At 40.3% G+C, this 72,089-nt stretch overlaps 2 protein-coding genes across 2 annotated transcripts; one reads left to right on the plus strand and one right to left on the minus strand.

Moving 5' to 3' along the window:
* Window positions 1-4,487: 4,487 nt before the first annotated feature.
* lpcat1 (lysophosphatidylcholine acyltransferase 1) lies at window positions 4,488-39,936 on the plus strand. Its single transcript, XM_061741058.1, has 14 exons — window positions 4,488-4,684; window positions 18,790-18,929; window positions 21,294-21,508; window positions 25,375-25,487; window positions 25,593-25,653; window positions 30,296-30,354; window positions 32,818-32,852; window positions 32,942-32,996; window positions 33,085-33,167; window positions 33,279-33,404; window positions 37,026-37,179; window positions 37,969-38,067; window positions 38,145-38,286; window positions 38,835-39,936. The coding sequence occupies exons 1-14, from the start codon at window positions 4,604-4,606 to the stop codon at window positions 38,963-38,965; spliced, it is 1,494 nt and encodes a 497-aa protein (XP_061597042.1). The 5' UTR covers window positions 4,488-4,603; the 3' UTR covers window positions 38,966-39,936.
* A 22,662-nt stretch (window positions 39,937-62,598) lies between these two features.
* nrsn1l (neurensin 1-like) lies at window positions 62,599-69,003 on the minus strand. The gene is made up of 4 exons (XM_061741954.1): window positions 68,903-69,003; window positions 66,311-66,387; window positions 64,837-64,989; window positions 62,599-64,144 (listed from the first exon to the last, which is right to left on the minus strand). Exons 2-4 carry the CDS (start codon window positions 66,368-66,370, stop codon window positions 63,740-63,742), a joined length of 618 nt encoding a protein of 205 aa, XP_061597938.1. The 5' UTR covers window positions 66,371-66,387; window positions 68,903-69,003; the 3' UTR covers window positions 62,599-63,739.
* Between the last annotated feature and the right edge of the window lie 3,086 nt (window positions 69,004-72,089).

The raw sequence follows: 72,089 nt of genomic DNA on the forward strand, positions 1-72,089 counted from the left end.
CTGAAAAGGGACGCACTTTGTCCCGTATTACTGTGAGAGTCAAAAAATAATCATAAAATGCCAGTGGGAAATGGCATTGGCTGTTTAGTTCATAAGTTATTTTTTTTTTTTTTTTTTTTTTTTACTACAACTGTATCCTACAGTCATGGCCTTTGAGGCACAAATATGTTCTGTTTGCACTTTTGTTATTGCACTAAAAATGTGCACTATTACAGAATACAGAATTACAGAATTTTCTTTCTATTGTTTTATATTAATGTATACAATTTTAAGCTAAGCAGGACAGGTTTCTGTTTAAGAAAGATACTTATTTTATTCAGTTCATTTTGTTATTTCGTATTAAAGTGAATTGCTGGATAATAATTTGTTTTCCATGTGTGGCATTCAAAAATATGCAATTCAGGTTCGAGTCAAATAGTTAAAAAATTGTTTCACTCACAAAAAAAGGGTCTAAAAAAATTCACCACGCCAGGAAGAGTGGCCGGCCCTGCTGATGAGGTGTCCCTTATTTTATTATTTTATTTTTATTATTATTATTTCAGGGAGTTGGCAACCCTACGCACCAGTCCCAACAAGATTGTCATTTTATGAATACTTACTGTGAGAACATAATGATTAAATTAAAAAAATAGATTAGATAATTAAATAATTAAAAAAAGTAATAATAACAACACGGCTGTGGTGTAGTTTATTCTAAAGCCGTAAAGGGAAGCTGCCTGACAGACAAAACTGAGGACAGCAGAAACCAAGCCTCACCGGAAACTGCACATGGAGACCTAAACTCAAGAATAGCATTGCTGTCGCAGTTGTGGTGATTAAAACGAAACATTCACAGGCATTATCCCCCCTTTGAATCTTCCAGGGATAGTAAAAGGTTTGTCCTCGTTCTTTGTTGTCATGATAAGAGGGTGTGAGGCCCTGAGATGGTTGCATGTGTCGTTTTACTGCGTGTTTTTGCACTAGCAGGTCAGACATGCTCCTCTCCTTGGCAGGTTAAGGCTGATTTATGGTTCCGCGTTACACTAACGCAGAGCCTACGGCGTAGGTTACGAGGCGACGCGCACCGTACGGTAGCCTACGCCGTAGTTACGCCGTACCTTACGGCGTATCCTACGGCGTAATTATGTAGCCAAACGATGAAGTCAGCTGACTGCTTGAATACTGAATGACCACATTTTACACATCAACACATTTTGCTCTTCTATGATGATTCTATGGGTCAATTAATCTGGTCAGATTGTGAAAGAGAAGTTAAGGGAGCGAGACGAGAGGTTATTTTTACACACAGACTGACCACCAGAGTGTCCAGATTTGAACCCCATTGAAAAGATCCTACAGGATTGTCTCGGAAAATTTAAATATTGTGATTTTCTGTAATGCAATTACAAAAACAAAAATGTCATACATTCTGGATTCATTTCAAATCAACTGAAATATTGCAAGCCTTTTATTATTTTAATATTGCTGATCATGGCTTACAGCTTAAGAAAACTCAAATATCCTATATCAAAAAATTTGAATATTCTGGGAATCTTAATCTTAAACTGTAAACCATAATCAGCAATATTAAAGTGATAAAAGGCTGGCGATATTTCAGTTGATTTGTCATGAATCCAGAATGTATGACTTTTTTGTTTTTTTAATTGCATTACAGAAAATAAAGAACTTTATCACAATAGTCTAATTTTCTGAGACAGTCCTGGATACACATTAAATCATCTATGCAAGCTCTTGGGCAGAAATTAGTGTAAAGATAAGACAGGAATAAGTGTTGTGGCATTGCACAAGCTCATCAACACAATGATGTGGCAAATGTGCACGTTAATCAGGCAGTGTATATCAGTTAAAGGAAAAAAAGTTTTGTCAGTGAAACTGAGGCATTTTAAAACTAAACATAAATGATGAAAGAGAGAAATGTTATTTCATCTTAAAGTTGTGGTTTTGAAAATGTTTCAAAAAGGTTTTTCTTTAAACAATTTGATTTTTTCCTGAAATGTATCAGTGTTTCCTCAGTTTTTCCAGATGCATGACAAAAATTGACTGATCAAGCTCATGAATTGACTCTAAACGTTCCCGTATTTGCTCTCTCTGCAGTCCTTGGCACCATGGCTTCCGTCCTGCTCAAGCACCTGACTCGGCAGGTGGCCCAAATGAGCCTTTTAAAACCAACCTTCTCCTCATCAGCATCCAGAGCGCTGAGATGTCTTTGCACACTCGCTGCTGCCCCTCGGTCGCTGCTGCTGCCGGCAGCCAGGGTGGGCTCCAGCCAGCTCCTCTCGTTCGGCCTCCCTGCTCGGTGCTCACCGTCTCTGCTGGGGCAATGTCAGCATCTTCCCTGTACCCAGCCCTCTGTGGGGATGAAAACCAAGTCTTCCTTGAAGAGGCGCTGCAAAGACTGTTTCTTTGTTCGAAGGAGGGGACGCTTGTTTGTGTACTGCAAGACACATTCAAGACACAAACAGAGGCAGGGTTAACCTGTTGGAGTGTTGATAGATGTACTCAAATATTTACAAAAAACTCTGCTATCAGAATAAATGGTTTCCCTGTTGAAGATTTTTGTATTTTCTCGTCGCTTATTCTCCTTCTCTGAAGGGAGTGTCAAAAATATAGACTGTTTTCACAGTGAGGAACTAAGAAACTTCTGCATCTGGAAAACAGGAGCTTATCTGAGACTCGAAGCATGAAATTATTAAAGAAACATACTTATTTTGATTATTATTACAGATTATTATTCATTTTAGGCCTTGTGTCTATTCAAGAATAATCTGTTATTCAAAGGTTCGGTAATATACATATTTTTCGATCTGATACCATGAATCCTCCACTAGAGGGAGCCAAAGTCTGAACCAGCGTCCCATAGTCTGGTGTTTAGACTCACTCTCGACCAGTATTACCAGTTTTCAATAGTCTCTGTTTCTAGGACTGTCAGATAAACCAGCAGATTACTTTTTTAAGTCTATAAATGCATTCTGTGCTATTGTATAATTACCCAAAGGACAAGGAAAGTCATATGTGTACAGTTGTCTTGACATGCAAACTATGAAGTCAAAGTAACCAGACTGGTTGAAAGATGTTTGGCAACAAACACTGGGAATATGCAAGCTCTGCTTGAATAGCTTTCCTGAAGGTTAATATTTGCTGGTGGAGGAACAAGGAACAAGTAATACCTCTACAAGTCTGTTTGCATTCTCATATAAGAATGTGTAGAGCGACATTCATCAACTGTTTGCCAGGATTTACTTTGATGATGCATGTGGTCACACGGAAACATCAGAAATGTAGTTAACACTCTTAGCATTAGTATCATTACTTTTTTTTAATCTTGGGTATTAGGCTATTGAGTACACCTGTGTGCCAATGAAAAACTTTAGCAGGAAAGCTGAGTCACCAGTCGACTGTGGGATTCAGTTCAGATCAGACAATTGGAGCTTTGAGGATGGCCAAATGTTTGTTTACAATAAAAGCTGCTGTCATCTAGAAAAGAAAGGGCAGCAGGAACTGATGGGTGGATCAAATGTGAGAAGCAACTTCAAATGCCTGCTTTCATTCAACGAAGGCCAATCCCACCAAACATTTATAAAAAAAGTGCAAAGACCGCCAGTTTCTGTCAAATGTTCATGGCAGTACTTCTGCATGACTTAAATATTGATTCCTATTTTTTGCATTTTAAAAATAAAATGCGCAACAATAATTAGTACCAAATATAACACCTATAACATGAGTAAATAGCCCTAACTCCATTTGTAAGAGTGGATCAGAAACCTTAGATGTACATAGTGTTCTACACACATACACACAAATTACAAATGACAAAAACACTGCAACAAATCTCAAAACAAACACTGAGACCCAAAACACATTTGTATGTGTATACACACAAAGTGAGGGAACTCACATTCTTCTTTATAGTAGATTCATAATTTGTTGATGGATTTAATATCAAAGCAAAGCCGTATTATCCTCTTTGTGCGAATAAATGGTCTTGCAGAGAACCTCAAAAAAATATGTCACCATAAAAATGTTTTATGATTAATCCAAACATTTGGTGTCTAACTCATCTTTTTGTCAGAGACCTGAGATGGATTAGAATCATCACTGAATGTAGGATATAAATTATGTTAAAGTAATCTCAAAACTAAAGTCTTCACAGACTGGAGTAACTACTTTAGTGCCTGGTGTTGCTCTATGCTTCTATGTCAATTTGTTGATATTTTCAAAATAAAAGCGTCACGTTGCAATGTATTCAATGTTCTTTTTTTTAAATACATTAAAAAAATAACTAAAGCATGTGTGCAGTCCTTTAGATGAATTAGAAAGAAGGGTGTACACATGTAACTTTGAGAGGTATTTGATATCATTGTGCCGCTACATGTAGACTACACTTTAATCAAGCAAGGGGGGGAGTTTTATTTAGAAATGTGAAACCGGAATCCCTATTGCTTTGGTTTAATGAAGTCAACTTGAGCATCGCGGACAGAACAGCAGGCGGGTGTCCAGCAGGACAGCATCGCTGCACGCTCGGCCGGCGGACCACAGTCTCTGCGACATCACGGATACTCCGGACAGACGTTTTCTCCCGGTATCGTCGCCCCCGGCTGTACCGATGCAGACGCCGAGCCTCTCGGGAGTGGGCAGAAATCCCTTCGTCCACGAGTTAAGGTTCACTGTGCCGGAGAAAATAAAGGTGAGACCATTAAAATGAGAAATAGGGACAACTAAAGTTAAATATGGTGCCTCTTTCTTTTTAGATAATTTCAAAGAATTGATTACATGCTTTGTGTCTCATGTCACTAAAACTACACAGGTTGTGCTGACAGCACTGACGGCCCCTTTTTTAATTGTTTAATTGCTTGTTTTAGAAAGCAGGTTCAACAAACTCTGAGTTACAAAGGTATAACTAATCAAAAAAAGGCCAAACAAGATGATAAACTCGGGGTGTCCCATTTCAAATTTGAAGCTGGGTGCAAATACACGAGAATAACATGTTATTTAGAGAATATATGTCAGTTCCGAGTTGGTGTCACGCTCCGCGAAGAGACACAAATATCATCAGTACACCTCCGTGATTCACCATGGCAACGCCGGGTACACGGAACAGGTCTGCACACTTTTCATCATTACATTGGAGCCTTTATTGAAAAATAAATAAAACAAATAAAGTGAATTTGAGCACTTTTTGTTTCGTGTGTGTAAAAGTTATATATTTTATGATGGTAAAATAGTATTATGGTTTGAGTGACAGGTGGTGGATTGTGGGTGTAGATCCTGCAGGGGAAATCCCCCTAGGAAACCCTACAGCAGGATTTATTTACTCAGAGGTTGGAGGAGGATTTTATAAAAAACAAAAGAAAAAAAAAAACCCAACAAAAAACTCTATTGTGTAAAACATTAATGATCTATTTTCATAATAATCTTTGCTATCCAAAATCTGGTGAAATAGCTTGATAGAATAAAATATTAAAACATTTCAAAGTCATAAGTGTGTATCACATTTCATATAGAGGACAATTTAATCTCGTTGGTTCATAATGGACCAGGACACCAGAGTTGTATTTTGGACCTAGACAATTAAAACATTTATAAAGCAACAGCAGTATTTAAATCTTAATTTAAATCCATTCTGTGAAAGACTGGAAGCCGGCAGTGGCGGCAGGTGTAGTTTTCTCTGAGGGTTGCTAAACCAAACTCCAAAATTGACATATATCAAAAAGCAGGCAAATAATGTACTAAAGTATCAGATCCTTAGAGTTTTATTTTTATAGATACATTTTGTCCTGTTTTTGACAAGTTTCTTCTCCATAGAGTAGGGATGGGCGGTATGGACTAAAAAATGTATCACGATCATTTCTGGCATTTATCCCGATAACGATAAAAATGACGATAAAAAAACCTAAACTCTCTAAACTACACCAATTAAATTGAATTAATAAAAAACAATTAAATTAGTACACCTGTACTGCAAAACTTCTTTCTTTCTTTCTTTCTTTCTTTCTTTCTTTCTTTCTTTCTTTCTTTCTTTCTTTCTTTCTTTCTTTCTTTCTTTCTTTCTTTCTTTCTTTCTTTCTTTCTTTCTTTCTTTCTTTCTGGCTCATTCCTTCCTTCCTTCCTTCCTTCCTTCCTTCCTTCCTTCCTTCCTTCCTTCCTTCCTTCCTTCCTTCTTTCCTTCCTTCCTTCCTTCCTTCCTTCCATAAATCAGCTTTACACAAAAACGTCATCAACGGGAATTTATCGTTTTTATCGCGAGATGACAAATTCTTACCGTGGGGAATTTTTTTGATGGTATATCGTGAACGGTAAAATATCGCCCATTCCTACCATAGAGAGCATGGCCAGTGCATTAAGATGATGCTGGGCCCTGTTGTTGCTGAGAAATGCCCTGATTCTCTTCAGGAGCACCTCTCAGATTCAGCTGTAGTCACAGGAGTTGTGATGATGATCTGAAGCAGAGCCACAGTCTCTGAGAAGGTGTCCTGGAGATGATTCCCAATGAAGAGCTGGTACAGAGCCACAGCACCAGTGCAGCTCTTGAACTCATCATTGTAGATAGACTGTAGATAAGGGCCAGTTCAGTTTACAACTCGGTGAAGGAGAACTGGTCTTGTGCACGATATAAGATGGTGTCACAAACCTAAAACATGACTGCATTAATTTAATAGAATATGGAGATGGGTAGATGGGTAGAAGTCAGCTGTACTCTCTCTCTTATTTATATATATATATATATATATATATATATATATATATATATATATATATATATATATATATATATATATACTGTATATTAGGGGTGTGCAAACAAGGGTACCTCACGATTCGATTTCGATTATTGCAGCTTCGATTCTTCGATTCTTCGATTATAACGATTTTCGATTCGATTATTGGTGCGACGATTCTTCGATTATTGTGATTTTTAATGTTTTTTTCCATACAAGATTGATTTTGTCTTCATCTGTGGCTACATTTGTAAATAAATAGCCAATCAATTAACTCAGTTCCTCTAACAACACTCATTAAGTAAATAACAAGGTTTTTTTAACATTTGACATGTATTTTTCAAAGACACAAAATAATTTATTTTATGACTATGTAAACATTTGCTCTTTGACTTACTTAACTTTGACCAGGGAAAGCTGCACTTGCATGAGAGCCCCCTTTATTGGCGGAAAACTTATCTAGTTAGTGTAAACTTATCTGCCATATTTCAAGTGAACAATAAGAAATGTGCATTCTTGAAAATGAAATGATTCAGCAGCTTATTCAGTCTGGAATCTGGATAGCATAACTAAAAAAAAAAAAAAAAAAATTATTATTATTATTATTATTTTTTTATTTTTTATTAATCGATTCCAAATCGTCACGTGACGCATCGCGATGCATCGACACATCGATGAATTGCACCCACTTCTAATATATATATTTATTTATTTATTGACAAAGACTATTGCGCCCCCGGGGAGGTGATCAATCAGTAACTTTAGACAACGTAGATGAACATAAAAAGCTTTGCTCACTAACAATATGTTATTTATCTTGCTCATATAAAAAAATGATAAACACATATTTCAAAGTGTTTTATTTGATTTATTTTTTCTTTGTGGTGAGTGGTGTGTCGGCGCCCTAGAGCCCTCTATTGGCCAGCCGCCACTGGAAGCCAGTGTAAAGATCTAACAACTGAGTTATATGGTCCACTCTCTTGGTCTTAGTGAGGACTCGAGCAGCAACGTTCTGGACTAACTGCAGCTTTTTAGGGGGGGGGCTCATTAAAACGGCGTTACAGTTGTCCAGTCTACTGAAGATGAAAGCGTGCATAACTTTTTCTAAGTCCTGCTGAGACATCAGTCCTTTAGTCCTCGATATCTCCTTTAGTTGATCATAGGCTGACTTCACTACTGTCTTAATGTGGCTGTTAAAATTCAGGTCTGAGTCATGGATGAATCCTGGATTTCTGGTTTGGCTACTGTTTTTTTGAACCAGAAACATTTTACTGCACGTACATTTGATGAAGTTGGAGATTACAAGATAAAATGATAGATGGACTGATGAGTTTGTTCAGGTCTTGTTGGCCTATTATGCAAATGTAGAGGTCTATTGGGGGGTTTTCTTTTAATCTCAGTCACTACCACCACGGTGTATTTTTTTTATAAAAGGCTAACAAAAACACATGTTGCATCCCTTGTTTATGTGTTTCTTCTTTTTCTGCATTCTTTGTCTTCTTTTATTCTGCTGGCCATTTGTGAGCAGCAAAAAATGCACATTACCGCTACCTCGTAGTTAGCTCTGTTATTTGTTCAGTCAATAGTTCTTGTGAGGCGCTACAGTGTAATGTAAACAGCCTGGCTGAAGGGGCTGAGGAGACGCTCGCCCCTGTTAGAGGTTCCTGTCTTGGGGTATTTTCCTGCTAATGGAAATGGGCCTAATTTATGAAATGCAGCTTCATTCCACCCGATGCCATTCCAACCAATATGTCACTGTTCAGTAGTCAGTTATAAGATCGATATTTCTGATGAAATTAGACCTGTTTCAGCTTTATAAAGGGGAGTACACAGATAGGAACTTTGGTTTGTGAAACATAACTTGATCTCAACTAGGTTATGTTCAGTTAATTGCCATGGTAACAGAGTTCAAGTATAAGTTACCTCACTTGACCCTCTCTCTCAGGTTCAAGTTCCCTCGCTTTATGAAATGGAAACTGAGTTTCTCTCATTTGAGGTTAAACATACTTAGAGTTTGCATAACCCATCTTCTGTTTGGGTGAAATGACACAAAAGTTGTTATTGAAAAAATGGAGATGTTCTTTCTTCATAACTGAGGAAATGTGGTCTACTTAGCTTTCATGTTCTGTAAATACCTTGTAAATTATTAACTATTTAAAAGGAGTTTAAAAAAAGGCAAAAAATCTTTCCTGCACTTATTTAAAGTCATACAGCTGTCAAGGATGAATAGAAAACCATAATGTTTGCTGAGCTTATTACATTTAAACAATTTTTCCAACTTGATGCTGTTTATCTTTTGATAAAGTACTCAGAAGGCGAGGCATAAACAGTTCAGGTTTGCTTGTCAAAAGGGGATGCTGATAAATGACCACAACACCTGTGCAATCCCACATGTGAACTGCAGGTTTGTTTGCTTTTTTTTCTGTATCAGTCATAACTCCAAACTGCCATGCTGCAGCTCCTAACTGCCATGCTACTATGAGTATTATCTGATACCTGTGGTGTCATTGTGGGGGGGCGAGTCTCTACCCCACATTTCCCTGGGTGAAATTAGGCAGAGAAAGTTGAATCATTGAATACATTTGCATACCAGCCATTTGCATTGGATTTTCGACTGGGCGTCTGTTGCAAACGGATGAACTTTTCCAGTGTATGCTCTTTGAAAGTAATTTGTTATTTGTTACTACTTTTGTTGTTTCACCAAACTACAAGCCATATTGAGATATTCTATTTAGTGTCCTTAGAGACGGTGTTTATACTTGGATGATGGATGCTTTAGGATTCAGCTGTGGCACATGTTAAGGTGTGAAAGTGTTCTTTGAAGCAAGATGTGTACCAGACTAAGCATGAATGTGAGATAATCCTCTGTTTCCTCTGCAAGTGAAAGTGGCTACATTACTTAATCGGCAGATAAAATCAATGAAGTCTTTGGATGAAATACCTCACCATTAGTCAAGCAGTTGCTCAATAAGTTCACACAGTTTAGCTATTGATGCTGTTTGTTGACAGCATATCAGCGCTCTAAAAACGTATTACTAATGTTGCCTGACCCATCTCCTTGGTAAATTTCAAGCATTTCAAAATTTGTAAAGAAGCTCCTGTACACTGGAGCGATGCCATGGATACAGTACATTGCATTCAGTCTTTTTTTTTTTTATGTCTTTTTTCCTACTCTTGATAGGCCCTGAGAGGCTGATTCATTTTGAATGTAATCATTAGGGGTGGTTTTCCATTGGTATGGAATCAGAACTTTTAGGGAGCTTCTACAAGGTGGAGACAAGCCTATGTCTTGGAGTAGGTACTTCAGTGCAACCCTGAAAAGCTGCTGGGTGGGAGTGATGTTGACTCATTGCTGATGGGATATGCTGAGTGCATTCGGCACTCTTGATGTCTCTTTCAAGTTTGAGCCCTATGTTCCCTGTCAACGCCACCATCACTGTACATGCAGAAAGAGAAAATAAAAGTACGGCAACCCTCTTAGCTCCTTCCATGTTGATCTTGTCATTCCAGTTTGCTTCTACTGCCCTTGGGGTTAATTGATGTCACTTTGAAACTATTGCAGAATTATTGTTGCAATCCAAAATCTCAAATAAGGATTATGTCAATACCAAAGGTCAGTAGATCTAATGCTGTAATGTAGAAAGCCGAGTGGACCGCGGAGGAGGTCGGCACTGTTGCAGGTCCAGCCTCGTAGGTTTCACCCCAGACCCCTGCTGATGGAAACTGCCAATACAAAACACAAGCTTCAGTAAATTGGCCTTTAACGTTGCACCATTGATTTCCCAACAGTACACAGTTCTTTTGAGATGTGGAACAAACTAAGGCCTTTTTGGTTTCATCATTTCCTCAGCAGGAAACTGTGCTTCAAGGCTTGGCCTCTTCTTTCTGATTTCCTGGAAGCTTTAACTATATTTCTCTCCCAATGTTGTTAATAAATATCTTCTTTAGCATCCATGTTTTTGGTAGTGTTTCCATTGCAGCATGGGTCGATTGTTAACACCTGTGATTCAGTGCCACATGACATCAGCATGTCAGTGTATGTAAGTAGGACCATGTGTGTTTCTGTCTGGTTCACACCTTCTGCTGCACACCTCTAATGTGGCCGTCAGGTGTGTTTTTCCACTTGTCAAACTTGTGGAGTCAGCTACACATGCTCACATAATCACGCATGAGCTGTGCCTCAACAAAAACAAACAGCAGAATGTTATGTTTTTGAAATGGCGCTGCAGTGTGCAGGGACTGGATAGGGAACTTGCTTAGTAACGTAACGATTTGTTACTACAACCAGCATTTAAAATGTGTTGTGGAAAAACTCATTAGCACCTTTTGTATAATATGTTTTCCCAGTAGGTCAATATCTGGACTGAAACTGAGTGTATCTAAGTTACCAAGAATAAGACTTGAGCGATGAGCCAGATTTCAGTAGATTTAATTAAGCAGTTGCATGCAAGTGGGTCAGAACATATATCATGTCTCAATGCAGGAAATTACATAGAACAAGGGAGGCATAATGATTTGTAACACCACAAAATGATGACTAGTCCTTACGATTCTGATAAACATATCACTGTAACATCAGAGCTATTGCTTTGCCTTTTAGGAAGGCAAGGCAGGTTTATTTATATAGCACAATTCAAAAGAGTGATTCACAGTGCTTTACAAAGACATTAAAACACAAATAAAAAGCATGATTTTAAATTTAAAATGATGATGATGATGATGATAACAATAATAATAAGATAAATAAAATAAAACATCAGCCTTGATTCAAAGCTGAGAGTTTGTTCCACAGGTGAGGAGCATTAAGCTGAGAGCTGCCTCACCGTGTTTTGTTTTTAACAGAAAGTAGGCGTGACCCTGATGACCTGAGGGTTCTGGTTGGTTCATCATGGACCAGGAGATCAGAGATGTATTTTGGCCCTGAACCATTCAGAGATTTATAAACGAACAGCAGGATTGTAAGATCTATTCTGTGAGGGCCAGGAAGCTGGTGTACCAAGCTGGTAAAGATCTAAGAACTGGATTTATGTGATCCCCTCTCTTGGTCTGAGTGAGGACTCTGCAGCAGCGTTCTGGACTAACTGCCCCTGGATGATGGAGGTTCTAGGGAAACCCGTTAAAACAGCAATACAGTAGTCCAGTCTACTAAAGATAAAATCATGGACAAGTTTTTCTAAGTCCTGCTGAGACATTAGTCCTTTAATCCTGGATATGTTCTTTAGGCGATAATAGGCTGACTTCACTAAATTAACAAAATTCAGGTCTGAGTCCAGAACCACTCCCAGATTCCTGGCTTGGCTATTTGCTTTTAACTTTACTGCCTAAAGCTGAGTGCCGACTTTTTAATCTGTCTTCCTTGGCTCCAAATACTATTATTTCTGTTTTGTCTACATTTAACTGAAGAAACTTATGGCACATCATTCTTTAATTTGATCAGTGTTTGAATTTGATTATAGTCTACTAGGGAGATGGTTATAAAGATTTGTGTGTCATCTGCATTGTTATGGTAACCCATTTTTTTTTCATAATTTGAGAATAGATGTTAAACAACAGAGGCCCCAGAATTTAACCTTGAGGAACTCCACGTGTTATTTTTGTTAGCTCCGATTTGTAGTTACCTAAAGACACAAAATAGTCCCTGTCTTTCAGATAGGACTCCAACCGGCGAGTGTGGTGCCAGAAAGTCCCACCATGTTCTTCATCCGGTTCCGGTCTATCAAGATGTTATGGTGAACTGTGTCGATTGCAGTAGATTTTTTCGAGGCCAAATTGTTGACGCACATCTCCATTATCAGGACTTACTAGAGCTGTCTCAGTGCTGTGATGTGGCTGGAAAACTAATGAAAAATAACAATGTTAGCCTGTCAACAGTAGTGAACAAAGTGCATTATTATTTTTTGGCAACGATACCAGAAAAATAAGATTGTCTTGCATTCATCAGCTCTGTATTATATCTGCTCAGTCTCTCTATAAATCTCATAATGCACCTGTAGTTTAGTTTTCCGCCACCTGCGTTCAGCTTTTCGACACTCTTCGACACATTTTTTATTTTATTTATTTTTTTTTGTATTTTTTTTTTCAGCCCCGACCCATGCAACGTTTTTCATGGGAGTTTTCTTTTTAGTGAAGCCCTTCAACTTGGTGGGAGCAATGGTAATACTATAATAAAATAATACCAATAATTTTACCACTGAATTTATCCATAAGCTCATTAACTGAAGGCGAGTGGAGGAGGGGCGAAGAGGAGCAGATCTGAATAAACGTTTCTCGGGTATTTTCATCTATGTACCGCTTCTTGATGATCTCTGTCTGAAAGCTTCTGTTGCCATTAATAAAACTCTCATAGAAAACACAAGAATGGTCAGAGAGAGCAACATCTGTCACCATAACCTTACAGATGTTCAGACCTTTGGACATTATTAAGTATAAATCCCCAACAACAATTATACAATCATCAAAGAAGGTTGCATGGTACGTAGGTGGTCTGTAGACATTGAGAAACACACAAGACTAGGATTTTCACTGAAGAGCCACATATTTAAATTGAGCATAGATGTCATGACATTTGCTGACATTGAAGGGAGACACTAAACAGAGCAGCTACTCCTCCTTTCTTATTCTGTCTAGGTTTACTCATGAAGGTGCGGTTGGGAGGGTTGTTTTGAGAAGAACTGCTGCATGATTATCCTGATTTAACCAAGTTTCTGTTAAAAACATCAAATTTAGTTTGTGTTTTTTGTAATAAAATAATTAATTAAAAAAGTTTTTCCTGCCAAAGACCTGACATTTAGTAAAGATAGTTTCAGTGTGTTAATAGTACTATCTGTCCAGTTGTTATTATGGGCTGGCTGTGGCTGATGAGCAGAGAACACAACATTAGATAAATGTAAAACATGTTTTGGGTGAGACTTTTTTCTCTGAAGGTTGACTAATCTTTTTCTGCTACGTATTAAAATGGGGATGGAGGAAGGTACGTCCATATCGGGCTCCAGCTTATCCTGGAAAGAGCCACCAGTACACACAGTACCGTGGCCTGGACCCGGCGCATATCAGTTAAAAGTTACTGATGTCTGTTTTAAGAGATGGGGTTTTTGTTTCTCCCGAGGAGCTGGTGTTGGTTGCTGAGGAGTAACCTCTTCCACTAGCTGTACTCAGATGAAATGAAGCATAGATAGACAAGTATCACTTTGAACGTCCTGTACCCAGGCCAAGGCTATACCTCCATCAGTAGATTTTAGTTAATCAAATTGCCAAGGCTTTATTTCTATATCACAAAACGTGTAATGTAAAAGGCCCTGGTCCCATTGGCTTTAACTTTGTTGATCCATTTCCCACCTCCAGGCTTCACCCCCTGCCAAGTGAAATCTAACAAACAGGATGGGCTGAGTGTTTCCCAGAGCGGGAGCCAATTTTCTTTTTGCTAATTAAAAAACAAGTAGTCAAAGAGTTCATTGTCACTGCAGGTTATCTAGTTAATAAAATTGCACCGAGGGGAACTTACCCAGGGAAGTTATATGGCATAAACAATGTTGACATTCAGGCTGTTGCAGCCTTCCGTATACATATTTTCTCAATTCATCATTTGGGCAGTAAAATAGAATAAATTAAAAAAAAAGGAACAAATCACAATAAGTCAAATATATTTCACAATATACAGAACTCAAAACTGAGAAGCATTCACATTGCTTTGTTTGATATTTCAAAACTGTAAAACATTAATTTTACTCGCATTTTAAACCAAATAAAACAAATTTGAAATCCTAGATCCATTACATTGTATTTAGTTGTAGTTTTGTATAAATTATAGATTGGATAAATAATTGGCAGTTTGTTCACTGTTAACTGATCTCTTGATCTATTAACTGAGTAGTTTTTGGAGTTTATAGGATCATTGTGTGAGACAAACGTATACATTCTGAATTCAGGTAAGCTTGATGAAGCCAAGAAACCTATTCTCACATTACATTAGCCCAGAAAACAATTCTCTGAAACTACAAAACAAGGACAACACTGAGCATCAAACTATGGCCAGGCCTCTTAAAAGATCATATAACTGAGGTAAAAATAACATTTCAGCTCCAACCTGTTTAGTTTCAGAATTTATATGGGGCCCATTATCAAATAATTCAAATTGGCTAAATGTTACTCACTATATTTCTAATAATAATACTAGTAATAATGATGATGATGATGGTAAGTTAACATTGTATATTTATTATATGTTTATTTAATGTATTTCTTTGTTTTTCTTTGAAAGGGTACCAATCAATTTACTGATTTTGCATCTATATAAAAACTGTTTCCATCCCTCAAGTCAGGGTGGTGGAGGTGAAGATTTAAAAAAACAAAAAACTTTAGGGAGTCAGTGTTACAAGACAAACTCTGAGGAGCTCAATCTCAGTTAGTTGTTCTCCGACACAGAGCTGGTTCTTTGTGTTTTCTTGATGATTTGTTTTCATTTGAGAAATCCCTCACCCTGTCTTCAAATGACATCCGAGTATAAGTCAATCTGATTTTACGAGTGCACTGTTGGTGCACAAAAATGTAGATTTTGATTGTTTTTAGGTATGCAGTGACTCTAAGGATTGTTGAGCTTACAGTCAGGCTGCTGTTCTGTAGGTCAGACACATGACTGGGTTAAAGTGAGTCCTCTTGATGCAAGGCTGCTCCAGTTACTCTTCAGTGCAATCCAGCCACGATTTTTCCAACACATCACTCCCTTTGACAGAAGATTAACAAAAGGCTTAGACAAAGTTATAATGTTTGCAATAATAATGAAGGTGAGTGAGTAGAAATATATACAATAAAATGGATTATAAACACAACTGGCAACTTGTGCTTTGTGGATCTAACTCCAGGTCTGTCTGTCTGTCTATAGGGTCAGTCACTTAAATAAGCTCAGATTTAGGACAAAGACTTGTACACCTCCTATCTCAATGTTGTCTTCTCATTACTCATCTCAACTGCTCTACTTTACAGCAGATGTTTGGTGTTGTATTGAGTGTTATTAAGCATCTTGATGGTGCTTTATGATATGATTCATATTGGAACATCAAAATAAATGAACCAAAATGATCTCTGTTAAATCTTTGCAAAGTTTCAAAAGTACTCGTAATTCATTTTACCATGCCAAACTTGCTAGTAATGCCGCTGGACATGATTATTGACACAAATCACTTGAATAATAGCTGGCCTCCTGCAAGATTAGGTCAATGAAATGCAAGCAGCACCACAGCCTCTAGCATAGACAAGGCCAGATATGCTTTTAATTCGTTTACCATGCTCATTTAAACACTAGTTGTCATGGATAATGTCAATTTTCTGCTGGCAAAGAGTCTCGTGATATGGGTGTGACAAGTTGGGGAAGTATCTGTTATGGCTGATGGCACCCAGACACAAAGCAGATGATTAAGAAAGTTCCAAATCATTTAATAGAATGAATAATCATATAATAACTTCCAATAATTTCTAGTTTTAGTGAGCTCAGTACTCCTGAATTGCGTTTATGTGACTGCAATGTTCCTATAAAACACTGCAGCGGGGCAGCACATTTGCTTTCATCCACGCTGCTCCAGCTCATTCGTATCCCCCCCCTCTGGAGAAAAGGTCAGCAGATCCTCCCAGGTGGGTTTGTTAGGGTCTGATAATGATGCACAACCATCGGGTGTGAGAGTCAGGGAGGAGTTTTGACCCCCCCTCTATAGCTGTTCATTTATTAATACAGTCCTGAAGTGTGCACCTGTGTCCTTTTTAGATGCAATGAGATGAATGGAAAGATGGTAGAGAAAGGGAGGGGAGCCTAGATACGAGTCCCCAGAGAGGTGACGATATCACGTCATTTCAAAGTAAAAGGAAAGCAGCCGATGGCAGAGTGACGTGGTAACTGAATGAGCAGCCGAGCAAATGAACACAGACTAAGGACGGATGTAGAGATGGTTGAGGAGAGGAATCCCCTCAGGATTGGACATTATTCCAAGGCATATGCTTAATGAGCGGGGGATGAGGGAGTGTGGCAGAAGTGAGAGCTGAAGAGATCAAACAGAGATTGGAAAAGATAGAAGAAAGAGAATAGGATGTCACACTGGAAACTGACTTGTGACCCTGTTGGTACATTCATCACATCCCTCTCATTACACAGCAAAAGAAAAGGCATGACACGTCCGTCAGCTGATTTCTCATCTTGTCTGTATACTCGACTTCAAATAAGGAAACTCTGCAAACTTCCCATGTGGCTGCATTCTTTTTCTACAGAGGAATGATTAGTTGTGTCTTTGTTCTGTTCTGATCATTGCTAATTTCACCACGCACATGCAATGTCTGCTAACCATTCACAATCAACACACTCACTTGCAAAACAAGTGATTTTTGTAGTAACTAAACCTTTTACCCCTAAACCTGAGTAAAATTTATACTATTGGACAGACTTGTTTCATATAAACAAAAAAGTTTCAGCATAGTGTGTGTTTGAGATTTATCACCTTAATTGACAGTAAATGTTCATCACAATACTGATCCTGAAACAATATTGGTCTATTTGATGTCTATACAGTGGTGTGATAACATATATGATTTAAATCAATTTGACAGCTCAGCCCTCCTTTTTAAATAAACAAAAACCAAGTCAACAAGTCTTTAAAAGTTGTGCTAGGTTTGACTACTTAAAAAAAAAAAACAACCTTGTTAGGTGGTCCAAATAGAAGTTCAAGGAATGTTCAAGTATGTAACTGTAATTTGAAAAGTGAAACCCCTCTGTTAATAGATAGATTTAATAGGTTTTTCCACAACGTATAGCTGTGAAAAGAGAATCAAATTGTTTGTTAATTATATTAAAAGAAAGAGACTTTGAAGCAACAAAATCCCCCAAACTTCAGTCTAGTTTTGAACAAACGAACAAGCAAATACTTAAATTACTTTTTTTTTTTTTTTTCGAAATAAATGATCTTATTTACCATTAGGTTTAGTCAGATTCACCAGAGCTTACCATGAATCTGTCATCAAGCACCAAGCATGTCGCAGCACCTTTTTCTTTCTGATCAGTCAGTCTTGTATTGGTTAATATTCAAATGTTTCGTTAATAATTAATGATTCATTATATGAATGAATGAATGAATGAATTGTTTATTAATGTGTCATACACCTCTACGGTGCCCAGCCTATAAGGGCTTACAAGACACAGATACACTACGCCAGCAAACACAAAATTATTAATTCCACTTATACATTACAGATCAAATTACAGATCCTTTCTCAGTTTCCATATAATTTGTCCTTTTATAATTGCTAGGAATTTCTTCAACAAAAGAAGGGGAGTTACGATAAGAACACTGAAGGATCTTCTCTACCGAGAAAGCCTGTGTTGGACAACGATAAACTTGCTAGTTTCTGTGAGTTTCATGAGATAAATGTGATATTTCAAGTTCTTTTATACTAAAACTGAGCAAAGTCATCTTTACAATATATCAAGACCTTGGATGTGAAGAAGGAACATGTTCTGTAGTGGCTGATGATAAGAAGTGACCTAATGATATGCAATGCCTGGATTATGAGCGCATCTCCTCCTCAAAACGTATCATTACTTGGTGTTGATACATTCACTGATTATTACAAAATAGGGAAAGCCTTTAATACCAAAGTGAGAAAACCGAGATACTTCTGATATAAACATTACGTACTTGCTTGTAATTAAAAGTTAATTTAAAGATTTTTTCCTCTTCTCAAACACAGCTTATTTCTTCTAACTTCAGGTTACTATGCGGTTCATCTTTGTATATATGTGTTGGGCAGGAAATCCTTCAGGCTGCAGGTATCGCTAACCCGGGAAGTGTGATTGGAACAGGAGTTTGCTGGGTTGATTGATGGCTGGAATGACTCCTCCTCTTACCCTATAGGACGTACAGACATATTTCTGCTATGCAGGAATGTTCTATACAAGGTTGACTAATTTATGTTTTCATTAGCTGCAAGAGCCACAGGAATGTTATACAGAAGGACAGGTTGTGGGAATACAGTGGTGTGATAACATCAGTTGTTTGTATTTATCTCTGTCTCTGTTTTTTTTTCTCTCTCTCTCTAGATTGGATTTATGTCAGTTACAGTTTTTCCAGTTCGGCTGCTACTCGTCTCTTTTCTGATGTTGCTGGCCTGGCCCTTCGCCTTCACAGCCTCCCTCGGACGCTCCGAGTTTGTCGTTGAGCCACAGTCGTGGTGGAGGAGGTGTGTTGGTAAATGTCCGTATTCGGTTTGAAGAAGAATCTGCTGCAAAGACATGATGAATATGATCATCTTAACATCTCGTTAAGAACAATATGTATTTTAAACTGATTGTAAAGTAGAAATATTAATTCAGAGTTTAACATATTGGTAAAATGTGTCTATCACTGTGCCATACATAATTAAATTCAAAAAATTTAATTAATTTAAAACAACAAAAAAAGCCAAATAACTATTCATTTACATTATTTATTGGACAGTGAGAAACGAGAGAATACCTACTAATTTCACCTGTAAAATTCCCCATATCCACACGTCTTTAAGCATGAACACCCACACTATAAAAATTATTGCTTAGAATCTTTATTTGCAAATCTTAAGTTCCATTCTGAGCTTATTGCTTTAGTTCATCAATTTATTTATTGCTGCTTTTTTGGAGTCTTACTTATTTTGCACTGTATTGCCTCCCTCTCTTAGAAAAATGTATAGTCTGTTTAGTGCTCTCCTGCTCTTACAATTCTTGAATAACATGTTTTCAATGGAACTTAAAAAACAATGTAAAATCGTTATGATTTTGAGTTGTGTGAGACGTGGGAGGGGCCATAGGGGATTGGGTGCATTGTGAGCTGGGTAGTAGCTGAAGGCAGAAACTGGGTCTAGGGACATGGAATGTCGCCTATCTGGGAAAGATCCTGAGCTGGTGCGTGAGGTTAAGAAGTTGGAGCTAGATATAATCGGAAATACCTGGACAGATGGCCTGGGCTCCGAAACCAATCTTCTTGAGGGGGATTGGAGAGTGTTCCACCCTCCAGTCACCCAAGGTGAGGGTTGCCGCGCTGGGGTGGGCATACTTATTGCCCCCCGTCTCGCTGCCTGTACATTGGAGTTCAAGCTGGTGACCAAGAGGGCACCCTCCCTCTACCTTCAGGTGGGGGGACGGGTTCTGACTGTTGTTTGTGCTTATGCACCTAACAGCAGTTCAGAATACCCGCCCTTTTTGGAGTCCTTGTGTGGGGTGCTGGAGAGTACCCCTGCTTGGGACTCCCTTGTTGTCCTGGGGGGCTTCAATGCTCACATGGACAATGGCAATCCTGAGAGGGCGTGATTGGGTGGAACAGCCCCTAAGATCTGAACCCGACCTGAATATTTTTATTAGTGGAACATGGATTGTCCATAACGAACCTGCGTTTGTTCAGGCATACGGGTGTCCACATGTGCACTCGGCACCAGGACACCCTAGGCCGCAGATCGGTGATTGAATTTGTGGTTGTGTCATCGGAGTTGCAGCCACATGTCTTGGACACTCAGGTGAGGAGCAGAGCTGTCAACCTAGTGGTGACGGATCGGTGGTGGGGGAAGATGCTGGTCAGACCTGGTAGGCCCAAACGTATTGCGAGGGTCTGCTTGGAACGTCTGGCGGAGTCTCCTGTCAGAGAGAACTTCAACTCCCATCTCCGACAGAGCTTCAACTTTGTCCCAGAGGAGGCGAGGGACATAGTCTGAGTGGACCATGTTCCGTGCCTCCTTTGTCGAGGCAGCTAACTGGAGCTGTGGCCGTGAGGTTGTCGTGCCTGTGGTAACAGCAACCCCTGAATGCACAGGTGGACACCAGTGGTTAGGGATGCCCTAAAGCTGAAGTAGTCCCATAGGCCTTTTGTGGGGGTCACTGTGGGACTCCGGAGGTAGTGGCAGGTATCGGAAGGCTTCGGCAGTTGATGAAGCAACAACCTGGGCATTGGTGGGATTTGGACAGGCAATGGAGAGCGACTTCTGCACGGCAAGAAATTCTGGTTCATCATCCGGCGGCTCAGGAGGGGAAATCAGTCTGTCCCGGCTGTCCCTTAGAAATAGGATGAGAAGCTCGGTCGTCCGGGAGGGGCTCAGAGTAGAGTCATTGCTCTTCCGAATCGAGAGGAACCAGATGAGGTGGCTCGGGCATCTGGTAAGGATGCCTCCCAGACACCTTCCTGGTGGGGTCTTCCGCGCATGTCCCACTGGGAGGAGACCCCGGGGAAGACCCAGGACACGCTGGAGGGGCCATGTGGCTCAGCTGGCCTGGAAACGCCGTGGGATCCCCACCAGATGACCTCAATGAAGTGGCCGGGGAGAGGGAAGTCTGGGCTTCCCTTCTAGGCTACCACCCCTGCGACCCAACCCCGGATAAGTGGAAGAAGAAGAAGGATGGATGGATGGACGGATGGATGGAGACTTCAGACACTCAAATATACTTTCAAATACAAAAATCTTTTGTGCAAGCATATTTGTGTTTCTCCTCTCCCATGTCTTCTTTAAAATCTGCAGTGAGACGGTGAGAAAATGTATTTTGCCGAAACATTTTTGAAGTTAACTCATTTGTCCTTTTATCAGGTTTGTAGATCTTTGTCTCCGGGTCATCATGCGAGCCATGTGGTTCTGTGGTGGTTTTCACTGGATCAAGGTGAAAGGGGAACGGGCGGCACCTTCGGAAGTTCCCATCCTCACTGTGGCCCCACACTCCTCCTACTTTGATGCCATCCCAGTCACCATGACCATGTGCTCCATCGTCACCAAACTGGAGAGCAGGAGCATCCCAGTCTGGGGCAGTAAGTCCTGCACATTTCCATCATTACTGCGGAAGAGGAAAAGGAAGAGTATCGTGATACTAACTGACACATGCACAGTTAGATGTTTGGATATAAAAAGGAAAAATGTTGATTAAAAATGGATTCAACCTTTTATTTTTTTTCCAAGCAAAAGCTTCAACTTTGGTTAGAGAATTAATCCTATGCGCTCGATTTCTCTTCAAAGTAGTTGTCTAAGGAGAGTTCAATATAATAACAAAAACATTTATTCACTTTTTGTATTTAAATAGACAAAGATCTAGTTTTACACAAACTTTTCTTTTAAAAGAAAAAGACTTTCTAATAAATATTAAATAATTTTTGTAGATTTGTATTGCAGACCTCTGTTGTTTACTTACAAATTAAACACAAGTTTATTGATCAATGACCCCTCATGTCAGTATCTAATACATCACTAGCAGCTTACAGCACCCACATCTCTACTGCTCAACAACAATGGTGGGTTAAAAAACACTTTTTTGTCATTTTGTACATCTGTTCTTTCATTTTAACATTTCACTCTGACTCAAGGATGACTCGATTAGATCTGAGTTATCAAACTAAAAGCATACAATCACTTCCCTAAATCCATTACTGTCGAAGAACAAAATTGAAGCCATGGAGGTCAGTTTCTCCAAAAAATCTGTGTTGCACAAAAATATTTTGATGAGACTGTAAATCAGCTGCTTTTTAGTACCGACGGAGGAGAGTGTAGAAAGTATAAAGCTCCGACTTATTTTCACTTGTTCAGCTTACAGATAATGAAACTAGCAGGAGGGTGCAGCTGAGAACGACTTCACACTGCTTAATGGAAAGATTCATGGGGATGTTAAATTCACAGCTACATTGTTTATTTGCAATGGAAGATTGAGTTTTGTCATCCTGGAGCATAAATTGTTGACCGAGAACAGTGTTTATTGAACAATAAGCAACCGTGACTGGGGGTTTTGAGGGCAAACAATAAATACAGACCGCCCAGTTATCTCCCACTAAAACTGCAACAAGTAGAAATATAGCAGTGTCAAATTTTGTCAATCTTGTGAAAATATTGGCTGCTCATCATCAAATAAAAAGTGGGACTTTTGTTCTGAAAAGAAAACCCTCTTCCCTGTTGCTGCTCCTTCTGTTATTTAGGAAAGTTGTATAGATTTGCTTTATTCCACTTTATTCCACTTGTGGCCTGAATGATGATAAAAGTGAATGAAGATAAAAGTTAAAACAATGATCATATTTGATAATACATGTAGTGACACGACAGGCAGTGAAGTTTAAAGTTGTTATTTCTTTTATTTTCTGTAAATATTAGATGTGTTTTTATCATTGTTCTTTAGTAGAAATGCTTAATTAGAGCAGAGAAAGGGCCATACTGTAAATGTGAAGTTATTTTTTACATGTACCCTGTTAACTTTAGTTGGGTTGTAAACTCTGAAATCCCACTTACTTGTACCAGAACCTTTACACTATAATGTCTCTGTTTTTAATTTTCTTAATACCTCTTCTACCAATGACTATTCTTTGGATCCAATACTTTAATGTAATTACTGTTTAATGCTCCATTCTTTATTGTTGTTTGCCGTATAAGATCAAATGTACTAAAAGTGGATTCAATTCACCTTTATTTGTATACCACCAATGTACAAAGAAAGCCTTCTGAAGGCATTTCACACAGACAAGTCCAATACAGTCCAATAAAAAAACAGCTCACTGTAATTTAATTAATCAAAATCATTCCACTAGAGTCCAGTTTCAAAGTTAATTTAATGCTAGTTCAGAAAAACAACATATTGCATTACACTTTCAATTTCTGACGATTCCCCTGTCCTGAGCAAGCAAGAGGGGACATTTAGGAGAAAAAGAACAACCCTGAATTAACAGGACAAAAAAAAGAAAACGCAGACAAAGACCAACAAACACTGAGTTTCATCAAGTGATATCTGCCAGTGAGGCACAAAGAATAATGCTGATTGGAACAGTAATGCATACAAAATAAGTAAAGAGAACAGTGAGGAAACGGACCCCAGCGGTCTAGGTCCATAGCAGCATGGCATCCAAGCCAGCCCTAAATATAAGCTTTGTCTAAATGCAAAGTTTGAGTCTTAATCGTGGAGGTGGTGAAGCTGTCTGTAAATGGCAGCAGGCTCTTGAAGGTTCCTGAAGATCCTCCCTTTCTCCCACTCTGCTTTAGAAAAACTCTGGAAGTCACAAGTAGGCCTGCAGTCTAAGAGCAAACTGATTTGTTAGGATAATATACAACTATGAGATCTTTAGGGCAAGAAGGAGCTCGGCCCTCAAGGGCTTTATGTGGAAGAAGATGCATTTTAACAGGAAGGGAGGCTAAGATTGGAGAAATATCATCTTTAATAATAATCCATCTTGGATTTTGAATCGCCTAAGGCTATTCAGAACAATTAAGGGCATCCTATTTAAAGGAATTGCAGTAGTCCAATTTTGAAGTAAACTAAATGCATGGACTAGTTTTTCTGGATCCCTCAGATATGATTCATTCATTGATTCATTATCTTACCCGCTTTATCCCTTGCGGGGTCACGGGGGTCTGCTGGAGCCTATCCCAGCTCATTTTAGGTGAGAGGCAGGGGGTACAGCCTGGACAGGTCACCAGTCCATCACAGGGCCACATAGAAACACACAAACCATGCTCACAATCACACTCACACCTACGGGCAATTTTAGAATCATCAATTAACCTAATATGCATGTTTTTGGACTGTGGGAGGAAGCCGGAGTACCCGGAGAGAACCCACGCAAGCACGGGGAGAACATGCAAACTCCACACAGAAAGGTCCTGCCGGGCCTGGGAGTCGAACCGGGGACCTTCTTGCTGTGAGGCAACAGTGCTAACCACTAAGCCACCGTGCTGCCCCCCCTCAGATATGAGTTTTTCCTTATTATTGCAATGTTACAAAGGGGAAAGAAAGCAATTTTAGAAACATGTTGATGTTTGATTTAAAAGACAAGTCCCACTTTTAAATATCTCTGAAATTCTTCCCATTACATGCAAAAGTAATACCATTCAGAGGTAACAAATGACTATAGACAGTCTATATTGATGAAGGCTCAGGCACAAAGACAAGATAGGAAAATGTTGAATTATGTTTATGAAAATCAGCTTGCAACTATTTTGGTTAATTGACAACAATCCATTAGCGTTATTTGTTGTAAAGAACATCCCAGAATAGTCTTTCAGGAGTAAAGATATTGAGGGACTTTCCTACTTGCTAGAAAACCTTGGGCAACACATCTCTGCATAAAACTACTATAATTTAATTAATGGTTTTATGTATTGTAGTGAAAATTCAGGCAGTACTGTTTTAAAAACCAACTAATCAATTCATGAGTTTATGAACATCCCTTTTAAAAGCAGGATCCAGACTTTTCTGTCTCTGAAGTCACTCCACTGTGATTTAAAAACAGATGTTACATTAAAAGCTCCTGAAATGCTGGATCCAACAAAAAAGAGGAAACATCACACCGTCAAAACTGCAGCAGCGGATCTGCTAAGTTCCTAAAATGGTTAATGCGGAAGGAGGAAGTGATGGTACACAATGGTACAGTCCAGTCCACGGTTGGTTGCCGTATCACAATGAGAAATCTACACAACAACCGATCAACTTGACTGGTTGCTATGTAGGATGCAATACAGATAGATGCAAATAGGGAGTTACAATCATCTGATATGATCTTAAATGAGCTAAAAGGCCTTTTCATGAAAGATGAAAGATTAATTTATCAGTCATGTAATTATATTACTCTGCAGACTGACTTGCATCTCTAATTTTGTTTTCTTTCCTATTGGCTTCCAACATCTATCCCTTCATCCCCTCTCCCAGCTCTGATCAGCTACATCAGGCCGGTGTTCGTTTTTCGGTCGGACCAGGACTCCAGAAGAAAAACTGTAGAGGAGATTAAGCGGAGGGCTCAGTCTGGAGGGAAGTGGCCTCAGGTAAAAGCAGATGTGATGTCATCACGCCTCATGGCAATTAACAGCTGACGAGGGGAGTGAGATGCACGCTTGAATCACATCTGTTTGTGTATTTGTCTGCCGCAGATAATGATATTCCCCGAGGGGACGTGCACCAACAGGTCAGGTCTCATCTTATTCAAGGCTGGTATGTATCACCTGCTTTAGTGGTAATTCAAAGATCACCTGGTTTTGTTTTGAATGTAAAGTATCGAAGAAAATCTACACAATTATATCTTTTAACTTTACAACTGACAGCATTTTTTGATCCAGTTTCATGGCTGACACTTTAGGACGCCTGTTTCATTTATCCAGTACTTTGTTTTTAGCGTTTATGTCAATGTATTTGTTGAGCACAAACAATCCATCGAAATTATCCCCTGACTTTCACATCTGTGTTATATGACCAAATTCTTGCAAAACTAATCAAATGCGTGATTATGAACATTTGGGCTGTTTGTAATGTGATGTGGAAAAACGTATTAACACCTATGTACTGTATAATATGTTTAAGCCACTAAGTGACTATCCAGACTGAAACTGAATGCATTTTTTTTCCCCACCCTTTTTTTTTATAATTAGGCAATGAATGCATTTCCATTACCAAGAAAAAAACTTGTGGATTTCAGTAAATTTATCAAAGCAGTTGCATGCAAGTGCGTACATCAGGTGTCTTAATGTAGGATTTAACACAGAACAAGGGAGGCATAATGGTTTTAAACACCAGAAATGATGATCTAATCTTTCCGATTTTGATAAAAAGGTCATTGTGACACCAGAGCCAATCTTCTGCGAACAAAATACACGTCAAAATATACGTTTGCACTCGGTGCCAAGGCTATCAGTAGATTTAGTTAATCAAGTGGCCCAACATTATAATCAGATAAAATTAGCTCTTTTGACTTAATATCAATGCTAAAAGTGTGAATAAGATGTGCATTTGACCTTTTTTGTTTAGGAAACCAACCTTTTTTTGTTTGTCCAGTCTAAGTGAGAGTTGTTGTGGAGAACTGCTGATGCACGAACTGTGCAAACCAACGCAGGAGAGAGTTTTCGTTGGGCTTGTTGGTGATTTCCAGCCATGGGTGTGTCGCTGTGTCAATTGAAAGCCTGCGTGTTCTCTTCATGTAGAGGGCCCGGACTTGTGAATGATTATTTGTGGAGAGAGCGGACGGCTCTGCTGCCAACTCCAGGTGTAGATGTCAGAGCGCGTTAGTGTGACGTTCAATGCCTTCAGGACAAAACAGCATACAGGACAGTTGGACGGCTATCTTTTAGGACTTGCTTTTCTGCTTTGTTTGTGTCCGTGTGTGTCTGTGCCTGCGTGTGCATCATGTTGCAAACCATTGTCTGCTGCATGCTCTTTCTAATCCCTATTCTTCCAGTCTGTAATCCTGGCATTCCCAGTAAGCCCTGTTGGTCACACTCTGTCCTTCTTTTGTTGTGTGCGCCTGTGTGTTTGACCATTTTAATCTTCCTGCCATGTGTTGCCAGTCCTCTCTGGATGTGTCTCCTCTGGTTATGTCTCATCACTGACTCCCAGCATAACAAATTAACTCTATTGTGTGTATTTATGTGTGTGTGAGTCTGCTAATTTGCTTTTGCCACCTGTGCATGAACACACTGCTCACATACATTGAGCCTTTTTTCTCATTTCAAACACCATTTTCTTTCTTTCATATTTATGCTTTTCTCTTTGTTAGTCCTCTTAACGTCCACATTATTACTCAGATTATGAAGGGATTGATTAATTTAATGCTATATTGTTCTCTCATTGTCACATGAGAAGGTCAAACAATGTATCTTTGTTTTACATAAAACCAGAAGTCACGCAGTCAGTTTGGTTTTCTGATGAAGCTTCTTTGTCGGGTACAGAGGCTATTGTTTTTTGTCTTTTTTTTTGTCTTTTTTTCGTTTTGCCACATTGTTTCAGTCTACCTAAATAGGACATTGTTTATTCCGCTGTGAAAAACAACAAAACATCTTTCCCGGTGTTCATGTTACAACATTATAGAAACCTGTCCTTTCCTGCCTTGAGGACCTGTTAAAGTTATGTCATTTCTGGGGAATGTTTTAGTAGAGGAGTTGCACATGTATTTAATAGCAGGACAAGGTTGACTAATGTCACCATATCAACAGTGTAACCTGCCATGTCCAAAAGCATTCCCACATTTGGGTCTTGTGGTCTGCAGCAGAGCATGAAAGGAAATGCAGTTTTGGCTGTTTATACACAGGAATTAATATGTGATTTATATAGTTGTATAGTTTATTATGAATCATGGATTGAGCCTTTTTAACACTACAGTGCTTATCACACTCTGATGCTTTCTAAAGGTACACAGTAGGTTGCAGAGGTCTTTGTCTGGTGGTAAATACTTGATCAGCCTGTCATCAACGGGATATAATGGAAGTTCAACAGAGACAGTCAGCAGGTTATCCCAAGGCTGTAAGGCTACGTTCACACTGCAGTTCCCAAGTGACCCAAATCCGATTTTTTGCTCATATGTGACTCAGATCCGATTTGTTTATGACAGTGTGAACAGCACAAGTCACATGGAATCTGATCTTTTCAAATCAGATTCAGGTCGCTTCCATATGTGGTTCTAAATCGGATACAGGTCTGATGTTTTGCAATGCGACCTCAGTGTGAACAGCCAGGTCGGAATTAATGCGACTTTGACGTCACACGCAGAGCCCCGAGCCGCGGGGGAGACACGGGAGACGGCGGGGGTCGCTCCGGGCGGCCCCCGCCTCTCCTCCTCCCCTCCCCACCGCTCACCTCTTTTTCACCTACGACTTCAGATCAGACGAGACAACCCGCTGAATTTAAGCATATTACTAAATAAAGAAGCTAAGGATTCAAATCAGCGAAGCGGTCGTGGTCGCATAACCTGCCCGTTTTACAACGAGCAGGACCGTGTGTTAGGTGATAAACCCAGCTGAACGCCGGAGAGCAGAGCCGACACTCCGGGGAGCGGAGCTAGAGCCCTGCTGTAGCGGGACTGTTTTCTTCATCCCGCCCCCGCCCGCTCCCGCCCGCTCCCGCTGCATTTCTGACCATTACCGCCCGCAGTCCTGCACCCGCAACGTGTGTGTTCCGCTCCCGCTGTGTTTACATCCGCTCCCGCAAAACTCTGAGAATTCATGCCCGCACAATGATAGAGATGCAAGAGAAACGTCCTTGACAAATCTATCTGATTTAATGTTAACATGATAATTGTGGAGCTTGATGGATAATTGGCAGTTCAGGCACCTGTTGGATGCAAATCCATCATTGTCATCATCACACGTCTCTGCGCATGCGGGTCAGTTCAGGTCCGCGATGCGTTCACACTCGAGTCGGATATAGGACACATTTTAAAAGATAGTGTGAACAGCCACACAAAAAAATCGGATATGGGAAAAAATCGGAATTGAGCATTAAGGACTGCAGTGTGAACGTAGCCTAAGTGTCGCTCATCCAAACCATTATGAAGAGTGTCAAGATGACGTCACGCTGTGTTGAATTTTGCATCATGGAGGAGGATCGTTGTTTAAATGCATGCTATGTTGGGAGGAGCCCATCTGATCTGAGGTTGTCCTGCACTGCAGCACGGCTTGACATAACTTTTCTTTCTCAGTGTGAGAAAGTGAGCAACCCCTCCCCTTCTCACCATCACCGGACTTCTTTTTAATGTGTGTGGCAGAGTGGAGGATTGGGCGTGGTCTGTGGGGGAGCAGCACACAGGTGTGCCTGGTTCTGCTGATTGTGGCACACCTGTGTCCAATCAACCTCTCCACCCTGCCTGGGTTTATAAACAGCAGCTGCATGCCAGCCGCGGTACTGCACCAAAAAATCCCATGGGGCCCAGAAAGCTTTTTACCCATAGACTGCAATAGTAAAAGAGAAGCCTCTAAAACTGTTCACAGGACACCTCCAGCTGTAATCACCGGCAATTACTAATCTTTGTATTCTATATTTTTAAGTCATGGACTTTATATCCGTCAAAATGTTTTCTAACGGCCAGAAAAGTAAAAGAAAAGTCTCTTTCTGGGCGTGACGTCACGGCTGACGTCACAGCCGTGTCCGTGCATTCCACGGATGTTTTATATTAATATATATTATGTAATTATATTATATTAATACATTCATACTATATGTAATAATATACATGTAATAATATACATTAATTTATATATAATATTAATACATATTATATTAATACTCGCGTCATTGCCCCGGGGCATGATAGGAGGGCCCAGAGCATCATGGGAGGTGACTCAACTGTGCATGCTCTATGGGCCTGTGTATGCGGAAGTAAACCCGGAAGTCAGAGATTTTTTCGGCGTATGCGCCGCTGAGCAAAATGCATTGAAATGAATGGGCGGCCATTTTCAATTTCCCATCCAGTTAATATTATAGATCCATGGTTGAGAGGCTATGCCCCATTGTGCCTTTTTTTTTTTTTTTTAGAATATTGATTTTGCCCTCTGCCTGTATGTTTTTTTTTTTACATGGAATAAAAAGCCTTATTTTTTTTTTGGCATTCTACGCTCTGCGAGGGTTTTTACACATCACCCAGGTCCAGTTTTGCCTTGTCCCCTTGTACGTGGGGAGGCCGCTCTGGTTCCTCACACTCAGTTCAGCTTCAGTGTACGTCTGTAAGATCAGTTTGTACTTCTGCAATCTCCAAAACAATGTTTCAATGTATGATTCTAAGGTCTGATTTAGTTCATTGGTGCATCAGATAAATAAAAACATTTTCTTCCATCTTTCTCTGACCGTCCTGTTTTTCTCTTGTGTTTTAAAGGTGCTTTTATTCCAGGGCTCCCAGTGCAGCCAGTGATACTCCGATACCCGAACAAACTGGTAAATAACCCCTCCTCCTGCCCGCTTCTTTCTATTCGTGGTCATTCTCTTTGACGGTGTCTCATACCTGTAACCTGGTTCATGTTCAGCCTTATCACACCTTCACATTCACTGTGTACACAAGGCACTGCCGCACTCGTGATGTAATAGTTTTCTCAAGTTAGGGCGTGTTTCCCTCTCGTGTTGAATGACTTCAAGCCCTGATGGGATGATATTTCATCCCCTTCTTTCTCTCGCACGCATACATGCAACACACACTCAAACATGCATGTTCAGGTTTCTTGTCGCTCCGTCAGCGTCTCTCATGAATTATGCAGCTCTCATCGCCAAGTTTTTCTGGTCTGATTTCCTAGAAAGCTGTTGTATTTGTGTGATTCAGTGAAATGGAAATATGAAATGTAGTTACAGCTCGATATTCTGTTCTGCTGGTTTGTGTGCTCGTTGTCCGTCCTGGATACAGCATGCATGTATGGATACAGTTGATGGTCGTGCAGAGAAGTCATTTGCTCTTTTGGATGTGTGATTATGGTATTCTCACAACTTGGCTCTTTTTTTTTTCTTATTTAAATTACTAAGTGAGATTGTAACTTTTGTTTGTGTTGCTTTTCTTTTGCTCCGCCCAGTTTCTCTTCATGCAGAAAAATGAAAAGGTGGCTTAGATATATATCTCATTTCAAACATGACAAGAACGTCATATCTGCTGCTTGTTGGTGTCACATGGTGCCTGCTGCAGGAACAAAAATGTAATCGCTGGAGGAAGATGCTGTGCTGTGGAACATACCGTACTATTGCTTGTTCATGACTTGGATTGGTTGTTGTTGTGCTTGTGAGTCTTTATGTTGTTAAATCACTCAAATCTGAAAATGAAGTGCAGCTACAGCCAAAGCACGGGAGCTGCTGAATACGCAGAGCCACACAGTACAGGGACTCGTATGTGTTGATGATACAGAGCAGTAACATGTTCTTCAGCTGAGCATATTTCACGTGATCATGAAAACGGTTTTAGGCTTTTGGGCCTAACTTGTGTCCGTAGACCAGATGGTTTGAGACCACCTCTTTCTGTGGGGTCTCGGTCCAGTTATTTTGGTCCACATCCAAATGTTTTTCCTATGTTCACACCAGATTAAAGGAAGTACGGAAACAAGAGAGTTTGCTCTGAGCAGACTCAAGTCAGTTGTTGTTGTGAAAGCAGGCTCAAACAAAATACCTCAGGAGCACAAATAACTTATCAAGTGCATGTGTGAACAGGCAGTGATGGATGAAGCCTGCGCCTCGTCCTTGTGGAAATTATTTTTGACCGTGCAATAATTGAAATGAAGCTGGTGCTATCAAGGGTGTGCAGTTGTATTCAAATGAGATAAGAGTGTGATGTTACGTTGATATATTTCTATTCTTGCTAAACTAATTAAACACATGATTATGAACATTTTGGCTGTTTGTATTATTGATGTGGAAAAACGTGTTAACACCTCTGTATGATATGTTTAAACCACTACATGACTATCCGGACTGAGATCCGGACATCTTGAATACCAAGAAAAAAACTTGAGTGGATTTCAGTACATTTATCAAAGCAGTTGCAAATGCTAGATCAGGTGTCTCGATGCAGGAAATGACACAGAATAAGGGAAGCTCATGACTAATCTTTACGATTTTGATAAACGGGTCATTGTGACACTAGAGCCAATCTTCTGGAAACAAAATATAAGTTTGCACTCAGTACCCAAGCCAAGGCTAGTACCTCCATCACTTAATCAAATGGCCAAGCATTATAATCAGATACAATTAGTTTGACAAAAATCCTCCTCTTTTGACTTTATGCCAATGCTAAAAGTGTGAATATGGTGTGTATTTGACTTTTTTGGTTTGTCCAGTCTAAGTGAGAGTTGTTGTGGAGAACTGCTGATGCACGACTTTATACACTTCTGAACTTGTGGAAATGATTTTTGACTGTGCAATACTTGAAAGGAAGCTGGTGGTATCAAAGGTGTGCAGTTGTATTCAAATGAGTGTGATGTTGCATTGATATATTTCTGCATACATGCTGATGCTCTAGTCATTTTCATATCAATGCACGAAGGGATAGATGTCTTTAGTTTAAAGCATGACACTGATAAACCTGTGGAGGGGTGTTTGGAGTGGGGCACTTCTTCATGGTCTCATTAGACTGACATTAAAGGTGTCACATCGGACACTTTACCAGAGGAAACTTGTGTTCATAAATTTGACATCTCACACAAACCCGGAGAAACTTTTACTGTTTCTGGAAGTACATGAAATATATTTTCTTCCTCATGAAAGTGCAACAATCCGGTGAAGTTGTGGTTGGTGGGACCCCAGGGACTGCGGTTAAAGTGTCATCTGCAATGTGGGATGAAGAACAGACCTCAGTTCTATCCTGCAGCGTGACATGTTTGAAACCATGTTCCTGTAAACTCAAAGTAATTTCCTCCGTCTCCGCAGGACACCGTCTCGTGGACGTGGCACGGCCCTGGAGCGTGAGTTTGCTGCAGAAGAACTTGTGTTTTTTTTTCAAAACCATGTTTTTAGTCTTCTTTCCATTCATACTAACTCTTCTATCCTCCAGGTTTAAGATCTTATGGCTCACTTTGTGCCAACTTCATAATTCTATGGAGATTGAGGTGAGTAATCTGGTAGTCTGAGTGTCTCCAGTATTTCTGATCAGTAGACAGGACAGCAGAGCTGAGCTGATGTTCTCTGTCTCGTTAGTACTTGCCCATTTACGCTCCATCGGACCAGGAGAAAGAAAACCCTGCTCTGTTTGCCAGTAACGTCAGAAAGCTCATGGCTAAGTATGTGTGTGTTCGTGTGTTTACACCAGTACCATTTATCAGCATATCTGCTCATGTTCCACCCAGATGCTGTAATTTAAGGTGTGACATGAACACGGTCTGTCCTGACAGGGCGCTGGAGCTGCCTCTCACAGACCTTTCCTTTGACGACCGGGAGATCATTCTCTCGCAGGGCCCCCTGCGCGTTCAGGACTGCAGCAGCCTGCTGCACTTCAACCAGCTCGTGTCCCGTCTGGGGTGAGTAGAGGGCGACTGGATTAACCTGTTGAGCAGGGTGGTGAGAAGTTGGGATTCAAGACTGATTCAAGGTGCATCAACGCTGACACCTTTTGGTGAAACGGCAGAAACACACTCCCTGAGAAATTCGTTTCTAACTAACTTCTTTCTTTGCCATTTAGAGGTTTAGATTATTTGAGCTGTTGTCCATGTTGCATTTAAGAAATTTTCAAATGATGAATTCTCTTCTATTCATTGCTTGAAATGTATCTATGTAGCCTATGCTGTGGTCAGCATTATTTTCACTCTCCTGCCTGGTTTCATGCATATGTTCTCTATTCAAAGGAGTAATGTTGCGTGCGTGCGTGCGTGACAACTGCTAAGCTGCTTGCATCCAAAGCTTGCAGGGTAAACTGTTGTGTCTGAGGTGAAATATATAAATTGAACCACCTTACTGACACTCAGATGGGCACTGAGCAAAATAAAAGATAAATCTATAACTACTGTACATTTAGTGATGTAAGCGAAGTAGTATAAATATAATAAGTACAAGTACTTCAAAATTGCTCATATATACAGTATATAAGGGAATTATCCCAAAAAATACTTTCCCCAGCAGGAAGCTGCGGTGCATTAACAGAACAAACTCTTCTCTTCTCCTGCTGACTTTGCTCACATGTGTAAGTAGTAACTGGCAAAGAGGAAACTGGCCACTTTGCCTGTAAACTTCTTACGACCACTTCACACCTCATTTTTCCACGAGCAGTGCTCTGCGACTGTTTTACATTGTGGTCATTTCAGCAAATATGACAAAAATAAACTTACCTACTGCAACTTTAAGTGCAGGGAACTCTAAAGCTGTTTTCCTGGTAGAGAACAATGAGGTCATAATGTGTTGATGATGGCAGAGTGGAACGTATCTTTAAGCTAATATTTTCATCTCTTTGATGGAAGGAATATGCAAACTCATTACGTTTGTCGACTGACAGGAAGTGTGAGGGTTTAGAGACGGCTATCAGATGGTCTGTTGCTGCTTCCATGGAAATGACCAGCGGTATGTTTAGGGACGTGGCATGGGACCCATCTCAGCTGTAATATGATTTGTGTTGGGATCTTTATTATAATTGCAATCATTCATCTTCTTGAGCCTGGTCTGAGGCAGGAGGCGAGGGGCTGAGACAGTTTTTGCTTTGGAGAGAGGAAGATGGAGGGCCGTCTGGAGCATCCCTATGAGGACTGAGCGTCCTCCTTATCAACATTTTATTCTTGTTTCTGTTGTTCCAAGTCGGCTGGTATGAGCATCGGACTATCTGAATATCACGGTATTGCAATTGCAGCTCTACAATATGTTATTTATTAACTGAAAGCAGGAGGATTTTAGGCAGGGGATTCCATAGGGAAGCCTTTTCATCCCTTCCCAATCTAGCAGAGGTGCCGTGATGCCTGTTAGTCCAGCAGCTCGTCCCGCGGCTGAGACTGGGAGGTACGCTGAACAGAGACTGTGATTTCAGTGTTGCTGAGCGCGCTGACGCTCACTTGTTACTGGTATTCTCTCCGACACACAACAGTCACAAGACAGTTACAAGACTTCTTTAAAAATACCAAGTGAGCTTGAAAACATACACCTGATACTGTGAAGGAGCCTGGGTTTTTTTTTTTTTATTCACACTCACACATGTGAATTGGTCTCCTGGAGAAGCTATCAAAAGCTTATGGTAGGAGCCAATGAACATACATACAGTAGGCAGGAATACATACATACACTTGCACTTAATACACACATAACACAACAAAACAACATGCACATTATACTAGACTACCACTTACATGCAACATATCACATTACAAACACTTAACATGAAACATTTTGTGATCCCGGAGTGTACGTTTATATATATGAGCTTAACAATTGATTCTTTAACTGCCGTTTAAATATGGAGATGGACTGTGACTTTTTAAGGTTATCATTCAACTCATTCCAGATCTGTGGTCCCCGACACACAACACTCATACTTGTTCCCACAAGTTTACGTTTTTTCCCTATAATAAGGTGTTTATGTCTAGTTTTGTGGGTGTGCTGGGGAACGGAGATTGGGATGAGTTGAGTTAGTCTGTGATTCAAACCTGAGACCACCTGATATATTGTACAAGCATTATGGAAGTAGTTATATTCTTTGAGTCGAAGAATACCATAGTGGGCAAACAGATGTCGAGTAGGTGAGTTAAATTCAGTCCAAGAGATGGCACGGATAATTTTTTTCTGTAAAACTTCTAATTTTTTTAGATGACTGGGGTAAGTATTACACCAAATAATATTGCAGTAATTTAAATGAGGTTCAAACAAGGTTTTATAAAGAGTGAGAAGGGCAGAGCGTGGAAGCAGGTGTCTCATTTTGAAAAACAGACAGACATATTTAGATAGTTTTTCCACAAGGTGATCTATATGACATTTAAAATTTAGACGGTCATCAATGAGGACCCCAAGGAACTTTGTAGAGTTTACTCTCTTTATTTCTTCATCATTTATTACGATCTGAAAGGCCAACTTTTCCATATTTATTCGGTTTGGTTTGGATGTGACATCAGCTAACTAATTATTCTCTCACAGGAAGTTAGTGCTTCTCTGACCGCCGCCGCTCCGGTACTTAGCTAATTAATCATCCATGTTCTCTGCTTAGATAACTGAAACCTTGGCTTCTTTAAAACGTAGTGTATCGTGGTTCCAGAAACCAGCTCATACACAAAGATATGACGCCGATAGACTAGCAAGTTAGGATGGGCTTCATCAGGTTTAAAGCATCATTACAGTTCCTAAAGATATTTAAAAAACGCCAGAGAATCGATGGCAGTAGTGCCGTTGACACCCTGGCGGACACGTCTTTACCATTCTTACATGTGCAGTTATTGATTCCACCTCATTCAGTTTGGAGTTGGTGATGTATTTTTCAGACCCAGAAAAGTGGATTGGAATAATCTGTTATACGTTGAGTCTTAATGTCAGCAAGCTTGATGTTGCCACAGGTTTCATGTCTCCTGTTTGAAGCTTTGTCGTATCTGCTATCGTGGTGGACGCCCTCGGCCCAGTCCAGGCTGGTGTCTGGGATTTGAACCCGGCACCAATCCTGTGCCAGAATACATCTCGTAGGGCTGCTGTGGAAGGTTCTGGGTTGTTGAGGCGATCCAGCGTCTGCTAAGTTCGGGAGAAAAGGCTCCACATTCAAAGTTATCCCTGATATTAAGACCTTTGGATGCTTGGTTGTGGGAATTGAATTGGCTTTCACGTATTTGATGCAGAATTTGAATTCTCTTTTTCTGCTCCACAAGCCTTTCAGTCGGCTGTTTTAATTCCAGACAGCCGACAGTTTTCCTGGAGAAACGTCTCAACAATCCTGATCTCAGCAGTACTTCTGCAAGTCGAGATGGCAAGCTCATGGTTGAGTAAAGTCGACTTCAAGTTAGTTGTAGTTACTGATTGTATAAACATCCAAGACCCGGCTTGTAAGTCTAATGAGAAAGATGAGTGATACATTACGGTTGAAGAATGACAGCAAAAGCAAAGCAAACCAGAGAGCGGGAAAGCGTCTGTACAAGCCAATGTTCTGCATATTTCACATGCGATTTCCCCTCTTCACTTCTGTGAAGGTTGAGAGCAGGAACCACAGCTGAGCTGCTGGAAGAACAGGCCAGCAGAGCCAGAAAGCTGCAGGGAAACAGACTGGCTTTGGACGACTTTGCACAGTTTCTCAGCCTGCAAGTGACGGATCCACTCCGACAAGTCCACAGCCTCTTCGATCAGGTGAAAGAACTCAAACATGCAGCGTCTTATAGCCATCTAGCTTTCTCTCGTTTTGAAAGCAACAAAACCAGCTGAAATACACATTTCGTTCACTAAAATCAAAACAATACATCATATAGCAGCAATTCGATGGTAAGAAATACATTTATCGTACCTGTGCCGGTAATTCAGGTACAGTATTTCAGCATTTGGAGCGGAGCAGGTTGTCATCTAAAGTGATGTTACTGCTCAGATCTCTTCTGCTCGATTAAAAAGCTGCTCATTACTGGTTTATTTCTCTCTTATTTTTAGTGAAACAAAGCAGTCTAATCTCACTTTTAGTTTCTTCCCTGAGGGGGGGCGATGTTTGACAGCAACTGTTGAGACTCTTTCTTTAGTTAAATACATTTAAATGAAAAGAACTCGACTTTTATGAAAAATGAGAAAAGGATATGAATGTGTTGTGTTTGAAGCTTGTTTTTTTCACAATTTGGTATTAATACATTATTATTATTATTTTAAAAGGGTTTTGCAAAGCAATGAAGGGCACTGTTACCGGTAATGTTTAATGTGTGGTTGCTGTAACTACAAGAATAAACTTAAAACCGGTCAATCAGAATGAACGATTGCAGTAAATATGTTTAAACATCTTAGCATTTTACTTGACAAACTGTAACTGTGATGAGCTGTATTTCTTTTAAAACCCATGGGTGAGCTTGACGACCTGTTTAACGACAACAAATGCTGTTTTTACACATGGCATCCCTTCCTTTGCTGCTATGAACCTAAACTTTTTGTTTTGTCTGGCAGCATGGAGATGGACACATTGACATCAGGCTCTATGTTACTGCTCTGTCGACTGTTCATCGGCCCTCCAGATCACTGGAGACTCTAAAACTGGCCTTCAAGGTGAACGGCGTTGACGCCAAATGTCGCCCGATGTTGCATTTTACGTCGTTTCACTAAATCTTGATGTTGGCGCCCAGATGTACGAGAGTGAGGAGAACGGGCCAATCCCGGAAGAGGAGCTGTCCGCCATCCTGGAGGTCATGCTGGGGGTGAAGGAGCTGGACCTGTCGCACCTGTTTTTAGCAATCGAAAGGCCTGACTCGGGGAAGATCACTTATGGTACGACTTTATTGCTGTGATGACTTAATTTCAAGCATTGCCACTGTTTATTGCAGAATTCTACCAATGAAGCCACGTTGTATGTAACTGACAACATCGGTCCTCCACTTGTTCATCTGTGCTGTCACCATCCCTTTATATTTCCTCTTGGCTAAATGCCATTTGTTAGACTTTTTTTTCCCTAATCCTCCATCTGCTTCTGTAGAAACAGTCGAAGCTTTTAGTGCATTACGTTCTTTCTCAAGTTATTAAAAGAATAATTTCATGTATAAAACAGTGCAGTGGATTTTTTACCAGCATATTATGTTAAACGCTGTATACGGACAGATGGAAGCTTTTTTCCCTCATCTGTAATGTTCTTAACTTATCATATTAATTATACTAATGCCTCTAATGAAAGAACTCATCACACATTAATGTTAAAATGCTCCATATTGCTCCTCAGATTCAAAATAAAAGCCTTATTATGCGTCTGCTACTTTATAAATTGAACAAATTGACTGAATAGTTTTTTAATGCCAGTCTTCTTCTCTACCCCACATGTCCAGATGCACTTCATCGTCTCACACAGCAGCCACACTTCACCCTGAACGGCCTTAATTATCAGGAGCATCCTCGTAAATCCTGCATCAGCCCATCCAAGAGCTGCAACGGCCAGATCCACGACAAAGACAACTAAGCGACACACTGACTTTCTTCTGTATATGATGCAGAGCATCAATCAGATGCTGCAGGTAGCCTTAGAGTCCCGCAAACAAAGAGTAAAGCATCGGGGCTCCCATCTGATCTTATTTCTCTCTCTTCCTTCATTTTCCCCCCACATTTTGATGTAAACGACCCTGTTTTCTATGGCCTGCAAACACGCAGGTCATTGAAGTTAATTTTCTGTTATTAATGACCTAATATTGCTGATGTTTGAGGTTTAAACATTTAATGACAAACTTAGTGAAAATGACAAGCACAGTAAACACAGCTAGATGTTTAGCGAGCTGCAGGTAAGGAGTGAAGCAGGGATGTCATCACAATAAAATCTGCAAGGACCCGTGCAGGTCAGACTCATAAAATGTGGCTTAATTAGTCCAAACTAGTTGACGTTTGACATAGCTCTGACGTTAAAAGTTAACAGGAAGGCATTTCTACCAGAGGAAAACTGTTCCAGTTTGTCCTCTTATACCGCTGCAGGATTTTAAAAAACATTCTTAGAAATACCAGTAATTTATCAAAGGACAACAGCTGTTTTCACCACACATCCCTAAAGAGGAGCCAGTGATCCGAAGATGCTTCTTGACCACTCTTCATGAGCAAACACGTTTAAAGTTGATCCATGTAGAACTCATCATTGCATTTTGGAGCTTCTTTGCATTTTCCTGTGGATCTTTATACTCCAGCGGTAAACCTTGTACCTTATGACTGAAATATCAATATCATGTGTCGCCATCATTATTCAGCAACAGACATAAACAAAATATGAAGTTATTTCCGTTAACTATACAATTAAAATGCTTTCCGTTTTGACACTTCCTATGTTCATCCACCAGGTGGAGCTTTGCTTTCATGGCCTTTCCTTTCCATGTTTTCTGTACTCTGATACCGGCAGCCAGTGCTCTCTTTAAAAGAATAAAGTCACAAGCACTGCCTATAAAGCGACTCTTGGAACATTTTGGTCTGTTCTTGTCCACATTATTTACGATAAAGCTTTTTGCATTTTTCTGTGATCAGTTTTGCTGATCATTCAGTACAGTAGTCGAGTTGAGGGGGGATGAGGGGGGATGGCATCCCCCCTGAAATAAAAACGGTCCAAATCATCCCCCCTGTAAAACTGCCTTACCCCCTTTCCATCCCTTATGTCATTTCATCAATGAATGTGGTTTTACTGCTATTTTAACATTTTAAGTCATCACCAGAAAAATAACACCAGAAAAATAACTTATTTGACAATTTTCACCTGTTTCAAGTACATTTTCACTTGAAATAAGTAGGAAATCTGCCAGTGGGACAAGATTTATCTTCTTATTACAAGCAAAAAAATATTTTTCCACTTTTTCAAGTGAAAATCTACTTGAAACAGGTTAAAATTGTTGTTTTTTCCAGTGACGAGTCTTGTTTCAAGTGTAATGAGATTTTCTTTACTAAAATGAGACATTTTAACTAGAAATAAGAGTTTTCAAATTATCTGTGCCCATATGATAAAATCCACCATCCCCCTTGACTTTTTTTTACAACTCGAGTACTGATTCAGTAGATGTTTAACGTAGTTAATCAGCATCTCTCTTCCCCGGTGGCACCTTCTCATCCCAGTCCAGATGGTGGTGCTATCTCCCCGCACAAGGCTCATCACAGAGCCCATGCGCCACTGCCCTCCTGATAGACAGGGAAAACATTACCTCATCCCTTTTCATTTCATTCCTTCAGGTAAAAATAGACAGATTAATTCCTGGGCTTTGATGAGAGAAACCTACAGAGGAGGTGTGGAACCGGGGAGAGAGGGATAGCGACGGAGGAGAGACACTAAATGGATCGTTCTGCTCCAAATCCAATTCCTAATAGCTGGAGGGCGGGAGGAGGGTGGGAGGAAAAAGAAGAAAACAGCGAGAGAAAGATGGGAGGGAGAGTGGCGATATCACAATTAAGACCTGCCTTGAGGCTCTGAGGAAGGAGCTTTGTGGAGAACATATAAATTGCTCATTGAGCAGCATCTCTCTGCAGTCTTCCTCAGACACTCCTGCCTTGAAGGAGTCTGCCATGAAGGCACGCAGCCCACCACCCCTCATAGGGGGGTCCAAACAGTTCACTGTTTGAGGATCTGTCTCCAGCAGTCATGTTGGATAAGAAATCCCCGTCCCCAGGGTCGGACTGGTTCCTCGGAGTCGACTCCAACTGGGATCTAATCCCAGTAACTTTAAGCAACCATCACACTTCCTTCACCCCAGAACCACCTGCTACGCACGGATCTCTGGGGTGTTGACCCTACCATGACATAAAATAAACCTTTAAAAACCTTTAAATGGTAACGGAGGATATGTCAGTCATGAAGCAGGATGGGGGAGGAGGGGTATCCTGTTCAAGAATGAACAGGATACACAGATAGAGACCAACCAGGTGCACAAGCGAGGGGAGCACGTGGACTAGGAGAGGAGGTGGACAGACAGGATGAGACGCCTCGTCAAGCAGAACAAATACTTTCAGAATAAAACCAGGAACGGGGCAATAAAAAGAAAAGAAGAAAACAGACTTCCTTGCTCTGGATCTGTGGAGTCTTAACCTACATGCACACTACCTGTAGCCATCTTTTTAAATTTTTTAACCACAGGTATATACGGAAGCCCTAAAGGGTCAACATACATACATATATTTGATTTCCTCTGTTTTCCTGTTATAACGAGATACATTTCATCTGTTTTCCCATAATGAGATAATTTTACCCTGTTTTCCCGTAATAACGATATATTTTGATTTGATTTGTTTATTTGCACAACATAAAAAAAAAACGGTACAAAAGTTTAAATGAACATAAAAGCATGAAAATATGTGCAGGTGAGACAGGGAGGCCTAAATGGGCTTATTCAAAGTTCTCACCAAGAAAATACATTGTATTGAAATAATAGCAAGAACAAAAAAACAAAAAACAAAAAAAACAGCGTTCCAAAAAGATGGATATAAACAGACAATTTCTCGGTGTGCACGTGCAGAAGTGAGTCCACATTAAGTGGAAGCACTTCTAGATGCTTGATCAATAAGGCTGGTCTTCAAACTCTGTTTAAAACTACTAATAGACAGTGAAGATTTTGCAATAAGTATATGAGAATTCCAGAGTGAGGCACCTCTGTCTTTGATGGAGAACTGACTGACTAATAACGATATAGTTTTCCTTCATTTTCACGTAATAACGAGATAATTTTCCTCCGTTTTCCCGTAATAACAAGATCATTTTCCATGGAGAAGATGGAGGAAATAAAATGTATGTATGTATGATCCTTTAGGGCTTCCGTAAGTATATGTCAATTACCAACTTTCAAGTATTTTTTGTAGCTCCACATGATCAGTTCCTTGTGACTAGTCCGAAAGATCAGGTTTTCATGGCGGTGTGATTTGAAAAATCGTTTTTTTCTTGCATACAATAATACTGGATACATAATACTGATTAGCAGACAACCAGAAAACAGCACCCAGTAGTTGAAAGTAAAGCGATACACTTTAAATTGTGACCCAAAAGTAGAGAATTGATGGCTCATATTTGTTAGTGAAATGTAAATAATGAATAGATTACGATCCTTCCGGGTTGTGGTGGTGCATAAAACATAAGGAGTTGGGAATCTCTCATCTACTGAATCCAAAAGTCCTTGAAAAATGTTTTCCTTGTGTTAAAGTTCAACTAGAAGTGGGATAATCTCCTCTTTAGCTGTCAAATCCAGTCCTCTGAACTCTCTCTGGAAGCGGGAGCCGCGGCTACGTGCCGACTTTGATTTCACTGCTGAATTTCTCTTTACTTGGCGTTATTTAAATATTCTGCATCTCAGTGGGTTTCGGCTCTGACCTGATTCTGCTCAACTATTCAGAGCTGAAGCAAAAATATATTTTTGGCAGCGTGATTGATGACACATCTGAGCAAACATGTCAGCTTCTACTGCCACTGCGCCTCATGTTACCGTTTCATCACGCTTATCAGCCCTCCGGGTTCATCCACGGAATAATACCAGTGATGTTCCCGCTCTCCAGATGCATGGCTAGCTTACAGCTGGCGTCTCTGAAGCAAACAAACATGTCACAAATTATCACAATTATTTATCCATTGCTCATTTGAAGATAAGTCACTATTTACTAGGGTCGAAAATGAACAATTATTCGTTCTGCTTGCTGAATGATATAAATATTTTCTGATTATCGATATTAATGTGAAACTTCTCAAGCTTAGCTGAAACCCCCCCCCCAAAACAGGCACTTTTCTTTGACTTTTTGAAGGAGAAATTTGTAAAAAAAAGGACTGCGCTGCGTTGAGAGCGATGAGCCGTGTATTTGCAGAAACTACAGAAGTTGGGGAAATATTCCACAAAAAGCTTATATTTTTCTCTCAATACGTTCATATCACATTATTTCACATGTTTAGATGTACTATGTCTCATATTACTATAATACAATAAAAAATTCTGTCATTTTCAATGTTTAGTAGTTTAAACAAAATGAAATCAACAAGTGAAACGTGTCATTATGAGATTCACATATTGCACCTTACTGGATGAAAGCAAAGCTTGAATGCTGCGGCTGCCAGGAATTGTGGAGCCAAATTATTTACTTTCCATTAATAAAGGATGTTCTAGTGTTTTCTATTCCAAAAGAGCTTATAAAGACATCAATACAGCACTTTTCAACTGGCTTGCACATAGGTTACACTATGGAGTTCATAGAATAGAATTTAAATGAAAAGTTCTTTATTAATCACTAAATGGAAATGACAGGTAGAAGTAATGAAGTAGCCAGTGGATGTATATTGTTGCAGTGTTTACCAACAGGTAGCATCCCCTTGTCTTTGAACAAGTGTCTGTAAACGTCTGGGAGGTGAGGAGACCAGTTGCCGGGGGTTTGGGGGGTTTCCTGTCCCATCCTCGTCTGATCAGGGATGGGACAGGACTCCAGCAGCTCAGCGGGCCCGGGCCCTCCTTGCTGTTTTGTTTGTTGTGGCCACTTCAGCACCGTGAGTCTTCTCCTGCGAAGCCATTCTGTTGTGATTGATGCCATATGTGGTGTAGCATCGTCTCGGTGAAATAAGCACGCACTTCTCTGGAAGAGAAGTCTGGGCGCGAGCACAATGTTGCTCTTAAACCTCTATGTACTTGTCAGCATTGATGCTGCGTTTCCAGATGAGTAAGCTGCCCACACCATCGGCACTAATGCAACCCCATATACCATCAAAGATGCAGGCTTTTCCACTGAGCTCTGGTAGCAAGCTGGATGATCTGATCTGAGATGTGATTACACTGCCCATGAACCTCATAGCGATATCAAAGCAATGCTTCTTTAGCTTCTGGTGAAACACAAGTGTGTCTACAGCTACTGAGCCGTGGAGGATCCTGTATCAAGATGTTCCTAGGACTCCACAGAGACCATACTTTGAAACACTTGCTATTTATTTATTCATCTTTAATAACTTCCCTCTTGATAATGCTAATTTGTGTGACAGAAGATGATTAATGAGAAATCCCCACGCTGAAGCTGAGCATCAGGATTGTTCAGAAACAGTCAGACATGGTGACAAAGGACTCTTGGACTGCAGCATCTGCATAATTAAAAAAAAAAAAAAAGAAAGAGGAAGCTGCACGACTTCTACTACAGCTACTTGATACACATGAATGAGCCTACAGCTGTGCACATCTGTTGAAAGTCCTTAATTAGCCTTTATGTTACAGAATTTGCTGATGCCCCTGACTTAAAAAAGTTTCTATGATCTGATTATCTCTTTCCTTTTTTCATGCAAGATGCAAAACATTACACCGTTCCACAATTTTTACCCTCGAAACACCTTTGTTCAATGCACTATTTTAGGATGTTCCTTGAACTCCTCCATTGAATCTCAGAATAAGAAAAAAAAGACAAAATATTTAAAAAATGATGAATCCGGAGCATGCTGCATCCTCCCAAGACCTTTAAAATAGTTGATTCACCAGATAGTGCTTGACGTATTTTCACATAAGACATCCACGGCATCTACCCTTTACTTCTTTTCTTTTTTTCTTTTTTATCAATGGAAAACTGTAAACCGAGTAAAAGTAATAACCAACTCTGCTTTTGTGTGCAGCGTGCCTGTTCGTTCTACCCCCTCTGTTTGGTCGGGAGTAAAGAGCAGCACGATGTCTGTAGGCTGCCTCTCGAGGTTTGCAGTCTCATTCTTGTTTTGGCCTCTGCAAACTGTTCTCCTCGTTCCCTCGCGAGGGCCTTTGTTCCTGCAAAACCTGCTTCAAAAAGCAGAGTGATGTAGGTGTTGAAGGAGGGATGCGTGTACCAAATTCCTCTGAGTCACCTTCCATGTTTTTACGGTGCAGCTGCTCACTTCAGAACATCCGAGTGTGTCATATCCAAAGATGTCCTTCTCAATACATCAAATGTCAGGGAAGAAATACTAAAACCTATATTCTAGAAAGAGGAACAGACACCCTGCTGTTTGAATCACAGTGTTTTCTATCCATGAAAATCACGCCAAGAGGCAGTGCTGCTTTTTAGAGAATTTTTTTCTTCATTTGATTTTTTTTATTCCCAGTTTCCATTACAACTATAATGACTTCATGTACTCTGCATTGGAGCGCAGATAGCAAGCAGCACTGATCAGCTTGATGGGGCAGATGGGAATATTCAAGGACTGGCCTTTGTTGACTAGTAGCTGTGACAGCCTTTCAACTCAGTCACGTATGCTTTAACGCTGTGGAAAAAAGATGTGTGCACAGGCCTCCCTGAGTGCAGCATTGTGATGGGCATTGCGTTGCACTCATAGAATCATGCCACGTTCTTTGTTTTCCCCTTGTGCTGTTGATATGAAGCAAAAAATGCATTTTATCAAGTGCTCTCACCATAAAGGACTCTGGGCTGTATGGAGTCCATTAGCCGCTGAGGTTGAGCTCTGAGGAAGCACTCGTGTTCAGAGATGGAGCCACGTGAAAGAAGTGAGGCTGTGTGATGAAAGGTTCAAGGCAAACGCTAAGAAAAATTATTCAGAGGTGGGTTGATGCGATTGTCGGTTGCAAAAGGGATGCAGAGCCCATGAAACAACATGAAAGAGCAGGCCAGGCCCACAGCAGAGGAGAAACTGTGTACCAGAGTGGTTACAGAGAGATGACGACCAGTGAAAGTGAAGCTGTGTAGAGCAAACCGGTGTTGCATTAAATTCTGTGACCCATCAGACTATTATTTCAGCTTTCAATGATTTTCACTGGCAATCAAAATGTCCTTGGCTTACAATTACCTCAGATTTTCCATAACTAGGGGCACAGTGGCGCAGTTTTATTACTTAATCTTTGAATCATATTCATTAATAATTGTCTCGTTCTGACCCCTTTTTCTAAGTGAGACTTAAATGTGGGTTGAAATATAAGTGGATGTTCGATTGTGGAAACTTGTAAAAAGGTCAGAGAATTCGGTGTAACATCCGGTTTTCATCCACCGTGGACCTACTTTGACTGGTAAAAAATAAGCTTTAACATTTTTCTGTATTTATTTGAAGTTTTCTTAACAGAAATATTGAAATCAACAATAGACTTATTTTAACATTCATTGAAAAAGTTAGAACAGAATGTACATTTGCAGCGTAAAAGCCGAGGAAACGTCAAAATAAATCATGATTTTAAGTTTCTCATGAGACATAAGTGATAGCGTTTATTGGGTCTCTGAAGTCGATCCAAGGTCATTTTAACTGTGTATATGTACAAAAACTTTTTTTTTTTTACCAGAAACTGATTTCAGGTTTTCGGTATCTTTACTCAGTACCAGTCGTCATCCAGATGTCGGGTACACTGCTGTCAGTAGAAGCGAAAGGAAAGAGGACAGTTCATGGCCACTAAAGTATATCCATAAAACTGGATCAGAACGGTTTTAAGGCTTCGGTCCAGGGACTGGGTCGTCAGACAGCCCACCATGACTGCTACCCAGACCACAGAGCACCAGCCTCTCATGGTCCTCCCCTGTGGGTATTGAGCTTACTGGGAGTTTACGGTTTTCGTCCTGAATCAGCTCTATCAGTCTACATGTGTTTTGTGGATCTGGAGAAGGCATTTGACCGTGTCCCTCGTGCCTTTCTGTGGGGGGCGCTCGGTGAGTATGGAGTCGGGGGCCCTCTATTAAAGGAGCTTGAGGCCGGATTGTGGCAAGATTTATGAAAAAAATCCGTATACATTTTAAGTTTTCTAGTAATAATGTCAGATGAAGCGTTCCAAACCCAAAAGAATGAGCCCTCTAGTGTATCTCTCCTTTGCCTTGAACAGGCTGTGTGCTGCAAAATGTGCTGCAATTCGGTCCCGAATTTCCCGCGCTGAGCTGCGGATGTGACGTCACATGACGCTGCATGTGCGTTCTCCCCGTTCTCCCATGCCGGCTTCACTGTTGGCTGCAGTACCCCCAACGGCCGTCGTGGTGAAGGGTGGCGCTAGAGAGTCTCATAAAAGGAGCCTAATGCTCCTTTAAGGGCTGTCCGGTCTCTGTATGGTCGGAGCAGGAGTTTGGTTTGCATTGCCGGCAGTAAGTCAGACTTGTGACAGCATGTTGGACTCCAGCAGGGTTGCCCTTTGTCACCGGCCCTGTTCATAATTTTAATGGACAGGATTTCTAGGCGTAGCCAGAGGCCGGAGGGGATCCGGTTTGGGAACCACGAGATTTCATCTCTGCTGTTTGCAGATGATGTTGTCCTGTTGGCTTCATCAGGCCTGGTGATTTGCAGCCGAGTACGAAGGAAGGGAGGAGAACCTCGGAGTCCCCCTGGAAGAGCTGGAGGAAGTGTCTGGGGTGAGGGAAGTCTGGGCATCTCTGCTAAGACTGCTGCCCCCGCGACCCGTTTCTGGATAAGCGGTAGAAGATGGATGGATGGATGGATTGATGGAACAGAAGGATGATCTAAGGAAGCAGAGACCATGATGAGCATTAAATATTGTTTTGGTTGTGATCTTATGCATATCTGGAGCATCAGTGAGTAAAGTGCACATCACTTTAACAAGCTGTTTAGTGTAAGACTAGCAATACTTGTCTGTTTCATCAAATTACTGTTTATTTTTGCTTTTGTTGTGGATCTTTGATATGATTACAATGTGTTTTAAAAGTTTAACTACTGAATGTCTATATTTAACCTTTTATAGATATTTTTTCATTTTTTTGCTAATATCCTATTTCTAAACAAACAGGTGTTGAATTCAAGTGAAAGATTGTAGAATCATGGACACTTCTACAAACAAGCGTATTTCAAGTGTTTTGGTCCATTTACAACACGCAGACCATTTAACTCACTCAGATGACACGTACTGTTCAGTTCAGCGCTCCTGGAAGACGCAACGCATCACACGGTTGAGTAAAGATGCAGAATGCCCTTCTTTTCTCATATCACTTGTTTTTATTAGTAGGTCTTTGCATTGATTTTCATCGACAACACATCCTTGTAGATGCCTGCTTTCTCTGTTATTGAATAGGTGAACAGGTTTGCAGGTTTCATAAAGCTGGGGAAAAAAAGAAAAGAAAGTGATTGCAGGTCTTTTTTATCATTTCCAATTATGAGCGTCATATTTTCATCTGGCTGCGGGATGGACAGGTCGTTGCTTCACCTGCAGCAGGCTGCCTGGAGGCTGCGGTCTGTGTGTGGCTGAGTGTGTCAGTGTGAACGCATCCATCCTTCCATCAACATCGGTCCTTTTCATTGCAGCCATAATTACCACTGTCTGAGGCTAACCAACAGTGGCTGATCTCATTATGGCATGATATGGGTCGCGTCTGCATACACAGGCATGCATACCGCAGCCATTTACATATGAATGTATCCAGTTTTGCATGCACACCCACGGATGGGCACACTCATCTGTCCACCCACACACACACACACACACACACACACACACACACACACACACACACACACGCACACGCACACACAAACAAAAGCACTTAGATATGAAACCATTAATCTGCAACACACACTTTACATGGGCGCCTGTTCATACATGCACCTCACACATATGGGCTACTCATAAATTTAGACACTTTTTTTTCAGAAGGCCTTCGCCCAGCCGACAGGGATATGAACCCAATATAGCATCCCAGAGATAAGCCAGTGACTCGGGAAGCAGAACTAATATTATTTGCACGGTGTTGAACGTTTATCTGGCACCGCCTGCAAAGTGATGGTTCTGTGTCACTTTTGTTTAATAATGATGTGCCAATAGTAATATGCCTGCTGGCTGGAAACCTATTACAGTTCAAAAGATTATCCAAATACAATCTAATTTGGAATATTGCATTTTGACAGCCTTTGACTGGAGGAGGTGGGATGGTAATGCGATATTTTCTTCCCTTTTTAAAAATTCCAATTAACATTTTTAATGCTCAACAAACCAGTGGTGACTGCAAATATGCAGAGGTGTTTGACTGTGCTAAATCTCCTGATAGGATTCAGACAGAGAGGGAAAAATAACTTTTACACAATGCAAACTTTTGATTGGCTATGAGTCATGTTTGGGCTCTCCTGTTGGTTCACTTTAAATTGGCAGTGCAGGAAAAAAAAAAAAAAAAAAAAGCTAATACGGAGCTATTGGAGAAGACACATTGTCAAGCTCTGATACCCTGCAAACAGAAATCATTTTTAGTCACTGACACAGATAACACAGTGGTATTCTATTGTTTGTTTAAGGGGAGTAATCAAACATGCATTGATTCAACTGAATTAGCTTTTAGCGCTCGAGGAGAAACGCTCTTATTGGGTGTACACATTTTTATTTTTTTACAATAATCACTCAAAATGGTACTCACCACTTTATTAAAACCTGTCGGTGCACACCTGCAGCCTTGAATTTAACTGCTTCATTATCACCATCCTCTCATAAATACTTAAACAACATAGATCAACACAGCAGAGGAAATTGGGGAAGGAGGCTGACTTTTGAAAGTTATTAAAACTGAAGTTAAAATCCAGTGCAGATCATATAACACTGTATTATACCATCACTGTATTGGATTTAATATATTTCTTGTGTTATTTTGTGATAAAGTGATTTAATTTACACCCTCCTTTTTTGTGCTCATACCCACCTCCTCGTCTTCTCTCACTTACAGTTATTTACAGCGTTTTGAGTCGTGACAACCACCAGAGAAGGAGTGAGTTGTTGCTTCAATCAGATTGAGTGTAGAGGAACATAAATTCAAAATTGGTGGAATAACACGTTTTCAGCTACTTTTGGGTTGTTTGCTGGTTGCAAAGGTTGAATTATATATACCCTTCTCCCTGAATCTGCCATATTTGCTCGTTTTTGTTACGTTATACATGCTGTATGCTGTATTTATGTACATGCACGTTTAATTTGTGCACAGACTGTCTGTTTACAGGTTTGCTGATGAGCTTATGGTTTCACACCTGGCAGTAACAATGGTTTGACTGGGGGAAAAAATGCTTAACTCTTTTTTCATGGTATTATTTTGCCTTTTTTTGCAGGTGACATCTTACATGAAGTGTTTTTGTGGTAAGACCTGGCTACTAACGGCGAGGTTCTAAGACGTCATCACACTACATGCCACCGATTGTTCAGGCGCTTGGCCAATCAGATGTCTGAATCAGGATGTGATATCATTTCAAGAGCGACTCCCGGCTTCTTGTTCATTTTTTTCGAAGAACAATGGCAGTACAGAAATCTGTTCCGTGGTCAAATTCCGAGGTGGAGACCTTCTTAAACCTGGTGGCTGAGGATAATATCCAGAGAGGGCTAGATAGGGCCACGAGGAATGAAAAAATATACCAGGAGCTTTCTCAGTCCATGTCTGCTCAAGGCTACAAACAGACTTTTCAGCAGGACCACAATAGCCGGAGTGGGTCTTCTTCGTTTGTGTTGCACAATCGAGTATGTCACAGCAGCTTCGCTCCAACCCCGCCTACTTCTGATCTGGGTATTGAAAAGAAACGAAGGCAAAGCTAGTCGAGACGAGGCGTGGCGAGTCGAGTCGGGCTGAGTAGGTACTAGTGTAAAAGCGCTATTGGTTTTCTTGCAACTGGGTCCTTCCAAAGGGAGATGGCCTTGGAATCAGCCAGTTTGCACTGAGTCATGCAGTGCCAGCTGTTTGGGACAGGTTCGTTGGCATGTGTCCAACAGGTACACCAGGTTCCCATATGATGCAGTTCACCATGCAAACATTAAAACATAGTTTGCCATCATTGCTGGTTTTGCTAATGTAATCAGAGTGATCGATTGCAACACATGGCCGCTATACGTCCGTCTTGATGCCTGACCACCACTTCCTTATTTCCTGTACCGTTTTGAACATTTTAATTGTTTTTTGAATATGTTTTTGCATTGGCAAGACTTCTGCTCAAGGATTTAAGATGAAATCCCCCCTTTTGGACATGAGGCCCCCGTTCTGTTTGTGTCCTGGCAGTGTCTTCCAAGTCTGTTTTGTTGTTAGCTCAAGTAGTGGAGGTTTGTTGTTATTTGTATTTTCTGGATTCCTGCTCAGCTGTGCTTTTTGTCTGAAATAAAGGATTTAGTTTGAAGCTCCTGCTGACTCTGTTCTCTTGCATATGGGTCCACCTGAACAATCCAAGTGACAATAAGAGTTTGAGCATCTCAGTCAAAGCTATTCCATATTTGCTTTAACCTTTTTGTCTAACAAAACTAGTACCAAACCCTTCTTCAAAACAGATGAATAAAAAATATAATGAAGATTTGTATAACAATGCTGTCACTCCAAGAACCAGCTCATTACTTGATTATTTTACAGCTGCCAGTTTCCACTTAGTCTCTTTAAAAAAATAAGAGGAATCTGATTAGAAGATATTGCTATAATCATCCTTTTTTTCTTTCTCTCCTGCTTTTCCTTTGAAGTTGGAGATTAAGTTGCTGTAATGGGGTCTTTGCTTGAAGAAACAGGGTTCTGGTCTGCTCACCAGGTACTCTGAGTCTGAGCAGAGGTTGATAGGTAGTAGGATTTGAAGAATCTTGCATCTGTGATTCAGCCTAATTTTGTTTATGCTTTGATGGAAAACAAGAGATAATGTTTAAATAGTAAAACAACATTAATGAGAAACATTCATCAACTGTAGGCGCAGCAAGCTTCCCGCGTGGAGGAAGCATACGCTGACAGGCGAGTATTTTGTGCCCATGGTTTGCACATTTCACTCCTCAGATAAGAACTTGCCCATTGAAAATGCTTAGATTGGGTTGTGGCTGTGGAGGGAAATCACATCCCTTCATGTCGTGATGTGTGAGACATCTGCATGGTCAACCGTAACTATTTCTTCAGTAGATTTTTGATTGGTTCATTGGCAGTGTGACTGCCTGCTGTTGCCTCGATTGTAATGGAGCCTTGAGCATGTCAGGTTCCTTCAGAAGAAAACATTAATTTCAGCCTGAAGGAATGTAATGGCAAATGAAAGTGATAGAGAGATTCTTTCTGCTCCTGTCTCCTCATGTCTTCCCCCTCTCTTTTTGTGTCAGACATTTTTGTGATCTTTTATATTGGTTGAAAAAAATATGATGGTGAAAACATTTCTCCAGCTTCTGATTGTCGATGCAGATAGCAGAACAATTACATTGCTCAAGAAGTGACAATGTGAGCTACAACTTTAGTCAAGAATTATTTGATGCAATGGCATGTAATTTGGCATCTCCCCCCAAATACAATTGCTAACTTTTATTCAATACTGCTATCATAACAATGGCATTTTTACTGGTGTTCCAATAATTCTGTAGCCGATAGTTTGCCATGACATTTGTTGCAATCACTTACAATTCTGTCAAGACCTTATGGCTCATGCTTTAGCTTGTGGCCAAACAAATAAGCGTGAATTTCCAAAAACACCGACATTCTGGAATAAGGAAAATTATATCCAAGTGTCCTTATAAAGATGTTTTGGTTTCTTCTGACACCTAACAATAACTCGTAATTGACATAGCAGCGGAACAAAGTTAAAAACCTGCGCACACACACATCCTCCTATCTCATCCTTATTTACATCGCTGTAAATAAGGATGCAGCTCCTAAAGCTCTGGCCTGTACACATGTACAAAAGAAAAAAGGTGGGGGGGCAGACCAAGACAACAAACTACAAGAACAATGGAGAACAATGATGGTTATGATATACTTATAATACTATAATGATAACTGAGAAAGGAAAGAGAAAGAGGAAGAGAAAGATGTTGGTGTCCCCCTGCAGCGTAGATGCACGCTTACACATAAGTATAAATGTTCAGAGCACTGGGCAAGCTTCTACTCGTACAATCTTTGTTGCGGTAATCATGAGATTGTGAGCTCACCCCCTATACAAACACTCTACACACTCACAATAAAATGAGATTCTGTCAATCGCTGCAGCGGAGTGTGTGAATCTTCCTCTGTAGCGCCGCCACATCAGTTTCACTCAGTCTATAACCGAACACGTTATTTTTGTTTTCAAGTAGTTTGCTCTACTTTATCTCAAATATGTTTTCTGTCTATATGCAGTATAATTAATTACACTGTTACACATTTTGCAGTGAATTGGTAGTAATGCACATTTCAGGGTAAAGATTGTAAAGGATGGAGCAAATGTGCAGTTTTAAAAACCTCAGTTGTACCTGCACTGTGTGTATGATATCTGTCCATTGTCTATATCCACTTATTCCTATTTCCTTCTGCAGCAGGCCACAATGCTGTTATAAAAAAGGTATGTGAAGATAAGAGTTTTGAGTTTGAGTCTTAAATCTTTAGGAATTACATCATCCTAATTAATTCTGAGTCCTTGGGTCAAAAATTGGTTTTAGAAAATATTCTCCATTCAAAACAATCAATTCAAAATGATCTTTAACTAAATACAAAGGAAAACTATTCAGCTCCAGGGCATGTGAAACACGTCAGGAATAAATGAAGAAGGGTAAAGCTTTCTATTGAGAGAATTAGTAGGAAAGGGTTAGCAAAAGTACAAAGAGATGCAATCTAAGGCAAAGGGTTAGGTGGTTAAAGGCTACATCAGAGGCTTATGATGGGGTTGTGAGAAGTTGAACACTTAGAAAAAAGAGAAGGATTTGTAATGATTGGCCAGACAAAGAAGGAGATGGGAGGATGTGCAGCAGGTTAAAGGCATTAAAGACTGAGGTGGAAATTGTCTTACAAATGAGGAAAATGTGAGGGTAAGATGGAAAAGGTACTTTGCTGAACTGATGGATGAAGAAAAAAAAAGAGAGACAGATGGGTCTAAGCACCTGTAAACCAACAAGTGCCAAGAATCAGTAAGACTGAAGAGAGAGCAGCATTGAAGAGAATGATGAATGGTGAGGCAGATGGTACTGGTGACAAACCATTGAAAGTATTTAATTATTTAATTACTGTTTGACTATATCGTTCAACATCATCTTGAAAAGTGAAAGAACGTCTGACACAATGAAAAGCTACGAAAGAGTAGTGACACTTGAAGTGCCTGTAGATGACGTTCGTCGTGATTTGTCTCCATATAACTAAAACTGTATTGAAATGAACAGAACTGAATTGAAACATAGGTTAAGAAAGGTTGTTCAGATTTGTGAGCTGCAGTATGGTGTCAAGCCTCGACATAGCAGTAAATATGCAGTATTTGTTTTTGCAGAACACTGATGAACAAGAACAGGGAAAGTCAGTACAGCTGCACTGTGTCGTCGTAGTTTTAGAGAAAGCGAAGGTAGGAGCTGTGGTATCACTTGAAGAAATCTGGAGCGACAGAAACGTTTTTTATCGTGTTACAAGACATGTAACACATCAGGTGGAAGTGGGACTGCATTGTGTTGACCTCCTTCTTGTTGTACCGTGGTGATGGGAGGTTGAGAGATATGGTCAAGACAAGACTCCTATTTTTTCCACCTGTTTCTGAGTTAGTGCCAAACTTCTCAGGTTTTCCCTTTATGACCACCAGTTCAGAGCCAAGAATACTGGAGCTAAGCTGGCACCAAAGTCCAGATGGATCCCAAGAAAAATCAAGTTACAGCATGGGTGAGATTCAGGATTACCTTATCGACCAAAACAGCAAGACTGCCATCATTAAAATAATGTCTGTGTCAAGCTGGTACAGATAAACACCCATGAAAATAAAGGAACAAAGACTGGACAACAAAACAAAGCATCTGTGGTCCATAGAGGACACATTCTTAGTATGTGACAGACCACCTTTTAATGTTTTATAGTTGGTGGTCACTGGGTGGATATCCTGACACTGTGGTGGTGGGCAACTGGTGTTTCTATCGAACTGTGTTCTTGTTTTTGTGAGCTTAACTCATAGCTCTCTCTCTGTGTCCCCGTAACGCTGTGTTAACAGTCAACGATTGGAATCTAAACGTTATGTCAACTTCTGTTTCCTGAAGGAGAGAACGAGCTCCAACACATGTAGTGTCGTTTATCACACTCTAGTGTGTCTTGACTAAAGACACCTCAAGTCCTTTAGGCACATGACAAGTGATTACGAGCTATCTGCCAAAGTCGTCACGTCTATAGGGAGATATCACACCTTTAGCTGTCACACGACTTGCTCTGCTCCATTTTTCATGCAGTATTTTGATTTTGTGCCTCCTTTATTTACCATTTTTGGAATATTTGCACATGCATCAAAAACAACTGCCATGTTACCTTGAGAAACAATCAATACACCCAACCTGGAGGCCACTGGTGGGGGGAATTTGTGCTTGACGATGTGAAGGGAACATAGCACATTTATTGATTGGGTGTCTGAACAGAACGATGACGGTGCTTTCAGTGCACCAACAGATGAAAAGTCGCTCTGCTGCCGGAGCCCCTTCTCTCTCACTACATTTCAGACAGGAATATTAGTAAGGCTGTGCCATCTTCCTGCTTGGCATCAGGTCTCTCTGGAGATCAGGAGGTAGGCTAAAAAACTGATTGCTCTTCGATGGAAACCACCACACGATCTACCAACATGTCACTGGTTTAATCTGTTCATGGACATTTTACATATGGAGCTTTCAGTGGCAAGAATTCATGGTTCAGGACCCAGGACATTAAAAATATGGACACATGCCATTGAAAAACCGAAAGAACTGAACATTGACTGAACATTTATAGAATTTTTTTCTTTTTTGGTTTTCTTGTCTGGCTTGTTTTGTCCTGTTGTTGTGTTATTGTTGTCTTCGCTACAGGGTGGGTGGGGGGACGGGTGATTTTAAGGTTTTTGCTATACAATTGCGTGAATAATTGTTCAATTTCATTGTATGCATCAACAAAATAATAAAAAACAGTTGATCACAAAAAAAGGAGGTAGGCTTTTGCTATATACTGGCAAGGATTCTGAGCAAGAGTTTGGGGGTTTGTTAGGATCCCAAAATTGTGGATACCCATGCTCTCTTTGAGGGGGTGGGGGGTACCACAGGTTTAGGAGCACTCACTCTTTCATTGCACCTGAGGATATTACAGAGCTTAGCTCAATCTTTGTCTGTAAAGCTTTGAGTGATTGCCATGGCATGGTCATAGAGCGCAGTGCACGAGTGGTGCCCTATGGGGTTTGTCCAGCTGCAGAGCAAAAATAGTGGGTCTGCTCACACCATGGTTGTTAGGAAACCAGATATGCTGTCAGAGGTGACTCCATATTGGCAGAGAGCTCACCAGTTTTCCAAGTACTGTCTAAAACCATGCACCATGCTGTGGGTGGACAGATGTTTAACCCAGGACAATGTCACCTAAAGTGTGAGGACATGGGCAAGTAGTTCTTCAGTGTTTCAGGCCCCGGTGGGAGGTAAAACCAGTGAAATGTGACCGGTTCTGAGCACATCCAGTTTTTCAGCTTCACAGTGGAAGGATGCGTCCTCTTGACCCTCTGAGGCAGCAGCAGTGATGACACATTGACCTGATGATACGTGTTCATGGTTCAACCAAGCACATCTACTGTAGGCTGATGTCCAAACTCAAACTACATGTTGTACCATGTGATCTGACTGATGGGGAATGCAGTGTTGAGTGCTGTTTGAAATGCTACAGGAAGCATCTGTCACAGCAGGAGTCTCAAACTGAATTATATTTATATTAAGATAAAAACTTTGTTGGCATTGTCATTAATGAACATTTTTAGGATGATTAAGGGTTTATAGATCCTGCTTTAAACAACAGGTATAAGACCTGTTTGTAGTCCATAAATGCAAGTCAGCATTTGGGAATGATATTTATGAACATTATCCGCTGCACCACACAAGGCTGCACTCTCAAAAGATGCTTTCAACTGAATTTAATAGCCGTGTTTGCATCTTCATTATGAAACACTTTGGGAGGTTTTAATATTACCTCCGGGACTTATGGATCCCACTTATATGTTATTTTTAGCATCAATGAGAAATTCGAGTCAACATTTGGAAATGGCAGGTGGCACGACAACGAGAATTCAGAAATGCTACTACAACAACCTTGATGAAGGCTGACTGATGATATTAAGACACTGGTTTTGAAGGAAAACACTTATTTGCATCATTTCAGGATTCTAAAGTAGAGTAAAGGGAGGTTCAACATTTGATGAACCTTTAACTCTGTATGGAAAAGCAAGTCAGTTATTAAAAGGTTCTAAAGTAGAACCAGAGGCTGTTTACAAATCCCTTTGGGATCTGTACTGCAACCAAGTCTTTCTTTAGGAGTGACAAAGATGCATAGACAGGATCTCATCATGGTATTTCCATACATGCATGCATGCACACATAACAAATCCAAGGATGTGCCACTCGAAAATATCCATCTCCTACCCAACTCAGCGGGTCTCTGGCACCAACACCTCAAAGAAACAATGCGTGACCCTCCAATCAACCCACCAAGATAGCTCCTTGGCTTCAGGAGAGTGCATTTGCTAAATAAAACATAAATAGCAGATGAAATGTCACTGTATGATGTCTGGGCAAGAAATTGCCAGGATTCTATAAGGATATAGCGAACTCCCTAAACAACAACAACACACACTTAGTACAGAAGGGCCTGCCAATCATCTTGAGCATACTGCAGCCCAATCCTCAGCTGGGTCTCCCACACCAGTGTGACTAACACTCGCCAGCTCGGCAGTCAATGGAGCATATCTGCTTCCATCCTCCAGGAAACACTGGCACTACACTTGTTAAAAAAGCTAGCATGCCAAAATCAGCCATGTAGACATGCTTTTCAAGTGTAAAAAGCATGTTGACAGCAGGGGCAGAAAACAATCTCTGTGATGACACGGGATTTAGTCATGTGCTGGCATGTGTTAATATTTTATCGTTGGAGGAAGAGATTAAAACCATGAAACCTGCTCTGCCGTTCTGATACTTTGACTTTTTAAGAAATATTCAAGTTGTCTTGATTTACAATACAAATGTTTCTTTTTCTTTAAATTGTATTATTGTATTGTATTTATAAACTGTGAGGTCAAGGGAACTAACATTGTATGATAGTCATTGGCTAACGTTAGTAGCTAAACCATCTTTTAATCATTATAGCTTCTTGTTTAAATCAAACAGAATCTTAGATGAACAAAAACAGATGGCTTTTGTCAATGTTCCATGAACACAGAACAAATAACTTTTGTTCATGTTAAATCAGTTTCAATTTCATTTGAGGGAATGTTTGCTTACTTTTACAAAGCAGATCCACCTTTAGGTGCAATAACTTGAAGCAGGCATCTCTTATAACTTAAAGGGATTGTGACATGAAAAACACATTTTTCTTGATTTTTTGTGTTTTGTTGGGTGTCTTGACATCAATTACACCCAAAAAACAACGAACTTTTAACATTCAGTGTATTGTGTGCTTTCTGGGATTTTCCGCATAACTATGCAAAAACGGCGCATGTGGTTTGGTGGCGGATCGTTACGTAACGATCCGCTAAATCACCGCCCCCTCCACCCAGCTCCCTGTCTCCTCTCCTCTCCAGCGCACCATAAAGGCTGATTTATGGTTCCGCGTTACACCGACGCAGAGCCTACGGCGTGGGGTTACGCGGCGACGCGCACCGTACGCTGAACCCTACGGCGTAGGCTCTGCGTCGATTTAACGCGGAACCATAAATTAGGCTTAACACGGAACTGTTTAGTGTTTAGAGCCTCTTTTGTTCTAATCACCGGAGGAAAACTGCTAAGAACACCCGCGGCCACTGACTGGACTTAAGATAAGGTGACACTGCTGCTTGCATGCCTTTATTTTTATGATTGTTTGCTCTGGTTCGCCGTGCTGCTTTTCCGTGCATGCTTCGCCTGTCGCTCCCGGCTCTCTCCGACGCCGCTGTGAGCGTATGGCTGGAGGAGGAGGAGGTTTGGAGGAGGAGCGGAGCAATGATTGACAGGAAAGGGGGAAAGGAAGCATTTTTCACGGCGCAAAAAAACACTGTAATAAAAAGCCAGGAATATAGTACTAGAGTGAATATTTTCTTGTTACACTCTTTTAGACACATTTGAGGGATGTTGGCCAAGACTTTTAATAGTGTTAAAAGCATGTTAAAAATGATGTCACAATACCTTTAATGAGTCTTTCACATATTTGTGGAAGAGTCTTGGCCCATTCGTCTAAACAACATTGCTTCAGCTCATGCACAGCTCTCTTAAAGTCCCACAACAGTATTTCAGTTGGACTGAGATTTAAACTTTGACAAGCTCATTCTAAAATGCGGTTTCTTTTATTTTTCATCCGGTCTCATGCAGATATACTGGCATGCTTCTGATCATTGTTGACCAGCCTTTAGCTGTTAAGCATTTGGCCTCATATTTGCCTCTAGAATACTTTACAATACAAAGAACTTCATAGTTGACTCAAGAACTGCAAAGCACCCGAATCCTTTAGCTGCAAAACAACTCAAAATCATTATTATTTTGAGTGCTGCACAGTCTGACCTGGGCTAAATGTGCTGGGGTTTCCACTCTCAGGAAGATTTCCGAGTGAAATTCATTTTATAACACTTCCAGACTGACATAAGGCAGGAACTGATACTCTAAGACGCACAGGCGTGCAGCTGCATTGGGCCCAGACGCCGTCAGGAGGAGGGAGAAAAAAAAAGCTTTTTGTGAATGGAATAGTCCAATCACCTTAACAGTCTACCTGTCAGTCATGTTCAGAGCATGATGATGCAATGACGTGACGTGAGTTTTCAGCAAGAAAAAAAAGTCAACAAAAGAAAATAGACGACAAAAATAGTGTAGCATCATGTTTAGCAAGCCCAAACAAAAAAGCGGCGTACAAAAGAGAAAAAAAGAAAAAAAGAGACATGATGATGTTGAAGCAAAAATGACAAAATGTTTTACTGCAACCAAAGAAAAAGCCAGCGTCCCACCGGAGGATAGCTTGCCAGCTACCTCCATGAATGAAATGGCATTGACCCGACAACCGGGGGGCCAGGAGACTTCCCCAGGTTTGCAGGGTGGGTGTGGCCAGTCACAACGTTAGCCTACATGGCGATAATAGCAGTTCTCTATAGTGGCTGTGCATGTATGTGTGCTTGCGGTGTGCATTTTTATTTAGGAAAAAATATTTGCATCAAGGCCTATCGCCATGATGTTACACCACTACTAAGACCATTCTCTATATGTCGTTCCCTCGTGGCATTGTGTTAATCTGGGATGGGAATGCTCCGTACCCACAATCTGACGACACAAGAGAGCTTTACAACCTGTTAATGATCAAATTATCATGATGAATAGTAGTACCTGACTGAAGCTTACCATCCTCAGTCCTATGGAAGTTGTGACGGGGCGCTTACGACTGCCCACATGTTTCTTTTCTTTCTTTCTTACTTTTGAATGTCACTCTTTTTGAAGGTTTACAGCCTAAGCAGAAATCATGCGAGTGACCTGGCTCCCTCTGTCTGAGTTTTCCTCCCAATATATCTTTGTAAAACCTGAACACATTATTTTACATATTTGAATAAAGGCAATTTGATTTTGTTCGTGCAAATATACACATAGGGGATGGTTTGATACATTTCACAGAAATGTGCGTTACCTCTCTCTACTTCCTCATGGTAGTGGGATCTACACTCTCCAGCGGTTTTCTGAACTGCACTGACTTAAAAACTAAAACACTACATTTGGTGTTTGGATTCTGCTTGGTTATATAATGCCACTTATATAATGCTAGGTTTTGTGTTTTATTGGGTGGGGGTGAGGGGGCAAAAAAACAATCTTCAATACACTCAAACACCAACTGGTCTAAAAAAGAAGAAGCAGTCAAGTGGAGGTGAAAATGTTTCCCAACAGTATGACTTGAAGAAAGCAACGAGGGCAGCGCTGGGCTCAGAGACACTCAGAGACACTCAGGGACTCAGAGACTGTTTCAAGTCACTTTGTTGATCTTTTTTCACAGTTATTAAATATGTAGAAGTTTCACATTCAGAAATGTGAAAATATAAAAAGGCAGAAGTCTCACTGTTGTGGGAATAGTGTGTTATTTATGAGCATCTCGAAACCCCCTGGTTATGGGATGATGTCATTGTTTAATAAAAAAAAAGCTTAAAAAGAAATGGAGCAGACATAAAAATGTTAAAGTGTTAGAAGCCAATATGAGACACTATTCTGATTGTAAGTTGTGAAATAAATGCATTGTGAATGTAAGTGTACGCTCTGTCTTGGGTGGTGAACATGAGGTGTCGGGAGGCAAAATACGATGAGTCACTCTCAGCTACTGTATGACTCATTTCACCAAAGTACCACCATGTATTCAGGAAGACACAATGAATAAATTGTGTATCGTACATGTGATGCTCACCTTTTTCACACTAAGGCTCTACAAGTCCTTCTCCTGTTGTTTTAGTTTCATTCATAATTTGATATAATTTATAGAATAAAATATTTTCATCCTTTTTTTCATTGTCATAATTATCCATAATTATCTATAGGAGGACCTGCGTTTGGATCGGTGTTGAGTTTCGCAAAAGTCACAATTTGACACCTCTTTTGCTGCACAATTCTAGTAAAATTAAGTTAAAGGGGACCTATTATGAAAAACAGGTTTTTTCTTGCTTTAACATATATAAAGTGGTCTCCCCTCAGCCTGCCAACTCAGAGAAGGAGGAAAGCAACCCAATTCTGCAGTGTCTGTACAGCCGCCCGGATGAGCCATCTAGTGTGATGTGGCTTATACGAGCCGTTCAGATTCTGCTCCCGTCGTTAAGTAAAGAAAATGCGATTTACATAGGTTGGCCGCCGATGCGTGAAACCACGGCCACAACTAACCCCGCCATGTTTTCGTAGCGGTGTATCGCGTCATTCAGGCAGCCAATCAGCAGAGGGCCTCATTATCATAGCCTCCCCGCCCACTCAGAATCCTGCATAGATAATGAGGTTAGAGAATGGGAAGATAAAGACATGGCTCAGAGGCTGAATTTCTAATTTATTTAGCAAAAAAAATCAAAAGCTTGTTTTTAAGACATTCAAGGCCTGTTTAAAATAGGTATTAGATGCCTTAATAGGTCCCCTTTAAATAAATTAAAAAAAAAAAAACACGAAATGAACCGGTTCTTGATCTGGGCTCGGTGATACTTTCTGAAAACCTAAAAAACTTTGCTAAAAGAGGTTAAAACATGCCAAAAGCTAAAAATACCAAAATGAGATATTGGTCCAAGTGTAAGATTTTACATCCATGTTTGCAAATATCGGCCTGCTTCAGGTGAATGGACGCAAACACTCTCAAAATAATGCAGGTCACACATTTATTTGGTAATTTGCTTTGCAGGGGTGAAACTAACCCCATTTTACGCCATTATCTTGAACAAGACACAGCAAAACAGTGAAACATCAACAATAACATTCTGTGGATTTTGTTCCTTTTTTTTCTGGCCGTTCTATTACTTCATCTACACCTCCTTCTCATCCCCTGAACTCGGTCTTTTAATGTCTGTTGTTGAGAATAAGAGGACCCGATTGGACAGTTGGCCTATAAGGTGCCAGTGCAATTTCCTCTAACCTCAGCGCTTCAGCATTTACTTGTAATAACTGAGTATGGAGGTAAACAAAAAGTCTGATAGGAATGATAATAAAGAAAGGGGAAGTGGAGAACCAATCAGAAAAGAGTCTTTGTTCTGAGTTCAAAATAGAACACTTGAAAGCTAACTGTTGCCTGGATACACAGATTGCAGGCAATTAGAGATCCAGATTAAGGTGGGGAGAAAGTGGGTGATGCTGTCAGTGGAGCGCACATTTGTGTGAGGGTGACTTAGTGAGTGACAGCGTGTTTAGCTGTGCGTGTGTTCGATGCGGCTGGCTGAGCTTCAGTGTCCATATGTGAAAACGTAGATAGAGACTGGAGTGATTGGTTTTATCTGTAACCTTCTCTGTTTGGCGCCTTGTGTGCCTGACTGTAAGGAATGGAATATCACCACCTATTCGTTACTGTTTGTTTGGAAATCTAAAAGCACTGATATTTAGAAAAAACCCCACTGATCATAAAACCAGAAATAACAAAGATACCATAAATCTTTTCAAGTACGAAGACAAATATTAGGTGTATCCTCTTTTTAAGGCATTTCTGAATATATATTTCAAACATAGCACTTGTGCACTATACTAGTTTATGTCCAATAGCTACCGTATATCTGTGAGCCATTACCAGGTCTCTTGGGGTTTCAGTTTAGATTGGATTTACTGAAAATAATCTATGATCTCTTAAGTCCAAGTTGTACACTTAAAGTAATTGTGAGTTCTGTGTTTAACTTTCCTTATTAATGCCTTATATCTGTAATATTCAGGTCACAGAGCAAAAACAGATACTGTAGAGACATTGTGGAGACCATGTAAATCCACAGGACAAGAGTTAAAACCTCTACAACCTGTAGCTGCTTTTGTTTCTCTTAAGAAGGGGGTTGCACGTTTTTTGCTTTCAGCAGAATAAAAGGAACCTTCCTTCCCTGTGTACCTGGTGGCTTAGTAACCGCATCCCTAAATCCCCTCCACTTCAACCCGGCTTCTCCTCTCTGTTCCCCGTCCCCTGAACCATGGAAGGGCCGCTCTTTCATGTTGGCCCTGCGGAGGATCCAGAAGACAACCCCGATCACAGCCAGAGCCGAGCCCAGGCAGGACAGCCAGATCCCAGCTGCGGTGCTGAGGTGCAGCCCCCTGTTAAAGCTGATGGCCTGGGGGTCCACGAAGAACAGGTCTCCCTCTCCGAATGACTCGATTTTGTGGGGAGTGGAGTGCCCGACAGAGAGAGACACGACACCTCCAGTCAGGATTAAGAAACCCAGGGCCAAGGACACCTGGAGGTATGGAGAAAAAATGAACCAAGCTGAAGTGGTCAATTATGCAGACTTGGTTGTTTTCTTTCGTAAAGGTGATCCAATTTTCATGGTTATTTCCATTTCTTGTTAAGAAAGGTCATATTGTTGTTTGAAAAGCATGCACAAATACCACCACACCTCTGAGTGCTGTTCACGATGCAGAGACGGTTTAAAATCTGCGGTGTGCATGATTTTTTTGCAGCATTAATACACTGGCATGGGAAAGAAAACAGCAGGAGACACCATGTGTCACAGAGGAAGCAGATTTGTCTGCAGACCCCCTCGGGCCCAAAAGCAGCCAGCAGTGACAAGGAAACTGGTGTTGGATTTCAGCGTTTGAAAAAATTAGGAAACAATCCAAAATCTCCTCGAAAATTGGCATCAAAGATGAAAAATGCAAACTTTCTATAATTACATTTTCATGTATTCAGCAGAACCTGATAAACAGGACAGTGTATAATGTGTTCATTAGTGTCGGTTGATGCAATTGTCAAGCAAGGAACTGAGAATGGATCCAGTTCAAGCCAGGAAAAACCATCCCATTCTTTTCCTTTTTCCTTATTTATGACACAAAGGCTGTTTAGAGGGAGCTTAGTGTGCTCTCACTGAGCATCTGTAAAGCAGAAACACATTTCTTTGAACATTGGTATGTGTGGAAATCTAGTTTTTACCTTCCAGACTGCTGAGTTCCACCACAGAGCTGACCTCCGGCTCTGGACGAACCCCTGATCCTCCGGGTCTCTCTCCCACATGGAGGACGAGCACTCTTCATAGAAGTGGTGCAGGTAGGAGCGAACCCCGAACTGGAGACAGCTAGAGCCCCCCTGGAAGGATGTTGGGAACAAACTCACCAAATTATACAGTACAGGAGAACAAAAGAGCCAGTCTCCTTTCAGGTTTGAGGATAAATGTATTTATAAATAAAGGCTGGCACACAAAATAAATTCTTACCACTGAAGTTACACACTTTTTTTCTCTCTCTCTTTTTAGCACCATTGTCACATTTTTTTTTTTCTTTGAATCAAAAAAGAATTAGGCTATCTGTGTTTGACGACAGCTTTTTTGTTGTAGTTTTGGTTTTGTTTGTTTGTTTTTTAATTACTTTTATTGGAAAGTGTTTTGTTTTAAATTGCGTAATTTGTAATTTGTTTTTTTATTCCCACATTAATTGAAATTTGATTTCTTAGAAAAAAAGGGACAGATAAAATAAGCTTAGTCTTCTTTCTGTTCCCTTTCATTCAAGGAAAGAGATTTGTTGTAATTATATTGAACTGTTTTGTTTTTCTTTTAATGAATGAAATAAAGAATATGAATGAATGAACATAATAGATTAGATGAATTATCTAATTTTATTATCCAGTCAACGGTGGTTTAAATGAGTAGTTTATTCGGATGGAGTCTGTGTTAACTTGTTTTGGCTTTGGCTGCACTCTGGTATGACATCCCGGAGACCAGGGACTAACCCTCGACTAACGTTTTTAAAAACACTGAAAGATAGGTGACATTTGGTTGTCAGATGAAGTTCTGAACAAATATGTAGTACAAGGTATGACAGGGATTATTACCCACCGCCTCCCTCTGGCCATCTTGTCAGTGGCCCTTCACCCTGGCCAGAGCCAGGAATCCTAAGAACTAAGTAAATGGAATATAAACAGTAACCCTACAATACTGAGTCTCAGCAAGCATATACACCGCATGTCAAAAGCTGTGGTTTTCTTTCGTGAGGAGGAATGTTGTTTCAGAAACCAATCTTCTCATTGATAGTAGGAAAACCTGCCAGATGTATCAAAAGGTCATATTGCAATTAACACTTGTAGGTGACCCTGGAGCAGTAGATGTCCAGGTAGGCTTGTATTACTTCAATAGGTTCTGTAGTGAAAATAATCCTGCATATACAGATTCCATCTGTATAAAAGGAGGTGTTGGCATGAATGTGTCAATTATTCTCAATAAATCTTTCGATATGAGTGCTGGTTATAAATCTGAGGAGAGATGTCAAATCTATCACTGCAAAAAAAAAAAAAGACTATAGTAAAGTCTAAAAATGTGGAAAGCAGATTAGCGTAGAAAATGTCAGAAACCATAAGCCGACAGCTAATAATAGGTGATATTGTAAATGCTGTCATTACAGGAAAGCGAACTCACCTCACTTCCAGAGGTTTCTCCTCCTGAGGTAGAAGCACAGGCTTCAGGGCACAGCGCCATTGCAGATCTGTGTACACCTGCAGTGAAGATACACATCTCATATACTGTAGGTGTGTTTGGCTCTTAACAAATACATTGTTTATCTCCTGCTTTGGATATCCCGCAGTTAAAACCTCCCTCCCAGGACAGACACTCATGAATCATGGCCTGTGTCATCAGGGCTTCCCTGGTGGTTGCTGCACCTGAATGATTGACAGCTTCTGTGGTCTTGAGGTGACTTTATCTCTACCCCTGGATGAGTCACACTCTTGCAGCTTCATCAATTCTGTATTTGTGTCTTTTTTTTCTTTATTTTTTAACCCAAGATATATTCAAGATCTGTAACTAAGGGCCCAGCTTATGAGCCAGGTCGTGCTTAAGGTTTCTTCCCTCCTGAAGGGGAGATTTTCTGTTTGGCTGAAGGTTTTTCTCCTACTAGGAGAGTTTTTACCTGCCGTTGTTTATGTTATAATTGCTCAGGGGTCATGTACTGGGTCTCTGGAAAGCGTCTAGAGACAAACTGCGTTGTAATAGATGCTATATGAATAAAATTGAATTGAAATTAATTGTTGCAGTTCCTATTTTATTTAGTCCCATTCAATCTTAACACAGACTGAAACGTGTGCAACATTGTGTGATTGTTGTTCTATTTTTCATTTTGCTTCAAATTCACCACACATTCTTTATTTAGGATAGGTCAGGACTGGCGGCTGGTCGGTTTGTACATGTACCCTCTTCCCCCTCAGCTATGCCTTTGTAATATGTGCAGAATGTGAGTCTGAAATGTTCTATTGAAAAATGTATGGACTTCTCAGGGAAAGATGTGGTCTTGAAGGCAGCACATGTTGCTATAAAATCTCTGTTACTTTTCTGTATTCAGGCTGGCCTCAGAGAAGAGTCAACCACCTTTACCAAAAGCCATTGATACACTCCATTACCAATAAAGCACTTGGTATTTGGAATTATTGTTCTTTTCTTTCTCTAATGGAGAGGAACCACCAAATGTATCTGTGTGTGTAGGTGTGCAGGCCTTAGCTGCTGGGACAAATCAAAAATATCTAAAGATCTTTGAATCACTTAGTGTTACTTTTCCCATCTTTTTTTCCAAGGACATTGTTTTTAAACATGTCAATGGTTTTCGCACACATTTTTGGGATAATCCATCTTTACTCCTCAGACTTAGCCTTTCACAGATACAGCGTTTGTTCCAAATCATGGCTACAGTCACCTATTGATATCCCTGTTTTTGCAATAATAATATTTTTTTCATCACCTTACTAGTTTAAAATTTTCCCAGTCCCAACATTATTGGAATATGTTGCAGGCCTGAAAAGCAGGGCTAATCGAATATTATCAAATAAAGAAGAAACATGAAATATCTTGAATGCATAGAGTATAAAGACATGAAAGTCATTTTAAAAGTAGGAATAACTGCCTTTGTTTGTTAGTTTCTGGGTTGTTCTTTTTGCATTTTCTAAAACATTCAAACTTTTGTGATTTTCTGTTGTATAATATCATACCATCATTCTCCCTGAGCTTGGCGGGACAAGCATAAGGTGTAAAACATTTCTTTGATTACCTGAACATTACTATATTTCATATCAGTTTAAAAAAAAAAAGAAAATACATTTACGATAAGACACATTAACTAGCCACAATTGATCATGTATATACAAGTCACATTATTATCGCTGATATTCTCAGTGTTTTCTTATAATCTCTTTGTTTCTTATTCATTCTAAAGGATATAGTCATATCACTTTCCGGTTGGATATATTTACATTTTTTCTTCTATTGGAAGATCAATTTGAAGGAAAACATGTCGATATTAAATTCTATAGGTTGATAGATTACTAGTGATGATGACCTGTCAATCCAAGCCCACACATAGGCTTCCCCTGCTTTTGGCTCCCAGCCCTCTGGGGAACACTCCATCAGATCCCTGTGATCCTGCATCAGATTAAGCGGATAAAGAAAAACTGATGGATGGAACTGATTTTGTTGTCCTTACAGTTTTACTGTTATCGATCACATTTCCACAGAAGCTGCTGCAGATCTGCAAGTGCACTAGTTTTCATCCATCCATCAAGGGATACTTATGGCTATACCACTAAGTTTTAGCTAGAAGTCTGTCTGGCAATTTCTACAGCCACCAGACTAGAAACGCTTGAAGGGGCAGTTATCCCGTGGTTAAATTGACTTAATCACTCTGCCAAACTAATAGCCAAACATTTAATTGATTTCAAATGGCTCACTCTCGTCCCCTTTGTCAATAAAACATCGATCTGATGTTCGTCAAGTGAAGACATCACTAGTAGAGAGCTGTCCAAGGTGCTGGAACTTTTTGGTTCTACAACGCGCGATGACAGTGTCGCTATAAACAATAACAGAGTCGGATTTCGATCAAAACTGGCTGATGAACAATGGTGACCATTTCAGCGTTGGCCGTACAGCCTCTCGCTCCCTCTCCAACTTCACCTCCTCCATCCCTGTATCTACAACCACCCGCTTCGTGACGTGAACCCCTGGAGAAGCAGAGAAGCTCGGTCTTACCGCTGCGCTTCTCTCACTGGGGATCCATGCGTCGCCCGGCGGATCTCCAACGATGTGGTGGTGTCAGTGCGCCGAGTTCAGGCACTGGGCATGCGTGCGGATACAGAGAGAAGGGGGAGAAATACACCGAGGAGACACATTTGTAATATTTCATATAAAACTCGTTGAGTCTGAACTCTGCTTTTTTTCCCCCCAGGCGAATTCAGCGAGCGTTCAAAACCTGTTGAATGATCGCTCGGTCCGACGATATGAGAATTATCTGTGTAAAATACATGACTCACACATTTAAGTATGGCGACTGCTTGTGCAGGAGAAATCAAACCCATCAAGATATCCACATGAACGAAAACATACTTTCAAAGTTAAATCTCCAGTTCATTAATAAAAAGAAACATTTTTTTTAATTAGATTTTTTATATTGTATATGTAAAAGACAACAATTAAAAGAAAGCTAAGAAAACAAAACAAAGAATTTCATACTTTAACACTAACACATGTGCAAAAAGGAGTAGGAAGAAGTGTAAACTTATTTAATCCTACCCCCATTCACTAATCATTTATTAACAAGTATTTACTAACTATACAAGTAATAACTAACTATACTATAATTATACTTACACACTTACCTATACATACATACATACATACATACATACATACATACATACATACATACATACATACATACATACATACATACATACATACATACATACATACATACATACATACATACATACATACATACATACATACATACATACATACATACATACATACATACATATACATATCATTTTTTGTAATTTGTTGTTTTTGTGAAAATAAAATAAATATAGAGGGAGCACAACAGTTTCAAGGAATTAAAGCCCTTTCTTTGATAAACGCAGTGTTCAAAAAGATCCCACAATGATGAGAGATACATGAGGAAAAGCTTGTGCTGTACTCTTGTGTGTATATGATGTGTGTATATGATCTCAGCCAGACAACGTGTAACCGGAATTATCCTACCAGACCAATTTAATTGGGTTGAGATCTGGACTTTGACTAGGTCCACTCTTTTTTTTTCTTTGTCTTTTTACCCATTTTGATTTGCTGATGTGCTTCAAATCGCTGTCCTGTTGCATGGCCTTAGGTTTCCCTCTGGAATACTCTGGTACATATGAGTTCATGCACATAGTTTGGACAGAGAAGACATGATTTGAAATAAGTAAAAGAAGCCATCTATGTCGAACAGGAAAGATCAACATCAAATATAATAGGTGGGCTCAAGTGTCATTCATCAACTTAAGGTAAATCATCTTTAGCTTTTGACACTGTAGATCACAGCATCTTACTGCACAGGTTAGAGCATGTTGTTGGGATTAAAGGGACAGCTCTTGGTTTAAATCATATCTATCTGACAGATTCCAGTTTGTTCATGTTCATGAGGTTTCTTCAGAACAGTCGAGGGTCTGCTCTGGTGTCCTGCAGGGTTCAGTGCTAGGACCCATTTTGTTCAGTTTATATGTAGCCCCTGGGAAGAATAATCCAGAATCACGGCATACATTGTCATTGCTATGCTGATGATATGCAGCTCTATTTGTCTATGAAGCCAGATGAAACAGAACCGTTAGCTAAACTTCAGGTATGTTTTAGGGACATCAAGGACTGGATGTCCGCACATTTTTTGCTTCTAAATTCCAATAAAACAGAGGTTTTTATTTTTGGTCCAAAGCATATTCAGAAGGGATTAGATGGTGTTGCGATGGCCTCCAGTACAACTGTGAGAAACCTTGGTGTTGTGTTCAATCAGAATTTGTCGTTAAAACAGCATATTGATTAATATGCTGTTTTAACGACAAACAGCATAAAAACAGCGTTTTTCCATCTCCGTAATATTGCAGAGATTAGGAGCATCTTTTCGCAGAGTGATGCGGAAAAACTAATTCCTGTGAAGGCATCATGCTGTGGGCTCTTAATGAGTTATTTGCTTCACCTTTGGTCTCTATTTAAGCAGTAAGTGCACTTACCTGTCTTCAATGCCAGATTATCAGCCATTTTTATTTCCTCTTTTTCTGCTTCCCTGTGTATGACCTGGTTTCCATTTCTGGATTATTCTCAGGCCAAGCCTTCTGGATATCAACGTGTACAACCCTTTTCCTTTTCTGGTTTATCTGCAAATTCCTGCATCTTCCCAGTTTCCTGGATTAAGGACCATTAATATGGACTGAGTTTTGCTTACTGGATTTACAAGTCTGACTTTCTTCTCTCTCAGCGGGTCCGTTTACAGAATCATTACAGTAATGCATATTAAGTAAGTAGATTACTGTTATGTATTATGAGCAGTATGTCCATGTAATTCTCTGAATAGGCTCCAGCGGATCCTAAATTCACTAGCACGAGTGCTGACAGGAATTAACAAGAGAGACCACGTCTCTCCAATGTTAGCTTCACTCCATTGGTCCCCGTAAAACTCAGAATCCAATTAAAAATTTTATTACTTGTGTATAAAGCCCAAAACGGCCTAGCTCCGCAATATTTGCAAGACCTGATAGTACTTTATGTTTCTAGTAGAGCTCTCCGTTCTCAGAGTGCAGGTTTACTCGTAGTTCCTAGAGTATCCAAATGTAAATTTGGAGGACGGTCTTCTGCTATCAGGAACCGTTACTATGGAAGCAACTTCCAATCTGGGTTAAGGAGGCTGACACCACCTCCACCTTTAAAACCAAACTTAAAACCTTTCTAGTAAAGCCTCTAGTTAGTGTTAGTAAACCTGTAGTTAGTGTTAGTAAACCTCTAGTTAGTGTAAACTCTAGTGTGTTAGAGTCAGTAGTCGTAGCTGCAGCTGCAGGACCAGACTAGAGCAGCTGGTCTGAAACAGAGCTTCATCCTAGATATGCTGCTATAGGCCTACGCTGCAGAGGGACACAAACTTGATCCACTGAGCGGTGCCCATCACCCCTCCTTCTCTCCTCTTCTTCTCTTTCCTTTCTTCAGATCAACCCTCAGTTATTAATTATAAGTATCTGGTCACCATACCCCCCCCCCTCCCCCCTCCTTTTGTCTTTTGTCCATGTTTGCAGGACAGAGCTTCAGGAGCTACATGCTGACCTGCAGTCCCACCTCTGAGTAGCTCATTGTCTCTTTTTATATAGTCTTCTCTATAGTACACCATGTAATTATGTATCAGTAATATCTACATAGA

The sequence above is a fragment of the Cololabis saira genome, chromosome 15 (genome assembly GCF_033807715.1).
Source record: "Cololabis saira isolate AMF1-May2022 chromosome 15, fColSai1.1, whole genome shotgun sequence".
Classification (NCBI taxonomy): domain Eukaryota; kingdom Metazoa; phylum Chordata; class Actinopteri; order Beloniformes; family Belonidae; genus Cololabis; species Cololabis saira.

What these genes read in the sequence shown, in the direction of transcription:
- lpcat1 (XM_061741058.1), top strand. Translation starts at nt 4,604, where the DNA reads ATGCAGACGCCGAGCCTCTCGGGAGTGGGCAGAAATCCCTTCGTCCAC. An exon ending in GAGCATCCCAGTCTGGGGCA is followed by an intron (nt 21,509 to 25,374) that starts GTAAGTCCTGCA and finishes CCCCTCTCCCAG; the next exon opens with CTCTGATCAGCTACATCAGG. An exon ending in GTCAGAAAGCTCATGGCTAA is followed by an intron (nt 33,168 to 33,278) that starts GTATGTGTGTGT and finishes CTGTCCTGACAG; the next exon opens with GGCGCTGGAGCTGCCTCTCA.
- nrsn1l (XM_061741954.1), bottom strand. Translation starts at nt 66,370, where the DNA reads ATGGCGCTGTGCCCTGAAGCCTGTGCTTCTACCTCAGGAGGAGAAACC. An exon ending in GAGAAACCTCTGGAAGTGAG is followed by an intron (nt 64,990 to 66,310) that starts GTGAGTTCGCTT and finishes ACATCCTTCCAG; the next exon opens with GGGGGCTCTAGCTGTCTCCA. An exon ending in GGAACTCAGCAGTCTGGAAG is followed by an intron (nt 64,145 to 64,836) that starts GTAAAAACTAGA and finishes CCATACCTCCAG; the next exon opens with GTGTCCTTGGCCCTGGGTTT.